The 60,948-nt window shown below is 47.4% G+C and overlaps 1 long non-coding RNA gene, 1 other non-coding gene and 2 pseudogenes across 2 annotated transcripts; 2 read left to right on the top strand and 2 right to left on the bottom strand.

Annotated features, from left to right (window-relative positions):
- The first annotated feature begins 14,708 nt into the window (after positions 1 to 14,708).
- Positions 14,709 to 15,192, top strand: LOC149356124 (uncharacterized; annotated as a pseudogene).
- Positions 15,193 to 16,511: 1,319 nt separating this feature from the next.
- Positions 16,512 to 16,585, bottom strand: TRNAH-GUG (transfer RNA histidin (anticodon GUG)). Its single transcript has one exon. It is a non-coding gene; the product is annotated as a tRNA-His (tRNA).
- Positions 16,586 to 17,458: 873 nt separating this feature from the next.
- LOC149356122 (uncharacterized) lies at positions 17,459 to 18,742 on the bottom strand (annotated as a pseudogene).
- An 8,768-nt stretch (positions 18,743 to 27,510) lies between these two features.
- On the top strand, positions 27,511 to 35,162 carry LOC149356121 (uncharacterized). Its single transcript, XR_016289791.1, has 4 exons — positions 27,511 to 27,873; positions 29,135 to 29,242; positions 32,526 to 32,573; positions 35,031 to 35,162. It is a non-coding gene; the product is annotated as an uncharacterized LOC149356121 (long non-coding RNA).
- The last annotated feature ends 25,786 nt before the right edge of the window (positions 35,163 to 60,948 follow it).

Below are 60,948 nucleotides of genomic sequence, written 5' to 3'. Positions count from 1 at the left end.
TAGGTTTTATTTATTTATATGGTCAAGACTGAAAATGTTAATTACGCTTATTGCTTAACTATATTTACTCAATAAGTCATTAATTATCATGCAATTACCATAGAATGCCTTAAATCGCGTTCCGATATCATTCGAATGTCGTCAATTAAATATCGAATAAGTAATGATTGGCGTATGCCCATATAAGGCGCGTAACCGAAACGCGTACACATCTGCCGACACAGCTGCTAACGACAGTATGAGGCAATAAAGGCTTTCGCCTTAAAATTATTTATCTGGCTCTAGCTAGGAAATAGTAGTGAAATACAGCCTAGTCACTCTGAGTGTCTGCCCTACTGACATTTTATTTATTTATTCGCGGGTTCGATCCCAGCCGCGGCGCCAGAATTTCGATGAAGGCGAAATTCTAGAGGCCCGTGTGCTGTGCGATGTCAGTGCACGTTAAAGAACCCCAGGTTGTCGAATTTTCCGGAGCCCTTAACTACGGCATCCCTCAAAGCCTGAGTTGCTTTGAGACGTTAAACCCCAATAAGCCAATAAACCATCATAGCCTGAGTTGCCTCGGGATGCTAAAACCCCAATAAACCAAACCAAATTTATTTATTTATTAAGTCGTACTGTTAGCCCTCATTTCAGAGCCATGACTGGGAGAGAATAGAAACAAATTTGATTCACACAATAATAACCCCAAAAACTTGAACCACGAAACATGACGAACACTTCGAATAAGATTTTTGCAAATAGAACACTCCAATGCTTTTACTCTGGAGATAATGAAACAGAAAGCAAAAAATGGCCACAGATACTACAATACAGCACATACTAAACAATAGGTTAGCTCTGAATAGAATACTCTTCAAGATTTGTTCAGAAGGTTGTGCTACTGGCACTATGTACAACATGAGTAAGCAGTTCATTCTACAGCAGTATTGCGCCGGGAAAGAAGCAACCACGAAAGACGAGAGTGCGCAGACGTGAGGATGTATTGTCATATTGCCGCGAATCTTTGCAGTGTTTGTCTGTTCATTTTTCAAAGCTGCCAGCACGCCGCTTTATCGCTTTGTTTGTGACGCAAGACGCAACTAGATTTATCTCGACGGATCGCATCCAGGCGGAGCCGATTCTACGTTTTTCCAGAACGTTGCATAACTTTGCACACCCTACCTGGAAAGTTCCCTATAAGCTTTAAATCGAGCAGGGCCGAGGGCGGCGGGCATTCTGTTCGACGATCGCCCAGCACACTTGTTGCTTTCACCGCAACCGAGTGGCACAGTGCATTGTGGGCGCAGGTCAGCCATTAAACAGTTTACTTTTACAAGCACTTTCCCCTGTCTTCCTCACTACCTGGCCTCCTGTCACCACTACATGACATCTGGTGGAGATGGTTCATGCGGAGGACCGGCAACGCTCCTGAAAATAAGGGCGAAGGTGCAACATAACTGCTGTTGTTCAACAGCCACGTGATCCTCCTGTGTTGAGTGGTCTACCCAAGGAAGACGCTGAGGGATGGTTGGACCAGGTTGAGCGCGTGGTGACATTCAACCGATGGGACGACGAAAAAAAACTACAACACATCTTTTGCTTCCTGTACAGCCCTGCTAATATCTGGTACGAGAATCACGAGGCTTCACTGCGAACGTGAAGTATATCTCGAAAGAACTTATGGAAACATTCACAACATTTTCCGCAACGAAAAGGCCAAATTACTGCAGAAGACGCGCATGCATCCGCTAAATGAGACCATCCTAGTATACGTCGAAGAGACGTGCTGTCTCTTCCGACACGCTCACCCTCATATGACAGAGGAGAAGAAGGTGCGTGTCTTGATGTGCGGTAACAGTCAAGAATTTCTCACCGGATTGGTCCGAAACCCACCGAAAACCGTAGCCGAGTTCACAACTGAAGTGTCTACGATCTAGAAGGCCCTCGACATCAGGGCTCGGCAGTACGACCGGACAGCACCAGCCTTCTCGATGAGACGTGCGGACACCTCAACGATCATCAATATTAGCCTACGGGACATCATCCGCGAGATCGTCTGCGCAGAGCTATGACGAGTGCTGCGGTCCTCCCCACAGCTGAAAGCAGCGACTCTCATAGATGTCGTACTGGAATAAATGCAGCAGGCACATGGCAGCCCGACTGCAACGACCACAGATCCCCAGGCCATGGTATACGCCGACGCACTATGCAGTTCTGCGCCCCGACGAGAACCAAGCCCTCTTAGACGGGAACCAGCTCTACAAGAACGATGGCCCCTAGCTCCTGCATGCCCCCCTTACAAGAGACGCAAAGGCTATAGGAAATGCGACGAGTCAAGGACTCCCCATAACCACCCACTGTGCTTCCATTGTGGTTATGCTAGCCACATACTTCGTCACTGACGGTACAGACGCATAGCCCCTGCGCGGCTTCGCCATCGACGTCCCAAGACCGTTCCCCTGTCAGCGACCCCGGGAAGTCGGCAACTACCTGCGCAGAGGGGAGTACGTGTCGTCAAGTCGCTGTCCCACCCGCAGTCACCGTCCACCACACGTTTTGCGTCGCCAGGCCACATCTACGCAGCGGCTGTTCGCGGTAGGTCCCCGAGGCCCCACAGGTGAAACTAAAAAAAACAACCTTTGGAGGCGAGGTTCCTCACGAGCGAAACAACCTCCAAAATAACAAATTCGACCTAGACGCGAACCGCCTTTAAAACAATGACGCCACACAGAAACACTTCGACGACACGCTCCACTCACAATTCATGTACCCTACGAAGCCGTGACCCGACGCCGAGGACGACGTGCAACGCAAGAGCCAGGGCACCCGACTTAGAAATGGTTATCGATGGCCGGAAAATTACCGATCTAGTCGACACAGAAGCCGATTATTCGGTGATTAATGAAACATTTGCTGCGAAGCTGCGGAAAGTCACGACCGCTTGGGACGGCACACATATTCGAACTACAGGGGGTTACAACATTACACCATCAGGGCGTTGCACGACGTGAGTAATCTCAAGGGACATATCTATCCCGCAACCTTCGTTGTGCTGTGGCAATGGTCCTGCGATCCTGGGCATCGATTTCTTTAATGAGCATGAGGGGATCATCAACCTGAGATCGAAGCTCATCACGCTTTCAAGTGAGGACGCCATTCCTTCGATGAGAACTCAGGAATATCACGTTGCCCTGAGTGCCCTTCATGAACAAGTCAACGTCCGACCCCGCTCAAGCGTGATTATCACCGTAGGGGCCGCGGAAGCCAATAACACTGAAGACGTCATCGAGGGGAACATGCAATTGCTTCTAGACTGAAGAATCGGCATAGCAAGAGGCATTCCACATTTCCGCAATGGCCAAGCTGAAGTGTTACCGATGAACTTCAGCGAAGAATTCCGGTACTTTAACAAAGGAACGACGATTGCTTTCTTCGACGAACAATCCGATGTTTGAGATGCCTTTGCCCCCTCCGATGGAGCCCCAAAGATTCACCTACTGAAGATCCCAAGCACGTCTTCAGCATAAACCCAGCCCTGCAAAGGAACGCACAAGAACATATTCGCAATATGCTTACAATCTACACTGAGTGCTTCTCGTCATCGCCGAAGGTCCGACAAACGCCGATTGCCAAACATCGCATTGTAACCGACCAGCACGCGTGACCTCTCTGCCAAATCCCCTACCTTGTTCGCCGCGAGAACGACTAGCCATCCGGGACCAAGTGAAAGAAATGCATCGCGACGACGTCATACAAGCTTCAAAGAGCCCCTGGGTAGCAGCGGTTGCCCTAGTGAGGAAGTAAGATGGAAGACGTCGATTTTGCGTCGATTACCGCCGCTTGAACAAGATGAAGAAAAAGGACATCTACTCTCTCCCCCGCATAGACGACACACTGGACCGGGTCTGCAACGCCAAGCTTTTCTCATCGATGGAACTCAAGAGCGACTACTGGCAAATAGAGGTCGATGGAAGAGATCACGAGAAGACCGCATTCATCACTCCGGATTGCCTCTCCGATGGGTGCAGCTCCTTTTTTCTCCCAGTTACCTCCCCCCAGTAGTACTGTTGATATACCATCCATGATATTCCATATTCCATGTTGCTATTCCATCTAAAGCTAGTAATAGCTGAAAAACACACTTCTGTGTGAACGAAGTTCTGTCCGTGCAAATGGATGTAACTTGCACCTGCGGAATCGGCGTATGCAAAAATTATTGCAGCCGTTCACCATTACGCACTTTCCATTCAAAGTACATGTATCCATAAAATCTTATTATAAATTGGGACTCTTTTTTTTCTAGAAAACGGCAGAAGTTTCCAGAAGCTTTAAAGGGGCTGCTACACACTGCTTGAAGGGATCCCGGCTATACTTCGGGTGGGTTCTTTACGTCACACAGATGCTGACTCAAAAATAATTACAGGAATCAGTGCATAGGAACTAGATTTATTCAAAGAAATTTCAAAATATGAGGAAACAAAATGCTGCCCTCAACATGGTTTAGGTGGGGCTTCCCATTCCAATTTCGCTCTCCCCCTGACGACATTGAGAGGGGACCAATCAAAACAGCCTATATGAGTACGTCGCGGAAGTTTGTACATCATGGTTGCCTCTTCGCTGTAACTCATTCTTTCCAAGGCTGGCAGCGTCGTTTCCGTGGTTACAACAATGATGTGGACACCCAGCTGGCCCAGCGATGTTTCTTCGCCCCGTCGATGGCGCAGAAGGGAACATTGATGAATGACCTTCACTGACTTATCCAAATTCGAGAGCGAGATACTTTTGAAGCGATAGCTTCACTACGCCAGCCACTCTGCCTTGTTGAGCGTGGTCACACCTCGGCCGTACGCCCATGCCTGCAGCTGGGCGCCGGAGCCGCCGCAAGAGCCATTGCCTAGATACCTCCGCAGCTCCGCCTCTAAAGCCCCTCTCGCCTCGCCGCTGCGCCGCGCCATCTGGTATGCCGTCACCTAACCGTTGCGCTCGCCATCGGCAAGAGCATTCGGTGCGCTATCTGGTATGACGTCATCTAGCCGCCAGGTGGGGGTACGTATATATATAGAGGCAGTTGGCTCGTCAGTAGACGAGGTGTCTGTCCTCGCCTCGGCGAGCGCGGCTTCGGCCGCTTATCTGTTTTTTCTGCAGCGTCCGCTCCGGCGGACGCAGTTTTTGCTGCGACGCGCGTCTTTCCTTTTTCTCTTTCCTCTGATCTTTCAACGCTCTTCTATCTGCACGAGGCAGAGGTGGTGGCTTGACTCCAGCCTGTAGGCAGGCCCGTGCAATTTCCTTTTCATCCTTCCCTCAGTCACAACAACAACAACGTCAGTAGACGAGGGGAAGGATTGGGGCGCTGGAGTATCTTTTGCAGTCAGCGTCTTCGCTTCGGCGGACGAGGTTGTTGCGACGCGCGTCTGGTCTTAATTCACTCTTTGCTCTCATGTTTTTAATTCTCATCTATCTGCACGTGGCAGTGGTGCTGGCTGTGCTCGAGCCAGTCGGCAGGCCCGTGCAATTTTCTTTTCATCCTTCTTTCAGTAGCAAGAACAGTAGGCAAACCATGATGGAGGACAATGGGCTGTCTACGGCACTTGCGCGCTGGAATGAAACGAAGTGTATACGGCGTGCCGAGGAGGCAGCAGAAGAGCGCATCGAACGCCTGGAGAAACGCTGCAATGGGAATGAAGTGGGAGTGAAAGAGGAAAGAGAAAGAAGTGTCGTAATGAAGAAAATGAAAATTGTGTTTTAGGAAAGGAAATTGCGCAGTAACTGTCTCTCATACCTCGGTGGACACCCGTCATCTGTTTGTAGAGGAAGGGAGGAAGTGGGAGTGGGAGAAGAAACAGAAAGAGGGGCCGTAATGAAGAAAGTGAATTTGAGGAAAGGAAATTACGCAGTAACTGTGAATCCACGTCCAGGGCCGAAGATGAAGAAGGAATGCCCAGCGAAATGCAGCGGCGAACGACTGACTTTGCAATTCGACTCAGCGAGTTCCATTCGGCCAGCTGTAGCTATGGCGTCACTCCATGTTTAACCACAGCTAAACCACAGCCAATTATTTAGCATAGCCCGTACCGTGTCCTGCCACTGCGCGCTGATGACGGGAACGTGGCGCCATCTGAAGGCCGCGCCCGGTGATGCTACTCAAGCTGCCGATGCGCTCTGGTAAATGTGAAACGAATGTATTTTTTCTATGTGTCCTTCCTTGGGACCGAAACGAACGCTTGTGGAATGCAATGTTTCGATCAGGTCGATTCTGCGAAGCCGTCTCAAATAGATAGAGAGTAGCCTTAAGTGTTGTCTCCTATTTCATAGATGTGCACATAGAGGTGCAAAGTCCTGCGATGCAGAACAATAGCCGGAGCCTCTGTTGGTGTTTTTCTTTTTTTTGCTTCCTTTCAAGCGCTTTTACGTAAGGCAAACGTGTTGGTTCTGTTGGTCTATTACAAAACCCAAAAACATGGCAAAACGTATATTCATTTCAGACATAACTTCACCAGCGAAAGAACGAGACACGAGGAGAAGAAGAACACAGGACAACGCTTCATTCATTCATTTATTATCACAGTTCGAAGTACATTTACTGTTTGTCGAATCGTCAAGCTCCTTCCCAATGATGTCAAATCCACAGCTGAAAACCGCCACTATGGGGTGACACCATCAGAGCCATGAATTCGTTTTTGCGAGCGAATTAAAATATTAAAAACGAGAATTTACGCGCAACGATCATTGATAATAGCAACACTATAACTCATTCTATGCATCCAACAGGCAAAACAATGCACTGAGAATGTGTTTCGCAGCCCCTTTAAGATACCCAGTTCAAGTTTGATCATAAAAGCGTTGCTTCTAAGCGAACAGAGCAGTTTTTAGTCTGTCGCGTACTTCCAACAGGACGGTAGGTCACCTTTCTTCTTACGTAAGCTCTTTACTCGACGTTTCATGCAAACGATATCTCGGGTTAACTGTCCTTTTGTTCCTTTTTGAGCTGCGTGAGGATAAAACAATTTGGATAAAATTGTGTAGTACATCTAAACCGCTGCAATAAGTGCTCAACCGATTCGTGTTTGAAAAGTAACTAAAATTCATTCTAACAGATTCCTATGTGATCCAATAGTCTGCACATATATAATTGTTCACTTGAATCTTGGGAGTAGGTTGTGCTGAAGCTGTTCTGTATACAGGCATGCTGAACAGAATAATCTTATTAACGGATAAACCATCCGGGAGGGCCAGTTCAAAATCTCCAATTTTATCTGAAACATACACAAAGTCAAGCAATGACTTAGAATGAACTGTCACACTGGTACCTTTAACAATTTATCTCAGTTTATAGCAGAGTAAAATTTGCAACAATACATTGGCACTACACGTCTTTTTGTGAGCAGGTGACATATTATTCCAACTGTAATGAGACGACTCGCACAATTAGTGTGAACGGCCGGTCTTTGTTCAAGCGGTGCTGTTCAGCAGGCCAGCGTTCGCAAGCGCGCTCCCGAGCTTCGTCTTCTATCTTCTTTGTCTCCTTCGTCGGCGCTAGCCGCTGGGGCAGCAAACCCCAAATCTCTTTATTACAATACCCCCGGGGTGAAAAGGCGCCATCCTGGCTGCCTAAGGGCTCGAGACGATGGCTGGGTCGTAGTAGGGCTTCAGGCGGTCTTGGTGCACAATTTCACGGCTGCGGCGGCGATTGTCAGACGAAGGCGTGAGGGGCTCAATCAGGTAGTTAACTGGGGATGTCTGCTGAACAACGCGATAGGGGCCTTGGTATTTGCTCTGCAGTTTTGTAGACTGCCCCGAGCTGGAGGAGGGCACCCAAAGCCAAACCAAGGATTGAGGAGCATAAGACGGCGGCAGACCGGGGGAAGCGGCGCGGGCGCTTTTCTGACGGTGCTGGTCGTGAGAAGTAAAGGAACGGGCCAGTTGACGGCATGCTTCGGCGTACGCAGCGGCTTGAGAGACGGTGGTCAATTCGGACGAATCGGGGCAGTAAGGAAGTATGGTGTCCATGATGGAGGAAGGCTCGCGACCATAGAGAAGAAAATACGGGGAAAAACCAGTAGTGGCTTGCGTTGCAGAATTGTAAGCGTAGGTAACGAAAGGGAGAACTCGGTCCCAGTCTGAGTGATCGGCAGAAATGTACTTGGCCATCATATCGCCGAGGGTCCGGTTAAAGCGCTCGGTCATGCCGTTGGTCTGCGGATGGTACGAAGACGTCGTGCGGTGAACGATATGACATTCCCGAAGGAGGGCTTCCACGACGCCGGACAAGAAGACGCGACCCCAATCGCTGAGCAATTCCTTAGGCGCACCGTGACGAAGAATGATGTTCTTAAGTATGAAACCGGCTACCTCAGAGGCGGTCGCAGCTGGTAACGGTGCAGTTTCCGCATAGCGCGTGAGATGATCAATGGCGACGATGATCCAGCGGTGGCCGGCGGCAGTGAAGGGAAGAGGGCCATAAAGGTCAATTCCAACACGGTCAAATGGCCGGACGGGACACAGTAAAGGTTGCAGAGGAGCAGGTGAGTGCGGTGGTGGGTTCTTGCGACGCTGACATTCCAGGCAAGAGCGTATGTACTGGCGGACAAAACGGTACATGCTCCGCCAATAATACCGAACGCGTAGGCGGGTAAAAGTTTTTTAGCAGACCGGCATGACCGCATTGCGGGTCATCATGATAACTGGCACAAATGGCGGAGCGGAGATGCCTAGGAATCACGAGCAGCCATTTGCGACCATCGGGGAGGTAGTTCCGACGGTACAGCAGCTGGTCACGCACGACAAAGTGATGGGCTTGACGACGGAGCGCTCGAGAAGGGATGTGCGCTGAGCGGTTGGCTAGGAAATCCAGAAGAGAAGTAATCCAAGGATCCTTGCGCTGCTCAGAAGCCATATCAATAGAGTCAAGAGAAGGTGTGAGGCCGGAAATAGATGGTGGGTCAGGCTCAGAGGTCACAGGGGAGCGCGAGAGAGCGTCGGCGTCGGAGTGTTTACGGCCGGAACGATAAATGACCCGAATGTCGTAATCTTGTAAACGCAGAGCCCAACGAGCGAGGCGGCCAGATGGATCTTTGAGTGACGACAGCCAACAAGGGGCATGGTGATCGGTAATGACATCGAACGGGCGCCCATATAAGTAAGGACGAAATTTTGTGATCGCCCAAATAATCGCCAAACATTCTTTTTCTGTGACGGAATAATTAGTCTCCGCTTTTGTGAACGCACGGCTGGCGTAAGCAACAACGTACTCATTGAAACCGGGTTTCCGCTGAGCTAGAACGGCACCGAGACCAATGCCGCTGGCGTCTGTGTGCAGTTCTGTAGGCGCGGAAGGGTCGAAATGGCGCAAGATCGGAGGAGAGGTGAGGAGCTGGCGCAGCGTTGCAAAAGCTTCGTCGCATGCAGGGGACCAAGCCGACAAGTCGTTGCTACCAGCGAGAAGTTGCGTCAGCGGGGCGATAACGGCAGCAAAATTCTTGATGAACCGGCGAAAGTAGGAGCAAAGGCCAAGAAAGCTTCTGAGTTCTTTCAGGGATGTGGGCTTCGGGAAATCAGCAACTGCGCGGAGCTTGGCAGGGTCCGGGAGTACACCATCCTTGGACACGACGTGGCCTAGGATAGTCAGCTGTCGGGCGCCGAAGCGACACTTTTTCAAGTTTAGCTGCAGTCCAGCGTCACTGAGGCAGCGAAGAACACTCTCGAGGCGATGAAGATGGGAAGGAAAATTCTGGGAGAAGATGACAACATCGTCCAAGTAGCAGAGGCAGGTCTGCCATTTAAGCCCACGGAGGATGTTGTCCATAATACGCTCAAATGTGGCAGGCGCGTTGCAGAGACCGAAGGGCATCACATTAAATTCATACAGCCCATCAGGTGTGATGAAAGCTGTTTTCGGGCGATCGACTTCGGCCATCGGCACCTGCCAGTACCCAGAGCGCAGATCCAACGAAGAAAAGTACTCTGCTCCCTGCAGGCAATCCAGCGCGTCATCTATACGAGGCAGGGGGTAGACGTCCTTCCGAGTAATTTTGTTTAGCCGGCGGTAGTCTACGCAGAATCTAATGGAGCCGTCCTTTTTCTTCACGAGCACGACCGGAGAAGCCCACGGGCTGTGAGAGGGCTGGATCACGCCGCGGTGTAGCATGTCGTTCACCTGTTCATCAATGATGCGGCGCTCGGCGGAGGAGACGCGGTAGGGGCGTTGGCGCAAGGGTCCATGGGTGCCAGTGTCGATATGGTGGCGAACCGCTGCTGCACGACCCAACGGTGCTTGAGGGGAGTCGAAGGATGCGCGGAAGCGCTGCAGCAAAGCGATGAGCTGGGCGCGGTGGTGAGGTGGTAGAGCGGCATCGACAGAATGGGAAAACATATCCGAGGAGGACGGGTCGGCGATGTCAGCGAAAGGAGTGAGGGCGTTGATGTCATGGGCGGCAGGCTCATCAAGGACAGGAGAAGCGTCGTCGAGATCGATGACATCAACTGTGCCAAGCGATTCTCCCCGAAGTAAAGTGGTGGGGAAAGGCAACGGGTTCGCGACGTACAGGGCACCACAACCACCAGAAAGTGTGAGCACGGCATGAGGGAGCATGACAGATTTTCGGTGCGCACAAAGAGGAGAGGGTGAATAAAGGACAGTAGCGTCAGAGAGGGCAGCACAAGTCAGCGGCACGAGAACAGATGAGAAAGCTGGCACGTCGACGTCGTCAGCGGCGAGAATAGGCGCGGCGGTAACAGGGGAGGCGTCCAGAAGAGCATCACACAGCGGCGACAAATTAATTTCAGCACGTGCACAGTCAATGATGGCGTGATGCGCGGACAGAAAGTCCCACCCGAGGATGATGTCATGAGAGGAGCGGGTGAGAACGAAGAACTCAATGGTGTAGGAGAGGCCATGGATGACGAGGCGGGCACTGCACGCTGCCAGAGGGCGAATGGGGTCAGCGCTGGCGGTGCAAACGAAAGGTCCGAAAGCGGCGTCATCACTTTTTTTAGTCTGCGGCACAAGTTGCGACTAATGATGGACACGGCAACACCAGTGTCAATGAGCGCGTCAACAGTAACACCTTCAACGATCACTTCAATAACATTCGTAGGAGCGGTGATAGGGCTTGAGACGGTCGTCGACGGCGCAGTTCTTGCCTCCGGAACTGCGGCGCCTAGTTTTTCGCTTGGAGGGGTGGTGACCGGCGGCGCATAGGAGAGAGCGAACGGCGTCGAGGAGACGGCGACCGATGGCTGCGGTTGTAGGAGTCGGAGCTGGACGGGGAGGGATTCTGAGGAGGCAGAGCAGAAGAGACAGGTACGGAAGGCAACGGAACGTCGTACGTCGGCGGGCGCCCGTAGTCGTGAGAACCGGATCCGCGCGTGCGGCACCAGCGGGCCACGTGACCAGCGAGACCGCAAGCATAGCATATCGGGCGGTTATCTTGGGTACGCCACGGATTCATAGGGCGGGGACCGGTACGAGGCAGAGGATGTGAGTGAGTGGCAGTGCAGGGGCGAGCTGCCGCTGAGGGTACACGGTGACAGGTGGCGAATAAGCAGGCACAACTGGCTGAGGTCGTGGCCGGGCGAGTGCTTCTGAATAGGTCAGCGGTGCAGTGACCAGAGGGGGTGGATTAGTGGGCGGCAGGACCTCAGCTACCTGCTCCTGGATGACACGCTGAATAGATGGCGACAGCGATGGCGTTGGGGTGGATTGGCAGGTAACGAGCGATAATTGACGAGCGACTTCCTCCCGCACAAACTGCTTGATGTGCTGAAGAAGTGCCGGCTGATCGTGGGCAGGACTGCCTGCTGCCAAGCTCGAAATGGTGTCGTCCGAGCAAGTGGTACGGCGGGTGACATGTCGCTGTTTGCGAAGCTCGTCGTAACTCTGACACAAAGACACCACGTCGGAAACGGTTTGGGGATCTTTGGACAACAACATTTGAAACGCATCGTCCTCAATCCCTTTCAGAATGTGTCGGATTTTGTCTGCTTCGCTCATAGATGGATTGAGCCGCTTACACAAATCAACGACGTCCTCGATATAGCTCGTGAAGTTCTCGCCGTTCTGCTGGGCACGACTGCGCAACCGTTGTTCAGCACGAAGTTTTCGGACAGCGGGGCGGCCGAAGACGTCAGTGAGGCTGGTTTTTAGAGCCGCCCAGGTAGTAAAATCCGCTTCGTGGTTGCGGAACCACAAATTGGCGACATCGGTCAAGTAGAAGATGACATTCGTGAGCTTTACGACGTCATCCCACTTGTTGTAAGCACTCACGCGTTCGTAGGAGGCCAGCCAATCTTCTACATCGGTGTCGTCAGTGCCGCTGAAAATCGCAGGGTCGCGCTGACGGACGGCACCGGAACAGATGACAGCGGTGGGGACAGGTTGGGCCGAAGTTTCGGTTGTCGTGGTAGAGCCTGGTAGCCTGGACATCGTGGCGTAGCTCCAGGAGAAGAGCAAGCAGCACCTCAACCAAGTGTAATGAGACGACTCGCACAATTAGTGTGAACGGCCGGTCTTTGTTCAAGCGGTGCTGTTCAGCAGGCCAGCGTTCGCAAGCGCGCTCCCGAGCTTCGTCTTCTATCTTCTTCGTCTCCTTCGTCGGCGCTAGCCGCTGGGGCAGCAAACCCCAAATCTCTTTATTACACAACCATTGTCTGGGAGGTTAAAATCATCGGCCATTAATAACCGTGTGTCCGATTTGTCATGTGCAAGTAGAAACATTCGGAATCGCTCGAGAAAATCAGGTGGTGAGTTGGGTGGCCTATAGATTCCACCAACAAGATACACAGTGTCTTCAAAATTTCCTTTGCAGCACAGTGATTCTAATATGCTACATTCCACCTGTACTGCCTCAAATTATGACTTAACTACAATTGCCACGTCACCTCCGTGGGTGTCCCCATCACACCTGATTATGTTGTAGATTTGAGGAATAAGGCATTCACTGGGTGTTGAGGAATTAATCCATGTCTTCTTTATGAGAACAACTTGTGGGTTCTCGGGCAGCAGCGTATACTCTAGTTAAGTAGATTTCTTAACTATGCTTCGTGCGTTTAGCTGAATGAACCCTAGCATTGCTTCTATTGTTTCATTACCTTCACTCAGGACCGAGCCATTTCAAGCAGGGCTTTCATGCGATTTTTTTTACCACTGCATTATGATGATTGGTCGAAATACCCTTACTTCATCGTTCTTGGTAAATAGTACGCTGATATCTGCTTTGGTCCCACGTATAGATTTTTCCGTTTTCTTAAATTTGTCATGAACTAAACAAACCTTAGCGCCAGTGTACCAATCTGAGGCAGCTTTTGCACAACTTTTGCGAACATCAAGCGTTTCCTTAGCGTATTGATTACTGAAAATAACGTTGAATGCCATGAAAATCGTGCAGTTCAACATTATATTATTCTTTTCCGTATAGCCTAGAAATCTAGTTATCAGAAGTTTATAGATTTTTTGCTTTTTCTTGCCGATACGACGGATTCATTCTATTTTTAGCGTGCACCATAAGTTCCTTCTTCAATATGCCTTCCAGTACAGCTGTTTTTAACTATGACTCCGATTAAGTGGGCTCTTCATGGAGACCAAAAACCATGAGATTGTTTCGCCCACCTTTGTTTTATAACTCCACCAGCTTCACGGTTTGCTGCTTAAGAGTGACCTCCAAATGTTCAATTCCAGCGTTCATTTCTTGGGGCACAACGACGCCACTTGTTAAAATATTGGTCTTCACTTGCATCTAATTTGTTGTTTTATGTCTTGTGTATTGCGATCTGTTTGAGTTTGCTTACTTAGAACTTTTTGCAATAAATCATTCGTCCAAGTCCCCAGATTCTCCTCAATATCACCAGATTAGGCAACAGAAGTAGCACAGACCAATAATCAATAAATATATAACCTCACTTCAGTATGATACTGATACTCTTTTGTACCGAAAATCAAACTGCAAAATGCGCAAGATCCGCTGAGGCATGCCGTCCGCAAGGTAGATACTGTGCCCGTCTGAAGCCTCTGTTTACGCCCTGTTCCTTATGCACTAAGGGAGCAGGGTAGTAAGTGGGCCTGTTGGTATGGCATGTTAAAGAAGAAATAATCAGCCAAAAAAGACGAACACACAAGGAGAGAACAACATAGGACAAAGGTTGGACTAACAACTGAATTCTTTATTGAGTACAGACCGCCGGGTAATCACTACGCATGCTCCAAGGCAAGACAGACGCTCAAACATGGTCATTCAAATAATGAAATTCTGTTTGAGTGTTTGAGTGTCTGCGGCCATCATGCTCTAGTCTGACATTCCTATCCCTCATGTAATACCCCATACCCGGGGTCTTTCAGGCAATAAATAAAGAAATAAAAGGTAACATTTGAGAGGGGGCGGGGGATTTGTGAATGGCCATGGCCAGATTTGAAGGTCATCTTAGTGTGGTCTATAGTCAAATTACCCTGGATATCGACTTTGGTCCAAATCAGAGGTGAAATTTATGGGCTCAGGAAGCCCAAATTCGGAGATGATCAATGCAAATTTTGAGGTCACCATCGTATTTCCCATAGTCTAATTAGCCTTTCATCGAGTTTGGTTTCAAACAGAGGTGAAATTCGGGGGGGGGGGGGGGGGGGGCGGCGGATAGGCCACACGCCGCAAGCTGGTTTTAGGTGCGTTGTGCGTACAGCGCGAGTTCACGAGTCACGACCAGAAATTGCCTCCAGCACAGCAGTGTGGTAAGTTCTAGAGATGCCGAAGACCATACCCCAAGACCCGCTACTCTTGTCTCAGCTAAAGTGGTCAGAAACAGAAGATATGCTGTGTCTTGAAGTTTCTGGTGAAACACGACGTGACCCACACTCTGTGCGCGGGCTTCTGATCATTGATGACATCGACAGTGGGGTGTTCAAGATATACTTTCGATTTGAGAAAGGTGACGTGCACAGGCTTCAGAAGGCCTCACTGATACCTGAAGCGGTGGTAACTCCAAAGAGGGTGGCAGTTCGCGGGGACGAGGCCCCGTGCATAACTCTGCGACGGCTTGCACATCCCAAACGGTTCTTCAATCTGGAACGCCTTTTCAGGCGACACAGCTCGGCCCTATCATCTGTGACCAACGCATTTCTCAGACAAATCGAATCGCGGTTTTTTTCGTTTGTGGGATGACCTGAACAACCATGCCTGGTTGATCTTGGACTCGCTGGAAGTGTTCTGTCAGGTAAGCCGTAAATAGGATACGAGTTTTTGGAGTCAAGATTTTCCGCATTTTTGTTCTTTTTCCAGGCCGTTCACAAAAAAGGAGCCCCGCATAAAAGCTGCTGGGTGTTCGTAGACGGCGCCGGCGCTATGCCGACCATCTAGGAACAAAAAGATTATTTTAGTGGCCACAAACGCGTGCACGCCCTGAAATACCATTCAATAACGTGCCCAAATGGAATTATCTGTCAGAGGAATCGTATCCTGGAAGCAAACATGATGCTGGTGAGTAACTAGCAGCGGTATGAACTATCCAGCACAGCCGCCTCAACAAAGCGTTGTTGCTCATTCTTTCCTCTATGCCTGGTGCTTGGAAACCGGCAAGGTGTAATGTCGTCTTATTATACAATTTATTTTCGGTCTTTCAGGTAACTTCGAAAACAGCAAAGCATATACAAAGCATATAAGGGGACCCTGCCTACCCTTTGCGGCCCCTTCTGCTGAAGCCCTATGGTGGTGTTTCCCTGATCCCTGAGCAGCAATCATTCAACAAAGCTATGAGCAGTGTGAGGCAGGCAGTGGAATGGGGCTTCGGTAAAATCGCGGGACTTTTGGCCTTTGTACACTTCAAAAAAAAATCAGAAGCTTTACCTCCAGAACCTGCCACGCATATACAATGCAAGTGCACTTCTCGCGAAATGCCATACCTGTTTGCACATCGCCCAAGTTTCTCAGTATTTTGGCTTTGAACCATCACCTCTAGATGATAACCTTGCCCCTCGATACTGCTTCACAACCGTATAATTGAGCAGCAGAAAGGAAACACGTACGTCGAAGAAACACACAGACAAGGACAGCTGCCTGGTGTTGTGAAGCTGTAATAAAGTGGATTGGTGAGCTAGTTGGTCACATGATCGTATAATTGAGAAGCAGAAAAGAAACAAGGACGTCGAAGAAACACACACACAAGGACGAGCATCATCCTTGTCTGTGTGCTTCTTCGACGTCCTTGTTTCCTTTCTGGTGTTCATTTATACGATCATGAACCAACTAGCTCACCAATCCACCTTATTAAAGCTTCACAACACCAGGCAGCTACCAAAATGAAGAGTTTATTCCAGAATTCTGCAAAAACGAAGCCTTGAATCAAAGTGACACAGAATTATTCGGTCATCGATATTACCTATGCTGTGCATTGAGATAGTTTTTTGTTTTGTTCATCAAACGTTTTGTGCACATGCAAGCAGTTTGTAATAAGGGAGTAATTACTCATTGGCATCCACCCAAGCGCAGCCATACGGCTACGAAGGAAAGCTATACAGCTTTCTCAGAAACTTCGTAGTTAAAGAAAAATTCGTCCTGGTCCGGGGTTCGAACCCGGGACCACCGCTTCACCGGCGCAGTCGCTCTACCAATTGAGCTAACCGGGACGGCAAGCTTATGGTAGGGCGAGAGCGAATTGATCAGTAACTCGAAGTGGGAAGTGTGTTGGTCAAATCTTTATGGGAATCCCTCAAGGTGGAGTAGATTTGTAATAAGGGAGTAATTACTCATTGGCATCCACCCAAGCGCAGCCATACGGCTACGAAGGAAAGCTATACAGCTTTCTCAGAAACTTCGTAGTTAAAGAAAAATCCGTCCTGGACCGGGGTTCGAACCCGGGACCACCGCTTCACCGGCGCAGTCGCTCTACCATTTACCAAGTCCCGGTTAGCTCAATTACCAAGCTCAATTACCAATTACCAATACCAAGTCCCGGTTAGCTCAAAGTCCCGTTTCAGCTCTAACATTTCGTATGGGTCAAGCAGTTCCACTTCGAAATCAGCTCACGATACCTGAGGTCCTTATCTAGCCTACCTTTGTTTTGTCTGTTGTGTTAGATTTTGGCAACTCTGGATACAAGTCGCGCTAACATATTCTTCACCTCTCACTAGGAGCGCTAAAATGCTCAGCACACTGATATGCAACTGTCCCCTCCGCTGTCACTTGATTCAGTCCGCACAGCGTGGGCACGCAGCAGCCTTGGGTACACCTCTGTACACGGTCATGCAGTGAACCCCCTTCCCCCCCCCTCCCGAGTGGCTCAGAGAAAGTGAAAACAACCTAGAACCCAGACAACGACATCAAAACTCGAGTGTTTCGTGTGTGTACACACGCGCCACTTGTACAAAGCCCAGTACACGAGCTTACGGGCCGTGCATGTGGCTTTACAGTTAACCGGTCGAAATGGAAGACACAAGAACACAAGACACAAGATGCAGGCATGACAAAAACTTACCATCTTTCTCACTAGCAATTCAAATCTACAAAGCTGGCGTGGCCGAATAGGAGCAGTCGCCAGCAACTTCTTCCTCCAAGTGACTCCCACCTCGTAGTTTATGTGCTGCCCTCCTCGTTGTTGAGTCGTCATGAGCCGTTCCTGGCCTCTTCCTATGCACGGCGCAGCCTGCACTTCTTGGAGTTATTCGCGGCTCGTACTGCACAGCCCGTGCGTAGTCAGAGAGATCCTGAAGAATTTGCTCCTTTTCTGTCTACTGCTCTTCGGTCCCAGATCTGGATAGGCCAGAAAATGCACGTCACATAAACACGTGCGCCAAAGCGCGGTATTTGCGCAGCGAAGAAACAAAAACACGCTCACTTTTTCAAGTTCTTTGCATCTTCCCGCCTAGAGTAGCCGATGAGATCTACTCGATGTTTTATACCGCAAAGCGTTAGCTGTCCGCCAACCACCCGGTTAACATTTGCGAGGGCGCTCACCCACTTCAGCTCGTCTCCGAGTGGCCTTGTCGCGGCCACTTCCCGCAGAAGGCAAAAACATTTGCTGTGGCTTAGATAAGGTTAAGCCTGGATAAGCGAAAAGCTCTCTCTGCTTTTGAGCCAAATTCCAAGCTACCACTTCTGAATCGGTGTTTCTATGCCGTCCGACTGTTGCTTCTTCTTCTCCTTCCATGGCGAGTGTCTGCGCCTGTTCTATAGGCAAGCTCGCCTTATATACCCCTCCTTTCAAATGTGCACTGCGCACGGCTGCGGCAAAAGGTCAAACGGTGGCGAGGATGATCGCCTCTTCTATGGCCGCCGTCGCCCCTCACGCGTTCTCGAAACGCCTTGCGAAAGAACCTTCTCCTCTTTGGACGGCGGCGGCGACCACGCGGCAGCGGCGAAGGGCAAAACGGTGGCGAGGAGGAGAAGCGGCGACGCTCAGACGACGGACTCAGCGCGCGGCGGCAACGACGCCTGCGGCAGCAGCGGCCACCTGCGCTCCGCGTGACGTCACTCGGTTTCGCTCATGCGCAGCTGTGGCTAAAATTGATCACGGCGCACGCCAGACCCGCTGTTGACGAGCCTAGTGAAACTTTTCGCTTCAAAATCTTCTTGCGCGCTAAAACATTTGCGCGGTTTCTTTGCTTGCAGGCGTGCTTGCGCCGCGTCCGTGTTCGATGAAGCCGGCACGCCAACATTCGCACTGAAGGCCGCCATATTAGGCGCTGACGACGCTCGCTCGCTGGGCGCTCTCGGCTGGTAAGACCAGACTAGCGAGTGGGCACGCAGCGTCGTAAACCCGCTGGCCGCCTGAGCGTTCTGCGCATGCGTAGCGGCGTCCCCTGTCGTCCACTCTGCTCCGCTGTCGCGCTCTGCTAAAAGTCTCTACTGATGCGCCTCTGAAGTTACTCTGAAGTTACTGAGAACTTTTTTTGCTCATATCAGCTAAAGGAGGCGTTCAGTTTCACTGGAGACTTGTAGCACAGCGAGTTTACTTTTCGCTCTGCTCGCAGTCCCCAGCGGAGCGTCGCGCGAGAAAACAGTTTTAGCCCTGCGGATTCCTGCCCTGCTCGCGCGGAGTGCTCTGCTGCCCCGCCTATTGGTCAAAGTTGGACTTAGCGTGAAATGAATGTGAATAACGCTTGCTATTATTGTGCTGCAAGTGTTTAATAAAGGTGGATTTTTTTGCGGAAGCAACACTACGCTAGGTGTGTGCGATTTCGCGGAGCCCCGGAGAGCCCCAACTGCGCATGCGCAAGCAGCGAGTGTGAGACAGTTACTGCGTAATTTCCTGTCCTCAAATACAATTTTCATTTTCTCCATTATGGCCCCTCTTTATTCTTTAACTCCTACTTCCTCCCTTCCTCTACAGTGCGGTTCAGGTGTCCACCGAGATGACAGAGAATTACTGCGGCATTTCCTTTGCTCAAAAAGCGTTGCGTTCAAAGGGCAAGGCATAGCGCCGAACGGGTGGTGGCGTTCCGTGGACTCCCTGGCAGCGCTACAACACGCTGTCGCGTTCCACTTCTAAAGGCGAAGCTTAAGCGTCATTAATTGGCAGTTAATTAATCTTTAGTAATTAATCAGTAATTAACAATTATTAGTAATTTGCAATTACTTAACTGTGGGTGACGTCATCCAGTGGTGACGTCACCAGTGCCACACAGGCAGTCAAAGTGGTGCAGTAAACGCTGCCGCCTCTACGCACTTTAGACAGTCAAAGTGCCCCTGAGATGCCGCCGCCGCTGCGATGCCGCGCCGTTGCTTCCGCAATTCTACTCGGGATGGCCATTGGTCAAACCACCGCCAATTTTTTAAGCTGCCACTGTCAGACGCTTAATTTTTTTTTAGTTGGGCAGGCCTTAAGTGTTTTGTAACGCCTTTTGCCTGCACCTCCTTGGCTTACGCTTTTGCCCTGCAGGCCAAAAATTCAACAACTTACGTGGGTTTCGTTTGAGCAGCAAGATACGTAAAGTTGCTCAGCCTTTTCAATCAGGATTGCTAAGAGGACTTGCAACTTGTTACTTGCGCCTATTAGGTTGGATGTTGCATACAGACCGAACCTTTCCACGTAGACGTCAATATTGCCAGAGCCTGGAGAGAACTCGGCCAAAGATAGGAGGGGGGTGGTCATCAATGATGTCCTCGCTTACCGTGGCGTCGTTGTCGTCTGTGTAGGCTCAATCAGTGATCGCATCCTCGTCAGCATTATTCTGACCGTGAAGTCAAGTATTTATGCGAACAGCAACACGAACACAACAGACAGAAACGATTCAGTGGTTTCGCCTTATAAAGGAAGCCTGGGTGTAACCCAAGCATGTCATTGGCAAGTGATAATAGCATGTCATAATAGCGATATAGGAATCAGATACGAGGCGTAGACCAAAATGGCTGAGGCTTAACTTGGTTAAGCCTGGAGAATGCGAAGCATCATCGTGTCGCGTAATTTGAAGGCGCACAACCACAGCGACGGCGCGAGGTGGGCCCCCGTTTCTCCACTGTCGTGACGTCATCGTGTCACGTGGTGTGACGTCATGTATCACGTGATTTGGAGGCGCACAACCACAGCGACGGCGCGAGGTGGGCCCCCGTTTCTCCACTGTCGTGACGTCATCGTGTCACGTGGTGTGACGTCATGTATCACGTGATTTGGAGGCGCACAACCACAGCGACGGCGCGAGGTGGGCCTCCGTTTCTCCACTGTCGTGACGTCATCGTGTCACGTGGTGTGACGTCATGTATCACGTGATTTGGAGGCGCATAACCACGGTGAAGAGCTGTAGTGGTAGCTAAAGTAGTATGCTTCGCATAATAAAGTGACAGCACGCTTGTTAAACGTTGGGCGCATGGCACTGTTCACAACAGCTTAATCCAGCGTAAATGTCGCGGTGGCAGACGCTTCGAGTGGATATACACTGTGTGTCCAAGTGATATACATCACTATATACCAGTTTGAAAGAACTATGTTTGTGTTGTGTCCCCTTATTGCTTTTGTGTGTGTGCGCCCCCTCCTAACGACCACTCGCATTCCCCTCCTAACGACAGTTCGCATCCTCCTCCTAACGACCACTCAATCCTCCTCTTAACGACCGCTTGCCCCTCGTCGCACGCTGTCGCCAGAGGCCCCCCCACGGTGCGCCCCCGCACCCTCCTCCTGTTCTGGGAAGCCACTCCCTCCCGTGGACGCTTCTCCACTCCCTCCTTTCTTCGGGCGGCCAGTTCGGCTCCTGCCTCGGTCGACGCTGGTCGCACCCTCATCGGCTTTAAATAAACGAAGTCTTAAAGTACCGTGTGCGTCTTTCGCTGCATTCAACACAGCGACCGGACACGACAGTGGCGACGAGAAAGTGGATTCGACCCGCGCTACGCAACGCTATTGACAAGCCATGGCTACGCGAGGGTTTCCCAATCAGATACCAGAGTTCAACGGCTCATCGTGGTCAACGTGGGTTGGACGCCTTCAGTTCTACTTTGAAGCTAACAACATCACAGACCCAGCCTTGAAGAGGGCCAACCTGCTGACGCTGTGCGGGGAGCAGACCTACGATACTGTCTGCGCCCTTATTCAGCCAAGCACACCAGCGGCAGTGTCTTACGACGACATCGTAAAAGCGCTGCAAAAGCACTACGACCCAAGGCCATCCGAGGTCTACAGCCGGGCTCGCTTCCAACGACGAGATCAACTGGGAGGAGAAACTGTGAGCGCCTACGTAGCCGCGCTCAAGAAGCTCGCTGCCGACTGCAATTTTGGAACGCTGTCGACAACAGCTACCGGGCAGGAGGGAGACGCAGCTTCTTCTGCTAACACCACCATGCTTCCCTTGGACGTGATGTTACGCGACAGATTTGTGTGCGGACTGAGTGACGAGTCACTGCAGCAGCGCCTGTTCGCTGAGAAGGACCTCACATTCAGCAAAGCTTACGACATCGCCGTTCGAGCGGAGAGCGCCGGTCACCAGCAGAGAGGGATTCGCCGGAACACCGAGCCGGTACACCAGACAAGCAACCAGGTGCGCAAGCCTTCTGTTGTTGTAAAATCGGTCAAAAAGGCACAACGCTGCTGGCGGTGTGACGACCAACACAACCCCCAGGGATGTCGATTCCAGTCAGCCACGTGTAATTTTTGCCACAAGCGAGGGCATATCGAAAGAGCATGCATTACGAAACGGAGACTTGCCAAGATAAAGTCACCTTCCCAGCCTAATCACAGCGTCAACGCCTCAGAGAATACGCCGCTATCTGATCTCCATGGAACAACATCAGCAACACCATCTGTGTTGTACGACCTGAACACCATGAATCTCGGCACGCGACCGAAGATTTTTACAGAAGTAAGCGTACATCACCAGCTGATTAAGTTCGAGGTGGACTCCGGCGCAGCCTGTACTCTGATCAGTGAGGACACGTTCCGAACTTCATGGCCATCTGACGCACCAGCCCTGCAACAAGACGACACGCACCTGCGCACGTGGTCAGGACAGAATCTGCCACTATTGGGCTCTGCCAACGTGCAGGTTAACTACAACGGCCAGACCCATACGCTACCTCTGCTTGTTGTGAAGGGCACAGGATCAAGCCTTCTAGGGAGAAACTGGTTTTCTCCACTAGGCGTGATGATATGCGGCATACACCAGACGCCGAGCCAGAACATGGTTGGTAAACATCAAAACGCCGATGCGCTAAGCCGTCTGCCACTAGACGCAACTGTTGACGAACCATTTCCACCAGGAGACGTTCTGATGTTCGAAGCACTGCCAGAACCTCCGCTTACAGCAGGCACAGTTGCAGCATCTACGCAGAAGTGCGCAGCTCTCCGGCTAGTTTACACAGCTGTTCAACAAGGCAACGTGCATAAACTCAAAGGGGACAACTTCGACGCTTACCGCAGGCGAGCTACAGAGTTGAGCACCCATCGCGGCTGCATCATATTTGGGTCCCGAGTTGTGATGCCGAGAGAACTACGCGCACAAGCTATGTCTCTCATCCACGCCGGACATCGGGGCATCGTTGCAATGAAAAAGTGTGCCAGAAGCTACATGTCGTGGCCTGGCATTGACAACGACATCGAAACAGTGGTGCGAGAATGCAAGCCTTGCCAGAGCAGCCGGAGCGCCCCGCCGAAAGCTCCTGTCCCAGAATGGGAAAAGCCAGACACACCATGGCACACACTGCACATTGATTTTGCAGGACCAATTGAGGGCTGCACTTTCCTTGTGGTCGTAGATGCCTACACAAAGTGGCTTGAGATAAGGCAAATGGGACAGACGACTTCGGCAGCAGTCATTGACAACCTCCGATCACTATTTGCAACGTTCGGCCTGCCACGCAAGGTAGTATCTGACAACGGAACACCGTTTTGTGTCTGCGGAGATTCTCAAGTTTTATCGCGACAACGGGATCTCCTCAGTTACATCGGCCCCCTACCACCCAGCGACAAACGGACAAGCCGAGCGCTACGTAGCCGAGCTAAAACGCGCCCTTGAAAGAGATCAGACAGGCTCGCTGCAGCGCCGCCTTGCGCGCTTTCTCTTCAAGCAGCACACGACGGTTCAGAGCACAACAGGCGAGACCCCCTCGAAAATGATGTTCGAGCGTGAAATGCGAACCCAGCTCACAGCCATCCTCCCCGAGCCAAAGGCAGAGACGTTCCGGGAAGAAAAAGCAATTCCGCGCTGCGGCACGCTTAATGAGGGGCAGCGCGTCCTCGCCCGACAGTTTCTGAAAAAGCCACGCTGGGAGGAAGCTACAATTGTCAGACGCATAGGCCTGCGCTCTTGGCTCGTCAACATACATGGCACAGTAGCACGCCGACATCTCAACCAGCTGCGTAGATTTACGACGCCGTCTGAGAGCTGTCCGCCAGCGGAGAGAACACGTGCACCATTTTCCCACATAGCCTGGCACCTCTTCCCGGAAGAAGAGACTTCGCCCAGGACAGACCCAGGAGACACAGCGAACAACAGCCAGCCTACAAGTGTTTCTCCCCCGAGCGCACAAAGCCAGCGCGCCTCCACGCGTGAGCGCCGACCCCCTGCACGATACCAGGCAACTTTCTAAGGGGGAAGGAAGTGTTGTGTCCCCTTATTGCTTTTGTGTGTGTGCGCCCCCTCCTAACGACCACTCGCATTCCCCTCCTAACGACAGTTCGCATCCTCCTCCTAACGACCACTCAATCCTCCTCTTAACGACCGCTTGCCCCTCGTCGCACGCTGTCGCCAGAGGCCCCCCCACGGTGCGCCCCCGCACCCTCCTCCTGTTCTGGGAAGCCACTCCCTCCCGTGGACGCTTCTCCACTCCCTCCTTTCTTCGGGCGGCCAGTTCGGCTCCTGCCTCGGTCGACGCTGGTCGCACCCTCATCGGCTTTAAATAAACGAAGTCTTAAAGTACCGTGTGCGTCTTTCGCTGCATTCAACACAGCGACTGGACACGACAGTTTGTTCATGTTAACTTTAGGCAGCGTAAGTGTAGCTGTGGTATACGCGTGGAGTGACTGCATTTCACTGGATGCCTACCCTATTGAAAAAACTCTGTGTGAGTTTGCACGAGAACAGTGATTTTTGTACGATCACGCTCATTTTGCACACGAATGCGCAGAAATTGTGCGTTACCTGTACGCATCCTGTGCGTCCTGTGTGTACATATGCGCGTACTGTGAGCTGATAGACGTTCACGCACACTCTTTGCGTGTAAGAAATCGTGGACTCTCGTGGAGAACTCTCTGTACGTGGACATCTGCGTGCTGAGAGGGGGCTTGCCGAAGCTGTGCGTGCTTATGTGCATACTGAGCAAGCTCAGTGAGGCTGCGTGTGGCCATGCGTGCGTTTGCTTGCTTAGTAGCAACTTGTCGAGACTGTAAAGGCCCATTTAGGGTGAAAGCAAACAAAGTTCGAGCATTCAGTTAATGATTACTTCTCAATAATGAGCAATAAGCTCACGTTTTGCTGTTTTATAATTTTCGTCTTGGCGTAAGTACCCATTAATCATTTTCAACTTCAGCAAACAAATAACAAAAAAATTATCTTTTAGTGCAAAATGGTTCCCTTCGATACTGCAGGGACCTGTACATGACAACATGCACACTGAGGAAGAACTTGTCAACATTGCAAGTTCATTGTAAAATAATGTAAAAAACAAGCTGCTAATGACTCTTACAGCATCCTTCAGTTCTTCCTTTAACCAATTCTGAAAGTTACAGATATCTTATAGATGCATGATGAAAGCCATCCAGAGCACTTATGTTGTTGCCTGTCATGCAGACAGCCATATTTCGAAATCAGAAGCAACACAACCATTTGTTGCTTGCACTCGAAAGGAGTCAATCAATGGAATAACTCTGAAAGGGCAACAGTATTTGTTAGGTGCAACAAACAAGCTTGGGGATATAATCAGGTTCAATCAAACATGACGTGCAGAAAGCGAATTGTGAGCTGTAACAGGAATGTTACGAGGCAATTTCCAAAGTCATTAGCATAAATTTACATACACGTAAAAAGGCCATGTAAGCCTACACGAAAAGACAGTTTTGAATTCACAGTTGGTGTCAAAAGTTCAGAAATTAGTGCCCTCTCTCAATTTCAGTGACGAATCACAGATCGATTAATTAATTCCCAGTATGGCTCCAGAACAAATCCAATGAATTTCAAATGTGCGAAGTATATATAACACACATGTTGCCTGATTAGCACCAGCATTGCATGATGCATGACGAAGTATCACACTCTTCATTCTTCTTCAATCTGTTTTGAAATTTGCACTACCACAAAGACCATCTGGATGGACTATGATTCCATCATATTGCTGAGAGTCACATTCGGAGACCAAGAGCAACACAACAGTGTGCTGCACATGAGTGGATATAATGCACTGGGACAACTGTTCACAGTAAGGAACGCTTGTAAGGCGTCAGGTATTTGCTTGGGGAATGTAATCGAGTTCAGTCATGTTTCATGTGTAGAAAGGAAGATAAAAGTTGTAGCAGAACTATGAAATCCAACATCCAATACTGAACTTCCCCAGGTGATCTACACACACATAAAAAGCACGAAAGGATAAGCTCAGCGGTACTGTTAAGTTTGATGCCCTTTGAGGTTTGACTTGCGCGTCTGTATGCAACCATCAGATACCATCTTGAAGTTACCAGAATGCCCAAAACAACTTTGTTGAACTGTTCTACTCTAAACTGAAATACTTTTCCTTAAAACATTTTTTTTTGCGACATGCTGTGTAGCTAATTATAAAATAAAGAAAAGAAGCTGATAAAATTTTCTCATCTCAAACATACTGATAAGTACACAAATCTGAGTGCTTTCAAGAGAGGTGACGCACCCGGTATTCAGTGTCCAGAAGCATACATAATGCTGCAGAATCCTATAGCAAGAAAATTTCTTTTAGTTGACAGATGGCTATGTCTGGTTACAAAGTCAATACCAAGTAAGGCGCATATCCTAACCTGCAATTACATGAAGCTGCACGTGCTTCATAGGCTGTAACTCCGCCAATAACTGCTACATATTTCCCACCTCTAGCACGAGTGCGGAATCAATATACAGCATGGAAACAGCAGTTTTGTTGCTTTAGCTTCTTTACTATGCTGTTTAGGCAAGAGACGAGTTGAAATATTTGCATGGGCAGTTCTCGATTGAAGTAACGTAAAAAACATCCGCACTCCTTTCTGCTGAGGCGACTGGTGGACCACTTTTGCATGTCGCATCTCGTATGACTTGCTAAGGGTCCAGACTGACACACGCACTTCGTCAAACCTTCACACAAAACACTCTTCGCTTTTGCTATAAGCTCCGGCCACAGGCAGTAAGTGTCCCGTCACCGTTCACATCGCAAAAGAAGGCAGCGCTCGCAGGCGGTCAGTTTGAGCTGACAGCGACAGGCGTTGCAGGCACACCGCCGACTAAGTTTCCAAGGAAGCCACACTGTAGAAGGGCGCCGTCTTGTAATCGAAACACACCACAGAAACAATGGCCACTGTCGCTGCTTATGAGCCAGGCATTTTTGCAACGAAGTTAGTAGTGCAATAGGCCGAAAGGTTCGACTCATCAAACGACGGCACCGCACTGCTGACCTCATTATCGTTGTCGACCAGACATCCATAGCACGTATGCCCCGACGGATCGCTTAATTGGGAGCTGCTACTACTCTTGGATGAGAGCGCGCCCACCGGCAGCACACACCGGTAATCCTTCTTCTTTTGCGATTCCAGCACAGTAACAGCGGCGCGCAAGACCGCCCAGCAGCAGCACGAGAAAACAAGCGAAGCTCACGGCGGTGATCTCAGAAACCATGCAGCATGTCGCAACGTTGGCATGTCGGATAGGCTTTGGATTTGACGCGCTAGACCATGCCCACTCACGCACGCACGCACGAATGTACCGACACGCATATTAATGCGTCCATGCGTCACAAATTTCTCAAGTTTTTAATGCTAATATGTGCATAAGAACTTAATTATTTTTGTAACGAAAGTTTCATTTGGTTTTAGTCCTTTGCTATCGCACTGCCCAAAAGCATAGAGCCCGAAAGAGACGACCTGGAGGATTGTCTGGAGGCGATGCCTTTCTAAACGGGCCGAAGGAAGCCGGAACTGGCCGAAGCGCTAGCCAACGAACGCAGCGTCTGGGGAGGGACAGCATGGCGGTCAGCGTTACTACGTTTTTCGTGGTCCTTTGTGGTGCCGAGGGCATGAACCATCGCTGGCATGAGCATTTGTCACTCTTCCGATATGTGATGTGCCGACAGCAGTGAAATTCGCTGGTGCGATGTACGAAAACGTGGTAAGGTGCTGAGTAAACCTGTGTTTATAGCGTGCGTCAGCGGGCTCGACGGATAGCGCGTCGTCCTTTGCGCGCCTTCACTGGAAACGCTATGCTGACGGTGGGGCTCATTTCCTCCATGGCGGAGCAGCTGGTGGGAGACCACTACCCGGGTGACATCTCGCATCTTGGGGGTAAGTTAATTTTCTTCGAACCTGTTCATTATTTCAAAGCCTTTGCGCACAACTGGCCACGTCAACACAGCTAGTACAGAGACGCGAAGACGCAGTGCCTATCGCGGCAGCACGCAGCGCTGAAAGGTTGTTTGCTGGCGGCACACGGGAATGAATGCGCGTGTAGTGTCAGTGGTCACACGGTCATGGTCAGTATGCCATGCAAATATGCACAGCTGATCCGATCGTGGGGTGCACGATATCGGCGCCGTACTGCCGCCGTACTGCCATTCATCTCTCGCCGAGAATGGAATATGTGCCCACCAATAGATCTTCGGCCCGGGCTTTACATTCTCGCCGCATGTTACGCTGTAATTGAAGTAACAGCGCTCGAGCAGTTTAACTACGTAGACTGCGATTCAGCTGTATGCGTTAGGATTGAGCTTCCTCCTCTTTCACTTGTATTTCACTTGTACTTTTATAAATTGTGTATTTAAGGTACGAAGCTCCATATGATCCAGCTGCGTTCGTACTTATAGCCGAGCCAGTGTAGTCGAGCCTTGAATAGCAGAACGGTGAGATAAAAACAAATTGCTCTGAAGTTTTTTGCCTCTATTTTGGCATTCGCTTTTTCATACTTTGGCTCGGGGCTGAAATGGTACAAACAACTGCTAAATGCACACAGGTGCCCTAGCTCCATTTGCCCTAAATCCCGAAGTTGCAGTGATATTTAAGGGTAATTGAGCCTTTAATATGTACGAAGAATAAACTTGATTGTTTCATGATTATAACCAATGGCGCAAATAAATCTGACTTTGACTTAAATATGCTGAGGTACCTCTCCAATACCTTATTTGATGTTAAAGGAAAAAGTGTGGTTTTTCTTCAATTGGCACTATTAATTCATCATACCTGTGAGAATGTGAAATCAGTGCTAATCATGCCAGATTTCAAATTGAAGGACGCATGCAGAATTTGAAGCAAACCAGCCTTCTACTGAAAATATCGTTCTGCTGTGGGTCTGTTCTTTTGAATGGTGGCATGTATTGTAGAAACGATGCTGGATATCGATATGCAAGTGATGTCTCGTCTGAGGCTAGCTTGTGAATGACTGCCGTGGTTATGAATTTCTTGTTGCCTGGCCCACTTCGAATTGTGGTTAAACAGTTGTGTTCCATTCTGCGACCGGCTCCTTTTTGTGCCTTGCACTTTGCCTTACATGCTTGATTCTAGTCCATTTTTTGCACTGTGCTGCTGTTAAATGTGTCTTTTTACCTTGCAGCAATCTCCACATAGCTTTACCAGCAATGCCTCTTCCAAGCTGTCCAGTATAGCTGTGCCAGCCTTTCACTTGGTGCTAGGATGCCCAGCAAGCAAGCAGGCTTTTGAGGTAAACACTGAAGACATCTTCCGACACAAGTAGCTTTTATTTTCCTAGTCCACTGCTACTTGTGTGACCCCTCGTTATGTTGATTTTGGCAAGTTTGGTTGCCTATTAAGGGCTCTCTTTTGTTTTTCACCTGCTGCTGTGGCCTACTGCATTGGTGTTCGGCTACTGAGCCCAAAGACGCGGGATTGAATTGTGATGGCTTCGTTTCGACAAGGCGAAATGCATATTTGCTCGTGTGTTATGCAATGTCAGTGCATGTTAAAGAATCTTTGGTGGTCGAAATTTATGCACAGCCCTCCTCTATGAATGGAGCTATTGTTCAACTTTGAGGCATTAAAGGGACACTGATGGCAAGCTGAAGTTGACCTGTGATGATGAAGTTCCGCATCCTAACCACAAAGACGACACTTTTTCTGAAAGTGGAGCTTTATAAGCCAGAGAAAGCAAAACATACAATTTTCATCAGCACCGGCTGATTTCGGAAGCAAATTGCGATGCGCTGACTCCGTTTTTTTTTGGCACAGATTCCAGAGGCTAGGCTGAACTGCCATTCACCTCAGAGCGGTTATCATGGAGTCCTTTGTGTAGACTTCATGAGTTCAAATCGAGTGGCGGGAAAATTTTTAAATGTAATTTTTGCGCCAATCATTGTGTTGATGGCCTTTGCGCTGCTGTTAAAATCCGGGATAGCAGTATGGTATCCCATAAAACTAGGTTCAGGACTTGCAGGAAGTGGTTTATCACATTCCGCTAGCTTGTGCAAGAAACTACTTCAGGGATATGTGCAGGTGTCTTTAATGTGTTCCTGAGTGAGCACTAACTCGTTAGGGGGAAGGCAGCTTCTAATCTGGCACTACAGTGCCAATGTCGTGAGTGTAAATCATAAGATGACCCATCAGTGTGTACACCTGATTTCTGTGACACTTCAGTGGTGTATAGAAGTGGTAAACAAATCTGTAAGGTATTTGATGCATATCTCCAAGGGAAGGGCTGTATGAGTAGCGAAGCCATTAGTCAATCTTCAACAGAAAGAATTTTCTCTTTTAGATGACGTGCTTGTATATCAGTGACAGTTATTTGTTGTCCTGCCTTTCACCGGTGTGGGTCATGTATGGCGCATCTTCATGCGAGCCTTCTTTTCCTTTACAAAAAATTCAATTGATAGTCGAACCTGTTTTCTTCTCTTTTCCTGTGTTGCATCTTTTGGCTGGTTTTAAATCTGTAACTGAGCTCAGACCGTGATAATTACAGCCGGTAAACAGGGCTACTGAATGTGAGCTTGGCATACATGCGTACTGTATGTGTGAAAGTGCAGTTTACAATATTCAGAAATGCTTGATAGCCTTACAAGAATCTAAAATTTTGTTGGAATTCCTATTTGTTCTCTGTTCAAGTGTCGAGAGTTTTTCTGCTTCATCGTGTGATTAGAGCCACTTTGGTACTTAAGCTGAAATCTTTTCTTTAGCCTGCATGTTTCTCACTTTTGGGGCAGAAACGTGGAGGCTAATGAAGAGTATAGACACCTAACCTTGGTGGCATGTTTTCTTCTCTATAATGATGCGGAAGACACTACTATGCATGAATCACCATCTGGTATTCGCGTGAGACCGCTAAATAATTTATAATCAACTTTTTCTGCCATCCTGTTTCGGTGAACAATTTGACTATGGCTATGACATCAAAGAGAGGTTATAGGTCACGTGAGGCGTGGAAAAACTGCACTTATAATCGCTGCTTCATCATTTTAATTCGCTACAGCGTACGCCAGCATACCTTAAGAGCCAGAAGTACCAATTGTATTGCAGTTTTTCATGCCTCACATGACCAATAACCTCGCTTTGACGTCACAGCCATCATTCAGCTGTCGAAACCGAAACAAATGCAGCAGGAGAAAGAAATTTGATTATAAATTATTTAGCGGTCATAGGAGGATGCCGTGTGGTAATCCGTGTATAATACTTTATGCCTGATTACAAAGAAAAAAACACGTGCCAAACGATAAGGACAGCAAAGTGAGCTATGGAAAGAAAAATGATAAGTCTAACATTAAGAGACCAAAAGGGGGCGGAGTGGGTGAGGGAACAAACGCGGGTTAATGACATGCTACTTGAAATTAAGAGGAAGAAGTGGGCCTGGGCGGGGCTTGTAATGGGAAGGCAACATAACCGCTGGTCCTTAAGGGTAATGGAGTGGATTCCAAAAGAATGCAAGCACAGCAGGGGGCGGCAGAAAGTTAGATGGGCGGATGAGATTAAGAAGTTCGCGGGGATATGGTGGCCACACCTAGCAAAGGACAGGGTTAATGTGGAGACATGGGTGAGTCCTTTGCCCTGCAGTGGGCCTAGTCAGGCTGATGATGATGGTATGTGTCGCACCTGCTGCTTCGTGCTATCAGCTGGCCCATGCTTGGCCGACCAGACTAGCCAAATTTGTGATGTGGGTTTTCTATTGCACCTGCATTTGTGTACACAGAGGACTTGAATGGTAGCAGGCGATGCTGTGCATGTGTTCACGCCACAGCACACATGACCCACACTGAAAGCTTCTCTGCCTTTAGTAAGACAGCTGCATCAGTCTGGGGCATAACGTATCCCAGTGCTAGAGTATGAGTAAATTGCTCTGGAATTTTAATCTGGTATCAGGTAGCATAGCGCAAAAGAAGGCTAGCGCGGCTGCCTAATATTCTCTTGGGTAGCTGTGTTGGATTTTCAGTGCCTGTTAGTGTAATCCGTGAAAGTTCACTGTAACCCATTCGTTTCGATGTAAATTAGGAAGTCCTTAGAGCCCTGTACTTTTTAATGATAATAACAAGGTAATGCAGTAATTCAATTGTACCTGTTCTCTTTCAACACAGTAAAGTGCTGCTGGGTCGAGATCACAGTTTTACTTTGTAGGTGTGCTCAGGCTGTCATCATCATCATCATCAGCAGCAGCAGCCTGACTACACCCACTGCAGGGCAAAGGACTCTCCCATGTCTAACCCTGTCCTTTGCCACTTGCGGCCACTGTATCCCCACAAACTTCTTAATCTCATCCACCCACCATTTTTTCCTGTGTGTGTGTCTTTTCGCCATTCTGAAATTCTATCATACAAATGGATTGATGCATGTAGTGTCAGGTGTGTAATGTGATACCACCAGCTCACCCCAAGCTGTGCTCAGATTTGCCTCATTGCTGCTGGAGCAATAAGGCAGGCTTGAGGCTGAGTGGTGCAAAAACATGATTTTTCAAGAATGTCTTTGTGGAAATTGCAATTAATCATGTGAATTTGCTTTCATTTTAGGAGCTGCACACAAGCTGTGCGCCTTTCCATGCTGATCATGCTGGCCAGGTACGCTTATGGTTACATTACTAGGTTGTTTTCATAATGGCAGTTGTGGATTTCTGTGTGGTTTTAAAACATAAATTGTATAAGTATTTGGCCTGCCACAAACGTATAGTGGTGCATTCAAGGCCAGTGTTACAAAGGGATGTTTTGATTGCTGCAAGAACTTGAAGGCCCCTGTGTGGTCACTGTGGAAGGCCCCCTCCCTACTTAGGAATTGCTATTTTGGTTACTCAGTCAATTGGCAGAGGAATAGTGTATAGAGATAAGGGATGGAAGAATGCTTCCAACTAAAGAAAAAAATCCAGCAAGCAGTCATAGAAGCAGAAGTACAAAAATGGCAAGGCTTTCTCTAATTTACATAGAATCTTTTTCACTTAGACTTCTTATTGCATACAACGGCTGATGCTTGGCTTACACACATATTTTCTTTAGGTATGCAGTAGGTCTCACATTCTTGTATGATATGGTCACGGTGCCAAAAAATGATGGTGGTGTTAGAAAACTCGGAATATAGAGGAATTTTATTGCTGACCTTATGGAGAACTATGGTATTTAAGGCAGACAGCTGGGCTAGTTGGTGTTTAGATTGAGAGGACATAGTAGTAGCGCTTAAAAAACAAGGACGACAGGGTAGAGAAAGACAGCACAGGCGCTAGACATCAACTGTGCTGTCTTTCTCTACCCTGTCGTCCTTGTTTTTTAAGCGCTAGTACTATGTCCTCTCAATCAGAACTATGGTAGCTGTGCAGTCGTTATAAATATCTTCCAATATTTTCACATAACACTCTTCTACACCCTGATTCCACAATGCCTGCATGACAGCTGTGGTTCCACCGAGTCAATTGCTGTCTGGTAGTCAATGGAGGCTATATATAGGGGCTGGTTGTATTCTGCCCATTTCTCTATCACCTGATTGATTGCATGAATGTGGTCTCTTGTTGAGTATCCTTTACGAAAGCCTGCCTGATCATTTGGTTGATTGAATTCGAAGGTTGTCCTGACTCTATTAGTGATTGCCTTAGTAAATACCTTGTAGACAATGGATAGTAAGCTGATCGGTCTGTAAATCTTCAAGTCCTTGACATCTTCTTTCTTATGAATTAAAATAATGTTCGCATTCTTCCAAGCTCCTGATATGCTCGTGGTCACGAGGCAAGCGTGTACAGGGTGGCTAGTTTCTCTAGCACAATCTCTCCTCCGTCCTTCAACAAATCTGCTGTTATCTGATCCTCACCAGCTGCTTTACCCCTTTGCATTGCTCCTGAGGCTTTCTTTACTTCCTCCCTCGTTACTGGCGGGATGTCCCATTGCTATGCTCTACTGCCTCTCTCCGTAACGTTCTGGTTACATTCACTACTGTAGAGATTTGTGCAGAACTCTTCGGCTACTTTAACTATCTTATCCATATTGCTTATGACATTGCCCTCTTTGTCTTTTAGCGCATACATCTGGTTTTTACCTGTGATTAGTTTTCTCTTCACTGATTTTAGGCTACCTCCATGCTTTAGAGCATGCTAGGTTTTCTCTATGTTAAACTTTCTTATGTTGGCTACCTTGCACTTATAAATAACTTCGATAGCTCTCCTAGTTCTATTCTATCTCTGAAGTTAGACGTCCTCATGCTTTGGCGTTTCTTCATCAGACCTTTCGTCTCCTGAGATACCTTGCAGGTATCCTCTCGAATGATCTGACCACCTACTTCTGCAGCACGCTTCAATGAATTTAAATATGTATTTAAAGATAACAGTTGAGGTGGGAGATTGAGCTTTGAGATTTGCACTTCAACTCGGGAGTGATGCCACTGCTACACAGAATACTTGATCGCCATAGAGATATTTCATCATCTCGCACCAAGCTGCTGTGGAGCCACTGTCACAGTTGATAATTTTGCTGGGAAGCTGTTGTAGCGCTCACACAGTTTTGAAAAGGTGGTATTCATGGTTTTTGTGCTATTGGCAACAATGGTAATATGCTTGCTGCAGTGTTTTGTGGCCAGCCTTTTTTTTTTTAGTCAAATAAGTTGTAAATTTCATGTTGAGTATTCTTTCAGCGATTAAATTGCTTTGATTTTATTGCTTAGTGTATAGTTGCGAGTGCTCCATGTCTGAGTGCAAATTTCTACCACTGAAAAGCCTTCAAAATCTTAATAGATGTCCACACTGTTCTAGGGACTCAGTGGCTATTGGAAATGCCCATTTAGCTGTATTCAAGTGCCACTGAGTTAATAGCCATTTGAAAGCCTTCAAAATGCCTGTGTGACACGGTTATTAGATTTTGTGCAGGTTTGATGCTGAGCAGTCTGCGTGCTTGAGTCGGGTTTTCCAGTGTCTGTATTTCAAACCTGAAACTTTTCGAAATCATCGTTAGTTCATTAATGGAAGAAGTACTTGTGCCCTTTTCTGGAATTTCCAGACAACAGATTAACTGAATTTTTTTGCATATACTCCTACCTTTTTGCAGGTGCTGCATAGTGAGAACCTGTATCAAGACGCCAACCTGCTGGACTTGGAGAAACTGAAGAAATTGTTTAGCCACTGTGTGGCACCCATCATGAGGGATGTGGCATTAATAAAGCCAGTTAAGGTGACCTTATCTATGTCCTTTTGCAAGCATGCTCCACACATGAGAGCCATCCCACGAAGCACCGTTTCTGCAAAGCTTGTTATCTCACAACATGCATGCTGAATGAGGCAGTGACAGACAGATGAGGAGGCCTTAATGCAGTACATTAGCGTACCGTGTTGAGCAGTGATGTAGGAGCCTTGCAGCCATGCAAGGTATTATCGGCATCATGATGGTAACTCCATTAGACACTGTCTAGTGCTCTGTGAGCCAGACTCGCCTCTTGAACATTCTGGGACTCACCCTTGGCTCTCGGACATTCTGGAAGCCTCACCCGGCTTGCGCATATTACGCGAGGATGTCTCCTGCTGTACGAGCCTTACGCGGCTTGCGCACTTATGTGAGAGATGTCTCGCGTTTGCGAGCTTGCTCAGCTTGCGCAAATTATGTGAAATATGTCTCGCGTTCTGCGACCTCGTTCAATCGTCGCATTTTGCGTGGCAATAAACACGCAAAGATAGGCACGCAGAATTCACGCTCAATATTTTCAATAGGGTAGTGACAGCTAATTTTCTTCATATTAACTTTAGACAGCTTTAATGTCGCTAGGGCCGCCGCTTGGAGTCGATATGCTTTATTTCACCTTTATGTGCTCTATTTAATATGCTCTATATACCCTAGTTCTCTTTTATTATTTTTTTTTTATGTCAGTTATACAAATATACATTGCCTTTGAAGTGAAGCTTCATACTTTCAGAACCTGTCCTAGGAGAAATTAAGTTGTTCTTCGCGAAGGGGCGATATCATATGTGGACTGCGAAATGAGAAAACTGCTTTGAAAACTTTTGCTTCCATATAACTTTGGGCGCTAAGCCTGCTTATCGCCACCAGTTGGATCCGCCTGCCACGAACCCCCCGCTTTGTCTATAAATGTGGTGTTGGTTTATGCAAAGGATTTACTAGAACACACACTGCATTCTGCTTCGATCCCACAGCATGAGATAATTTTGTTTATACTCCTTTTATGCACCACACTGCAAACTATCTCCCCGCATAAAATTGCCAATTGAATGATAATAACTTCATCATCATTATCAGCCTCAGTACATCCACTGCAGTACAAATGGCTCTCCAATACCTATCCAATTAATCCTGTCGTGTGCCAGCTGCGGCTGCCTCATCCCCGCAAACATCGTTATCTCATCCGCCCACCTAACATTCTGCCGCCCCTTGCAACGCTTGCCTTCTCTTGGTATCCAGTCCTTTAACGATCACCGGTTACCTAGCATTCGCATTACAAGGCTGTTTCTTCTTCTTAATTTAGACTAGCATATTATTAATGCGCGTTTGTTCTCTGACAAACTCTGCCCTCTCCCTATTGCTAAACGTTACAACTATCACTTTAGTTTCCATACTTCGCTGCATTGTCCTAGTCTAACTAGAACCAGCAAGACTTTGATTTGAGCTAGCTGGTTGTAGCATGACATGGTTTACGCAAAAAGCGTACTGGCGCTAAAAGACGGAGACAAGACACACAAGTTGGCGCCAGTCCTGTCTTGTGTGTGGTGTCTCCGTCTTTTAGCGCCGGTCCGCTCTTTGCGTAAACCATGTCATGCTAACTAGAACCCTTTTCGTTGGTCTACACGTTTCTGCCACCTCGGTGAGTACCATAACACTGAGCTGTTATATACTTTTCTCTTGTGAGATACAGCTCAACTGTCATTCATGATTCGAGAGAACTAGGCAAATGCCCTCCACCACACTCTTATTCTTCTATTTATCTCGCTCTCGTGATTTGGATCTGCGGTCACACATGCCCGAAGTTAACGTAATCCCTTTCTGCTTACAGCACCTCACTATATAAAGGGAAGAGCTGTTCCCTTGCGAGACTGCTGAACATTACTTTTTTTCTGCATATTAATTTTTAGACCCACCTTTCTGCATCGTCAATCTAAGTCATTGGTCATGCTTAGCAATTCATCTCCGGAGTGACTTAATAAGGCAATCTCATCAGCGAATCGAAAAGTACTTAAGTATTTTCATTAACTCTTATCCCTAACTGCTCCCAATCCAGGCCTCTGAATACGTCTTGTAAAGAGATCGTGAGCTCGTGCGTTCCTGCCCGACACAATTCCTTATTGTAATTTTATTGCTGAGTGCACGAAGGACTACGGTGGCTGTGGACCTGATACAGATATCTTCCGTAATGCTTGCATTCCGTAATGTCTGTATGTCTACTCAGGTTTCCGCTGAATCAAAACTTTTTCGCAGTCTATGAAGGCTACATGTGGGGTCATTTTTTTATATTCTGCGCATTTGTCTATTGTCAGATTGAGAGTTTGAATATAGACTTTTGACGAACAGCCCATATAGGAAAGCCTGCCTGGTCATTTCGTTGATTGAAGTCTTAGGTGGTTCTGAGTTTATTCGCGCTTTGATAAATATATTTTATTCAATGGACAGTAAGCTTATCGGTCCGTAATTTTTCAATTTCTTGACTTCCTCTTTCTTATGGATTACGATAATGTCATCGTTTTTCAAGCTTCCGGTATTCTCGAGGCGATAAGGCATTTCCTGTACAGTGTGGCTATTTTTCTAACACAATCTTACACCATCCTTGAACGAATCTGTTGTTACCTGATCCTCACCAGCTTCTTGCACCGTTTGCATTTTTTCTAACGCTTCCTTTCCTTCCTCTTAATTTACTGGCGGGATGCCCCATTGCTGTGATCTACTGGTTCTGTCGTTAACGTGCTGATTTCATCCGCTGCTGTATAGATTTCTGTAGAACTCTTCAGCTACTTTACCTATCTTATACATATTGCTAATGACGTTGCCCTCTTTGTCTCTCTACGCCTAAATCGATTTTTGCCAATCCTTAGTTTTCTCTTCACCGCATTTAGACTACCTCTGTTCTGTAGAGCATACTAGATCCTCTGCATATTACACCTCAAGTCGCTTATCTGCGACTTACTGGTTACCTTGATAGCTCTGGCTGTTCAACTCTGTCAAGATGAGCGTACTGACGGGCCAGTTGATTCTTTTGCATCGTTAGCGAACAGCGGAGGGACGAGACACAAGGAACAATCAAAGACAAACACGGGCGCTTACTATTCACTGATTTTTATTTCTAAGTATAGAGAATATATAGCGAAGATAAAAAGGGGGTACATCAATAACAGTGTTGCTGGGTCACCAGGATACAGAGAATAGTCACGTCATTGAGTAAAACATGTGTTTGTGAAATAAGTGCTGGTGAAAGGCGATAAAAGGGGGGGAGGTGGGTGTGGTGGCCTTTCGCACAAGGAATAGATAAACACTAATGGAAAAAGAAAAAATGAAACACGTGCCCAAAAGGAGCTAAAATCTATAAAAAGGAAAGCTGCAAGGTGTAGAGGGCCTTCAAGCGAAAAAACATTAAAAGCAGTCTCATACTAAGAGTGTGTCGAAGGCCCAAAACACTCCAAGAGTCGTGTACTGCCTAATGTTATCACTCAAAACACGGTGGATAGCTTTAACAAATATTTCGAAGACACATCGAAACAGATTATCTTCTCAAATCAACATAGTTTCCCGTCCCACAGGTCCACATCAACTACAGTGCTGGTACTAACCCAACATATTAACAAAACCCTGCGCAAAAATAAGGTTCCTATTATTGCTTTCCAAAACATAAGAAAGGCATTCGATTCCGTTAGCCACACAACATATTAACTATACTTCATGACTATGGATTCAGAGGTAAAAGTAATCTGCTATTGAAATGCTCTTTCAGCCAGCCAGCAAAGTGTAGTGATGAATAGTGTCGTGTCCTCAACTCTAACACTAGCCTCTCGGCTGCCACAATGCTCAGTCATTGTACCCATACATTGTTCACTATACGTTATTGGTTTTACCTCCATTTTATTGTACTCCGAAGCATTAATACACGCAGACGATGCGGCTCTAATATTTAATGGTGACAGTTTAACTGAGCTCGAAGAGTTCGAACGAGCAGCTTCAGAGAGCGAATTCTTGGATTAAAGGAAATCAATTGAATATTCTCACAAAACTAAATACATGGTTTTTCAATCGAGGAAAAAACATCTAAACTTTCGTAGGTTTAATTTATTCCTCAAGAGTGCACTTTAAGAGCGAGTAGCCTCGTTTAAATATTTAGGGGTCATGTTTGATTCAAATATCAATTGGCAGACGCATGTTAGTAAGACATGTTTGAAGCCAGCTTGCGGTTGCCACATGTTGCTAAAAGCCCGTGAATGTTTTGACGCAGCGGTTCTACATATCTCATATTTTTCATTTGTGCATAGTTAGCTACTGCATAGTGTCACGGGGCAGTGCATACAAAACGTACTTCAAATCTATTAGCCACTTGCAGAAGAAGGTAATTAGAATCATCACCTTTCAAGCATACCGAATATCACGCTACCTCTGTTTCACCCAACGCGTGCACTCTCGCTTGACTGTGTTCATGTATTAAGTGTTCCGGACATCATGCAGAGAATAACAGTACATGATGACCCCCTCCAGTTAACGTTATTTACCCTATCACCAAGCAGTCCAAGAGCTGCAGCAAACAACTGATTTAATCTACCATGTTGCCAGAAATGCTTACGGTCCAGGCCTGTTAGAATTCCAGGGCGCTCTCATATGGAATTCTATACCCACAGACGTCAAAGCAGCAGGCAATTTTTCTGTAGCCATGAAGCGCTTCTTGACCCGTAGTATTCAATATAATTAGATAGCCATCTGCGACACTGTTACCCTTGTAGAATCAGTGCGTGGATGTCATAATGACTACATTTAGATTTTGTTTTGTTTTTTCTCGCTGTTACCACGTGCCGCATTATATCCGTACGTCTATCTATTGGTCTCACTACTAGTCAGTCAGGCTATGGGATCTTACAAGTAACATGTGGATAAAAGTGCCAGTAAAAAAAGGCAGTGTAATTGCCGGTCTGCAGCAGACTTGGAGTGAATATAGCGCATATCATTACTTTGCTCCAGCATAAAACAAATACATTTGTTCATAACAACGCAAGTTTCCATACATGTCGCTCTGGACAATTTTTTTTCACATATCAGCTTGAGGCATCTTAAGTGCCACTCTTTCATACGCTAGGAGTGAATACATTTAATTTCATAACTCTATCCCGTCATCAACCAGGCATTTATTTTTGATGATATCAATTTAAGGCAGGAGAAATATGAAGTGGAAGACGTTTGCAATGAATATACTGAATTTCATCACTGTAACATTAAAGAGGCAATTATTTTCTTTCATATGAACGTATGACCGCTTAAATTTTGCATTCTCAAGCACTTGGAGTTGATATATTTGATTTCATGACCATGTCCCAGCATCAAACATCTAATAATTTTTGTTTATATCATACTGAGGCAGCGCAAATGTAAGTGTGGCGGAGGGTTCGCTTAATATATTTTATTTCATCACTGCATCCTAACGTTAACCACACAATATTTTTCATTATATCAGTAAAAGGCAGCGCAAATGTCGCTGTAGCAGACGCTTGGATTGAATAACCCGCATTCCATCTCTATATGCCTCTGAGTGAAGGAAATAATTTCGAGCGCAGCTCTTTAAATTAAAGCAAGCGCCCGTTTGCGGTGCCCGTCACCGTCAACGTCGGCGTAATCGCCAGAGTGAACGAGCAGCACAGCGGAGGATAAAATTGCGGCGATACCAAGAGGGAGAATGCGGAGAAAGAGGAGGCATCCAGAAGACGGTCTCCGTTGCCTGCTAAGAGATGGCGCCAGTGTGAGCGAGCCGCCGTCTGTTGGCCCCCATGGTTGGCCCAAAGAGAGGCTCAGGGGCGCCGGACCACCTACGCTGCAGCCCGAACAAAAAACCCAGGTCCGCCTCCATTTGGCACTACGGTTCAAATAGCGCAGGAACTGCGCTCAAAAATTGCACTTCCGAGAAGCGGAATAGTTGGCCGTTTTTTGTTCATATCAAGTTAAAGCAGCGTAATTGCCGCTTTGGCATAATATCTGCTCGAATATAGTGGATATCATCGCTGTGACCCAGCAATGAACAGGCAGTTATTTTGTTCATATCACCATAGGGCAGCGGAAATATTACCGAGACAGAGCGCTTGGAGTGAATATACTGTATTTCATCGCTATGCCCTTGCGTCAGAAAATAATTTCTGTACATATCAACTTAAGGTAGTGTAATTGCCTCCCTGGCATTGACTTGGAGTGATTGTACTACTTTTCCTGACTGCGTCCCAGCATCGAACACACTATTTTCGTAGATGTCATCTTAAGGCGGCCTTATATCGCGGTGGCAGACACGAAAAGTTAATGTACTGTAATTCATCCCTTTGTCAAAGCGTCAGAAAATTATTCGTCATTTATCAACTTCATACCGTGTAAATATTCCTGTGGCAGACGCTTAGAGAGAAAATACTGCATTTCTGCACTATGCGCAAGCGGCACACAGGCAGTTATTTTTCTTCATATCAACTTAACGCAATATAAATATCACTGAGGCCCAAGCTCGAAGTCAGTACATTGTATTTCGTCATTATATCCCGGCATTGATCTGGCGACGCCTGTTTTTGTTGATATAAACTTAAGGCAGCGTAAATGTCGCTGCAGTGGATACTTGGAATGAACATCCTGCATTTAATTAAAATGGCCGCGTTTTTCTTCACACTGCGTAGCGTAAATGCGACTCTGGAATGCGCCTGGAAATAATATACTGCAGTTAATTTATGTCGAAGCATCAAGCGGACAACTATATTTGATCGTATGAACTTAAGGGAGCTGAAAGCTTGCCTATGCAGACGATTGGTTTAAATATCTTGTAATTCTTCACTAAGTCTCAGCAACAAACATGCAATTATTTTAATTCATATAAATATAACGCATCGTAATTTCACTCCTGGGAGACGCTTGGAGTGGATATGCTGCATGTGAGCACTGTGTCCGAGCTTTGGACAGGTATTTCTGGGCATATTAACGCGACAGAGTTAAAGGCCCAGTTAGCCGGAAAATCCGGTGTCGGCGTAGCCATCATTTTCGGCGTCGGCGTTTTCGGCGTGCCCAGAGTGTGACGTAGGAGGAACATGGGCCACCTAGGACACGCGACCTCGCGGCGTCATCGCAACCTTCCCACCCCGATAGTGAGCAAACTGGCCACAGTGGCAGGTGGCACTTAAATTAATGATTGGTCTCTCGGGAAGAGGAACCTTGGGCGCCCAAGGCCCACCGCTAAGAGCACCTTCCATCGAAGAGCAATGGCGCCTCGCTTAACCGCTGGACCACTGCGCCAGGAGTGGTATGAGGACTCCGAAGGATCTACGAATGTAAAACAGATAAAGACCTTGAGCATATACAGCAATTAATACATTATGCCATCTCGTCATACCCTTCAGCGGAGCTTGAGTGTCTCCTCCAATTTTTAACATAAGGCAGCGTAAATGGCGCTTTGCAGGTGCTTGGAGTGAATATAGTGTATTTGATAGCTATCTCCCAGTGTTAATCACAGGAATGTTTTTGTTCATATCAACTAAGGCAGCGTAAATATCGCTGTGGTAGACACTTCGAGTGAAAACACGATATCTGAGCACGATGCCTGAGCGTCACATAAACGTTTTTGTTCATATCAACCTAAGACAGCGTATATGCCGCCCAGGTAGGCGCTTCTAGTGAATAGGCTGTATTTGGTCACTATTTCGCAACTTCAGACATGTATGTTCGTATGAACTTAAGGCAGCGTAATTGCCTCTCTGGCTGACGCTTATAGTGAATACACTGCATTTCATTACTATGGCCCCGCATCCGACAGTGATTTTCGATTATATCAACTTCAGGCAGCGTTATTTTCGTTGCTTCTATAAATTACAACGGCTTCACTTGTTTATTGTTGCATAATAATATTTTACAATGTTTTTTGAAGAATTCACACATCATGGTACACCGCTTCCAGTGGCAACGCTGCTGCCTGCAAAAATTCGTGCTGGGATCTGTGATAAACAGCAGCTATATGATTTAGTTGGTTGTATCTTTAAGACCCCCATAATTCTGTACACTGTAATTTTATTAAAAACTGTGCATCATGACACACTTTGACAAACAGTGAGAAGACACCATCAGCGCTGGTGGTGTCTTCCTTCTTGTTCTTTGTGTTATGCCAAAGTGTGCGCTGCATCTTTCATGATGATTCAACAGCAACTTGACCAAAACATCTGCTCTACTACAGTTGAAAACCATGAATCTAGTTTAGCGTCACGCCCATTGTCGCCAGTGCACGCCGTCGAGCGATGCCGCAGTTGCCGTGTTCATAGATTTGCATATAGTCATTGTAGTGACTATATTTCGCATTTCTCGATGTTAGGATTCGCAGGCGCAGTCTACCATGAGAAAGCGATACTACCGTAAAGCAGAAATTGGGATTTAAATCGTTCTGTCCTCGTTCTCAGCGCCACAAAGAGATGTTCCTTTATATAGGCAGGAAGCTTTAGATTTGCGTAAAAGGGGGGCAGTCAGTAAAAGACAGGTGTCTGTACCTTTACTAATGAAGCGGTTCCGTAGGAAAAAGCACGCAAAAAAAGAGCAGCTAGAGATCGCCAGAGTGGGCTTCCATCAAGCGCGGTATTGTGGAGACCATAACCTTGCCTCCTATCTACTGTCATTATGACTCCGCGGCGAGTAACACAGCCTGATAAGGGATGACCATGCTCAAGGCGCCAGTCCCTCCCTTGTCCCCGTGTGCTTCGGGGTCGCGCAGTCAGTTGAGATTTCCTGGCTGACGTACGCGACGCTTTCGATATCAGTATATCTAGGACGCGATGCCGTGCACAGCCGTTATGGAACCGCCAGATTACGCAGCCCGAGTGGTAGAGGACGGGATATGCGATGCTCAGCCCGACGCGGACTCGAGTGCTGCCCGTACTCAATGCCCTCACTCGCGGTCAAGCGCAGTGAAGCCTATAGGGCCTATGGAGCGCCGTGCTGGGCTTTAAGTTTGCTGCAGCTTGTCTTTGGTTTGAGAAGGGTACCCAGTTGCACTCGCACCGCCAGGAGGCTAAGAAGTCAGCGTGGACACAACCGGAAAAGACGTACGAAAAAAAGCGGCGCAGTGTCCTCCTGAGGTTAATTGCTAAACTGACCCACTTGCTAAGGACGTGCTCGTTACCCAGCACTGTGTACGCCGGCCTGCCTCGTTTCTATTGGAGCGGGCACGCGGCGGCCTCTTCAAAATGGCCGCTCAGCAGCCGTCAATGAGCCTCGTTCGAGAGAGCATAAGAATGGCTATGAGCCCGCGGTCTCGAGCGTCCGCATTCAGACAGCACAATGGCCGCGCGCCAGTCGCTGCCCGCAACGCGACAACGGTGAAAAAGCGAGCAGATCGGCCATTCGATAAGGGTTCGGAACGGCCCCGATGCGTGTCTCGCGTGGCGCGAACAAAGCAGCGCCGGTTGTTTACTGCGTGTCGACGGGCGCCAAAAGGCAGCCACGGCGGTCATTACGACGCGGGCTGCCACTTGCACCGGGCGCGCACTTTACCGTTAGTTGATAGCAGCGCCACCGAAGTAGCCTCCTTCAATGCCTCGCACAGAGAACACCTCCATAGTCAGAGTGGCAATAACCCTCCCTGATCCACGTAGGACCAGCCGGGGCGCGGCGGGGAATGCGCAGTCCGCGACACTGCAGCCAACTGCGAAATGGAAGCGCGGGTGGAAAGTGAGCCTCTATACACGCGTGCCTGAATACGGCCGTTCTTGGCTTTTACCAGCGCCCGGCACGCCGAACAAAAACGCGTGCCGGGCAGCTGCCTCGTTGCGTTTGAATCCCGCACGGAAGAGGCGCCTGTCAGTTCCTGCGGCCGTGGAGCTGGGTGCCTCAAAGGTGTGCTGGTTTTAGCCGTGCGTTTCTCTTAATAAGTTCTCGTGTGCGTCACGGTATGAAGCGGACGTCGATGCTTTACATGCTCGGTACCACTCACCAAATGGTGCCTGCTACTTAAAGGCAGGGCACTGTGAAATAGAGATGTTGATACTTTACATTCGCTCAGTTAAGGTGGGCTAGTAAACAGTTTCAATTAGTGACTTCTAGCGTACCGTAGACGTACTAGTGCAGATGAATACCGGTTTTCCGTATGCTGGCTGCACACGTGCAGTGGTCCCGTCTAGCCCCGCCCCTAAAAGTGCGCGCGCGTAGCCGCCGTCCAGTACATCGGTAGCTAGACTTCTTGCTGCGAAGAATATTGCAGAAACTGTTCCAGGGGTCGATTTAAGGGGAGGAAATAGCGTTCGCACATCCCGAACGTGAAACTTTAGAAAAGAAAACCACGTTAAACGCCTTTCGACCTAAAAAGTTCAGGAAATAGATGGGTGAAATGGCACATGCCACCCTCGAAGAGTGACCCACAAAAACGCCCCTATATTGTCTATAGCTGTGCAGTGCAGAATAACCTTAACGAGGCATAACATTGATTGCCAACAACAGCATAATGTCCTCTGGATGCTGTATTTACGTTTCAGATGTATGTTTCATCCGAAGAACCAAATCAAAGTCATCAAAATTATTAAGCCAACAATTCAAAGCCTGCATTCTTCGTGCACTTGCTAACCTCATACTGCAGAGAATGGCGCTGCTCTCTGGCCGCCAACGACATGCTCTCCCAGCGTTAATATCAGGCGGTTTTGTTTTTATTTTCATTCATACAAAAAATATATCCGTCTTCCTCGTGGCTCTTAGTCCACCTACCTTTCTGCTGTTCGGACTAACGTGAAACGTGTACTTTCTCTTGCGACAGTGGCAAAGCAGTCCATTTTCTCTCCGCAAACGCGTACGGAGACAAGACCGGCCCTGCCCTGCGCAGCCTGCGTCACACAGGGCGCCGGTGGAAAACGAGCGCTTCTACTAAACACGCGAGGGCGAGGAAAGTTGTCGTTCGAAAGGCTGCCGAGAGATGGCGCGGCAGCCCTAGCAGCGAAGCGCTTTTTCAGGCCGGGCGCTCAGCGTTCACCAGCTGGTCGCCGAATGCGGAGAAAGCTGACAACTCCAATTACACGGTGCCTGCCCAATGAGCTCTTAAGGTCAGTCTGAAGAGGAAGCCCTAGTGACACGTTTCGGAGTACCAATGATACGGCATTCGAGCAGCTGTTGGCAGTTTTTGTGGTTCATTGAAAGTTGTCCGGCGCTCGCTGAAGATCGTTTTTTTTTTCAAGTTCGTGTTGCTTTTCCTATTGAAAACTTGTCCTTATTAATCAGTAGCGGTCGCAGAAAGCTGCAGTGGCTGGAGGAAAGGGAGGCAGTGCAAAATGTCACTTTGGACATAAGACTAATGTAATCGGCTGGAGCTTTAATGTTTTTTTTTGTTTTTTTTTTCGCTGGAGGCAGGGTCAAAAAATCACATAGTAGCAGCGAAAGGGGTTGCTGACCATGTAATTATGACATTAAAATCCTCAGCTATGCGCAGTTCAGAAACATTTTTGATGTTTCTGTTTGCTTCCCCCCCCCCCCTTTTCAGATGTACTTTACAACCGGTGAAGCGACGCTTTCCGTACCAATAATATCAGAGGTAGAGTCAAAAGGTGCTTACGCTGATAATCAGAAACTCATTAAAATTGAGCGAAATCTGTGGAATCGATCATCAGTGCTTAAGCTTCGTTAAGTGTGAGGAGATTCGAAAGTAAAAGGTGAATTGCCATCCCTGTTTCAAAACTTCACGGAGAAGTGAAAGTTTGGAGGAGAGCTATGTTAGGGCAATGAGAGCTCAGAACGAGGGCGCCAAATTAACACCGCTGAAAGTGTACCGTGCGACGTCACCAGACAGCAACATTCTTTGCCGCTTTTCCCCTAGGCGGAACGCGGTTCCTGCCGTCTCCTTAAGCGGTGAGCTACATTACAAAATTTTCCACACAAAAATAGGTGCCCGTCCCCATCATTTCGTGTCTTTCGTCCTTGTCTGTTTCGCGTGTTCAGGTCAACAAGAAAAAGCGTGCTTTATGTTAGGGGCGAACGCTGCCTTCACCTCTTCCAGACTCTGGACGCCCCTCATACTAGATAAGATTGCCATTGCGGACACCTTGAAAGCCAATGGAAAAAAACGTATGACTCCAGCCTTCTGCTTATGCTTTCGATTATGAGTGTTTTACGCCTAATGTAACTACGTATTCCTTAGCCACCGCTAAGCATCTCGTTTCCCTAAGTCTCCTTTTACAGTTTTTGTACACTTACCTCGCGCAATTTTCCCGCCTAGGCTGGATGAGTATCAGGAGGAGACATGGCAAATTTCGTGTACAGCGTCTGATAAATCACTGAGGAAAAACTGAAGTCAGTTTGTAGAGACTCCAAGATTTTTTTCATTTTGCAACCAAAATAGTTTATCGTATTTATTTCCATTCAGAAAAATGTGCGCGGGTTGTGGTAGACGTTGGATAAAGCAGCTTGCAAGCCCTCAACCCCAGTACACTGCCAACAGAGCAGAGCATACATACGAACAAATGCACGTAACAACGGTATGTATTGAGAAGAGAAGAAGTCAGCGGAAAACTAATATGGCGTTAAAAATGTGTGCCCACTTGTGTCAAGCACCCTGTGGCACAAGGGCTGAGATCTCTGACAAGTTACGTAATTACCCACCCCGATATTAAAACCAGGGCTCACAAATCCCGAAGAGAAAAAGAAAAATGAAGCGGCACAAAAGGGTCCCTAGATCTACTGTACGACCAGATAACTTGGTTGTTAACCGGTATTTATACCGAATGCGCTTTCTCTTCATTCGCCGCGTTCACTTCTCTGTGCTTGTTTGTCCAGCCAAGCACTGGCTCGGTTGCGCATAAGTACTTCCACAGTCGCTCCTCCATGCCAATGCACGCGCAGAACGCCTTAATAGCGACACCTATAAAAGGGCGTTTCAGACCGCAGAGACTGCCCTACACCTCGCGCCAGAACCGCGGGCGGACCGGCGACCTAGTAAGGCGACAAAACTAGTACTCGTATCCCAAGCATGACTACCTCATGCGCCTCGCTTTGCGCGAAAGGCGTTTGGGTCACAAGCGCGCAACCATGTTCCGACATTGTAGCGATCCAGGTGATGTGGTTAGCAATATTTGCCGTCACTAGGGCCGGAACGTCTATCCAAGGCGACGTTCAAAAAAAAAAAAAAAGTCCGCGAATTCACCCTGCGGAAGACCAAAGGCCTCTGCTTATGTTCTGAAAAGACTGAAAAAGCAAACGAAAGTGTAGTGCGGCCTCGTAGTCCGTATGCATACGCATTTCGGCTCGGCTAATCGTGCGGGCCGTCTCAATGCAACAAGCGAGGCTCTCAATCACCGGTCCAGCGCGGCTAAGGTGTCGCGGGCCAGCCTCTAAGCAGAATATTAGAGGCAGTCGATTTACCACCTCCTTCCCGCAAGCAAGACGCCACCGCACCGAGCTATTCCCCCAAGGATCGTCCATCGCAGCAAGGACGTGGGTGAAGCCACCGCCGCTTGGTGTCGGGGGCCCCGTCAATTTGTCACGGCCGTCATCTTCGCATTCATAGGCAACAAGAAGACCGCCGAGGAGACGCGATATCTGCGCCAGTTCTACACGTCCCCCAGTAGGCGGAGCAGAAACGGATGCCCGCGACATCGATGGGATGCGAAGGGCCATCTTTGCCGAGTGGCTCGCAGATGGCTGCGCGTGCACAGAGAGGCACGCGAAATTGGCAAACGCCGGTGGAAAGAGCGCCGCCGCAACTTCTCACGACCACGAAGAGAAGTGCAAAGATCCAGCGCGCGGAATATCAAAGGAGCAGGAGGATCGTAGGAGCTCCGCCCTGCCACGAGCACGCCTGCGATTGGACCGCGGCGGGTGGCAGCCGCCTCCCCTGTGTTGTGCCTTCCGCCTGACGTAACCTTCTCCTCCTCCCCTTGGAAATGGTAGCGGAGAGGAGAAAAAGAGAGGAGGATTAATGGCGTTTTCGGGTGTCGAGCATTTTATCGTCTCTGGCGCACCGCCATGCTTGTGCGCGCCAAGCGGAACCGACCAGAAGGGAGGGTGTAGGCAGAGAGGAAGCGAGAGCGCCAGCGCTATTAATTTGGACGCTAAGACGAAGACGATGAGCTCTGCTCCCGACACGCGCCCCGCGCCTGTAAGTGGTGCGTTCAGGGCAACTCGTTAGCCGCTTCTTCCATACCGCTTCACCCACACAAAAGAGATCCCCTCTATGAGGCACCCAGAGAGTCCCACGCTTGCTGTCTTTTTTGGTTCTCCCTGTTCGCCGAAGAACAGGTTGGCCGCCTCGGGGTTTTGCTTCTTTGCCGCTCTTGCTGACCAGAAAGCGAGCGTAAATCTTCTTGATCGAGCTCTCTAAACAACCTAATCTCCTGAGGACGCCGAGCTCTCAAACTGATTGAAATGAGTCGTGGAAAAGGGCACGGCACTTAGCACGCATCCTCTGTGCACCCTATGCTTGAGGCTAGCGACACGACGCGCAACCAAACTGCGAGGATTTGTTGCCGCAAGATCGGTTCGCTGCAGTCCGCGAGGCTGTTGGTGCTCCAAGTAGTTCGAATGCGAGTGGCGGGCTCAATAGAGGCGATAACCTTCATGGAGTGATTTGTGCATATCTTTATTTCTGCCTCCAGAACAGTCGCAGAGGAGCTGCAGAAAAAGTTGTGCTGAGGCCTATATGCGAAGCAACAGCGACAGGCAATGAAAATCAAAATATCACACGCATGACAGCTTCATTTTGGAAAGGAAAACAACCAGAATAATTTAGAGAAAACAGTTTAATAAGATAAAAAAATCTTATCTCTAGTTCTCGGCACTAAGTCGAAATTTCATATTCATCAAAGCAGCTTTACACATGTTCCAGACCTTCATGTATGAAATGAAAGCACAGATGAAACGCACAATTGAAAAAAAAAAAACACCTGAAGATAAGGAGAGTAAAACATACCTTTTGCAGTTCAGGATGCTTAAACTTGTTTGGTGGTACAGTCTTTGTACTTGCAACGCGATTTTTGGATGACTGCAGGTAAACAGTTTGAAATTTGTAGATTTGTGCGGGCATAGAAGAGAACGCAGGGCATTTTGCAGGCGCTCTTTGCCGGTGTTTAAGGTCCCTGTTGACAGCAACTAGTTTTTGGGCTCCCTGAAAGGTTAACTCATGTTCCTTTCTTGCAATATGACGAGATGCCGAAGATAATTCCCATTGGTTTTAGTTTCTTTTTTTGAAACGAACGCTCAGCCGCTACTCGTATAAATTAAAGATTTTGATTACATCAGTTTCAAAGAAAAAAAATCCTTTGCAGTCTGCTGCGTAGTTCGCACTAATGACAGCGAGAAGAGCTTTTTCCGTACAATGAATTTTTTTGCAAGCAGGTGTAGGAAGAATTCATCTTATGTCATGTCCAATATTTTTGGACAATGCGGAAAACCAAAGCGGAACGGTTTTGATGACCGGAAAAGCGTTCTTAGAAAAAAAAATGCAAGCCTGTCAGTGGGAGAGCAGCGGATATAATGATTGTTCTAGTGAAACCTTACAATATAAGAAAAAAAATCCGTAAGCAGTTACCTACGCGAAGAACTTATCCCCCCCCCCCCCCACCCGTACGTGTCACCACGGATGGACGACGCCCACAAGGTTCACGATTCTGCAGGGCGAAAACCTACTTTCATTCGTATTTACCCCAGACATCCCTCGAGTATTCGGAGTCATCTTCCCGCACAACTGACACTGATTAATGATCACCGTTTATTCAAAAATTCATTAGCTCATATTTCTATGTTTTGTTACTTTGTATGTCCACTCCCCTCTATAATGCCGTATGGTCCTGAGGGTGCTTTAAATAAATAAATAACAGTTGCTACGGCTACTTGTTTGACAGCATGGTTCACGTGAACTACCCTTGGCATATTTGAATAGAGTAATACACCAAGGCATCTAAATTATTAAAGATTGTCTATTCGTTTACAGCTAAATATGATACCAGAGAGTGGGGAAGCCTTCTTGTTTTTCGGTAAAAATATTCCTCTTCTTGTCATTTTAGCGTCCGCGAGCCTATAATTACATTGCGACAATTTTCCCATTGTGAGCAAAGTCGTAATGCACGATTGTATAAGGCAAAAAATGTTTGGTTTGGTTTAGGGGGGTTTAACGTCCCGAAGCAACCAAGGCTATGAGGGACGCCGTAGTGAAGGGCTCCGGAAATTTCGACCACCTGGGGTTCTTTAACGTGCACTGACATCGCACAGCACACGGGCCTCTAGAATTTCGCCTTCATCGAAATTCGGCCGCCGCAGCCGGGATCGAACCCGCGTCTTTCGGGTCAGCAGCCGAGCACCGTAACTACTGAGCCACCGCGGCGGGGCGCAAAAAATGTCACTTTCAATGAAAAAAATATGCTTCAGTCGTGGGCTTATGTGCAGAATCTGGCATTAGGGTTAATATTTACAATATCATTGCAGTTTTTCTTAAGTTTAAAGTTTATTTTGACAAAGATACACTTTTCTAGGAAGTTGACAAAAAGGCAACAACCATGCCTGATCTAGGCATCAACCTCCTGCAACGTGTGACACATCATACAGAGGATGGCAAGAAGGACAAAAACATAATGCAAAAAATACAATGTAGCATACGTATTCCCTACATAAATGACGTACAGTTCACATTACCGTAAACATATAAATTACAAACAAAATTTTTTTATACAAGCATTTTGGACATGACAAGATGTTTCATTCAGAGACAACACATACTTGTGAAGACTCTTTTTGAATGTACCTACTGACTTGCTTTCATTTACAATAGATATAATTACGGCAGAATTCAAGGGCCCTTTTGTGCTGCCTGCTGGCACGCCAGAAAATATCAGTTTCACATGTAACAGCCTATCATTTATCTTTACCGTTTCTTTCGTTTTAGAAAAATATTTTATCAGTCGTGCAGCGTGGCCCCGGATTCCGCTGTACCATAAATTCTTTAATTCATGTACCTGGACAGATGCCTTGGTGAAAACTGGAAATATTTCCATTAGGAGCGCTCTGTTTTCAAATTGTATCAGCTGTAATGTGGGGACTCGCACAGTTAGTGTGGACGGCCACAGTCCTTGTTCCAGCAGTGCTGCTCAGCAGGCCGGTGTTCGCAAGCGCACACCCGAGCTTTGTCAGCTTCGTCTTCCTTCTTCTTTTTCTCCTTCGTCGGCGCTGGCCGCTGGGGCATCAAACCCCAACTCTCTTTCTTACACAGCGTATATATCAGGTTTTTTATAAAAGTTCTAGTTTAGTACATTTCTTTCTCCGCAATCCGAATTGTAACGGCGAGAGGAAGTTGTATTTGTCTATAAATTAGATTGTTCTTTAGTGCGGAGTTCTCTTCGATATTTTGCGGAAAACAGGGACACGGCTCTATATTTCCCCAAATCATTTCCGTGCACTTCTTAAAATAAAACATTTACTTCTGCAAACTGCATTTTGTCTGAGAATAATCATGTAGGTAAAAAAAAGTTAAAAGTGTGTAATTATAGCCGCTATAATGTCTACAGCATATTTTATATAAAGGTTTTTATCTTAATGGCGTCATTATCTCGGTATCTACTATTTTTTAGGTGGAGTGTAAGCAATAGTACTCTATTCGTTGATGCGGGTTCAAAAAACATGGTATTATGGCTATGAAAGTCTAACCACTCGTATGCATCTCGCATATACGCATCCTTTCTATTTTTTTTTGAAATAATATTTGAAAGCATTTGCCTGCTCTGGCCCCGTTCGTTCTCTGTGATCAGTGTTTACATTTCGCACGTAGCGGGTGGCTGGTTACATTGATACAACGACGTTTAATGGGTACAAACCATATCATGACAGACTCACTTGACTGATATAAATGCGGTGCAGTATTGCGTACGAGATTATCGCAATTTCTTTTAATTTACTTTCGAGTCGTTAAAACGGTTTGTTGTGGTGTTCCACGTCCCAAAACGACTCTGGTTATGAGAGATGCCGTAGTGTAGGGCTCTGCATAATGTCGGTCACCCAGGTTTCTTCAAAGGCCAACTGCACCATATTTTGAGAATTTCGCGATATTCAAAGAGTCAAATGTATATATGCCGTGGGTGAAGCATGCCAAGTTTTTTTTGCGCTAGCATTTAAAATAGTAACGTAGTCGATGATTGAATTTTAGGGTTCTCTTCAAAGGAGCAGAGAAGTGCGGGAAAGTTGGGTGTGACGTCACAGAAGGTAAGATTTCAAATTACCGCTGCCTTCAACCACACCCTGCCGTGCCGCGCTTGATGCTGCCGAACAACTGTCGGCGGGCTTAGCATTCAGTGGCGTTGGTTTTTTTTTTTTTGAAAGCAAACTTTTATGCGTTGGAAATGCACCAATACCTTCGATGACATCATCATGCACCTCCCACTTGGCGCTGTGTGCCGGGGAAAAGCTTGAAAGGCATTGCGATTTCAGTCTGCGATTGCGTCAACACTTCAACTTCCTCACTACACACACCGTGTCTAAGCCTTGCTGTAAGAAGGGAAATCATCTCCGAAACATTAGCGGTCTGAAGGTAACGCAGAAGCACTGCGTTAATCTGAGCAGTGCATTAAGGAACATGGCGCTCTGACAGCAGTCTGAGGTACAGATGAGCGAAAGATTCAGCAACTTCGTCACTGCATGTTTCTAAGCTGTCTCTGGGGAAATCGTAATAGGTACTTGGAATTTGAGCTGCTGCAAACTCACCTGCCAAGGCGTTCTCAGCAAACTGAACATTTCCTGGGACCACTTATGAAGCACTAGCACTGACCATAGTTTGGGCCTGCAGTTGTGGAGCCGAGTAGAGGGCCTTTCCGTAGTGTCGTGAGAGGTGGGAGGCGAAAGAGGCCTAGTTTTTGTACATTTTCCTGCAAGCCTGAATTAGGCACTTCACTTCTACCTTTCTACTAATGCCACATTTTGAGTGTGCCACGAGCGATTTATAATCATTTCAGACCTGAATACAGGCATGCACAAGGCACAACAATTCGCATGGCTGAGCAGTTAGGAAACTGCGGCTTTCCTCTTCTGCATGCCGCGCTGGTCTACGTACAGTCTTTGCCAAAAGTGTACAGCCCAAGGCGTCCGCTTCAGAGCACTGCAGCACGGCTCCTCTCGCACACACAGGGACCCTAATCTCTCGACGGAGGGAGGAACCTAACTCCTCAACCCTCCCAATCTAAGAACTGTCAAATGTGCATAAGAGCCCCGCTACACGCGCTTGGAAGGAAACCCCTTGGGCTGTATATTTATTACAAAGACTGTATACGCCTACAAACTGTATACAAAGGTGGCTGTATACGCCACAGATTTTACGGAACGTCTTGAAAAAACTTAGAAAAGGGCACTTTACGCAGAACTGTTCACATTTTTGTGCAGAGCGATATGCTCGAAGCAGAGGAGAGACACGAAGTAATGTTGGTTCATAGGAGTACATCATTGATAAAAGTAAACTGCAAATGAGTAAATTTTTATCCCCATATTTTTAAGATTGCGAACTGTAGAAGGACCGAAAGTGAGGGACAAGAAAGGATAATAGGAGGGTTGCACTGAACCTGCGGCACTAGGTCTTGCCACCACAGATCGAAGCGTCGCGTGTTTGATGACAAATACCCGCCACTGTACAGCCAAGTTCCCAGCCTTTGAGTCACCCTGCCTGTTTCATCATAATAAATCAAGCATGTTTCTCTATGCTTGCGGTGTTTTGCCATGGAATGTGATCAAGTGTCGTGCGTTCGTGTGGTTACTTAACTGTAGAAGCTTGTGTGTCTACGTATGTCTGCTAGAGCGCTCCATCAGGTACGCGGCGAGTGTGAGCCGGTGTAGTTTCTTGGGTGCGTCCTTCTTTTTTATTGGCTGCCGGAAAAGTTGCTGACGCTGCGCATGGAAAGCATTTGCGAATTCATTCACCATGCCTCCTCGTGCCGGTGACGTAATTCTGTCACGGCGCCATGATTCTATCCAATAGCTAAGGCCCGTGCATGTTCACGAAGATTTTTTTTTAAACATCGGCTTAGTTACTTCAGGACTGCTTGCTCGCCGTTGAAAGAAACGAGACTTTTTCTCCGCGTTGGGAGTTTCAATGTCATCGTTTGACTCTGCTTGGATTCGAAAAATAAAGATTATACTTACTGCTTGCTCGGCGTACTTGAGGAAAAAATGGTTATTGCATCCGCAGTGCGCAAAAGGTCGCTATGAGCAGCTGAAGTACAATTGTAAGTTTCGTGTGCTCCCAACTGTCAGCCATTTGAAACCGCGGTGCGCCTTCATTGCTTTAACTTTATAATCCCGAGCACCAGTCTGCCAGGCTCAGGACATCGGGGTTAGACGGGCAGCCCGAAAGAAAATTTCCGACTGTATAACCTCCGGCATACCACTTACAACGAAGAAGAGATTCGTACAAACTACGGAACACAAAAATTAACATAACAGGTTCCTGACTTCATGTGTAACCACGATATACACTCTAAACACGGTAACCTTTGGGTAACCTTTGTAAAGGTGCACATTTTCACATTGAAGTATACCTATAATTTAAAGGTTACAGAATTTAACCTTTCCACTTATAACCTTTGTAAAAGTTACAAATGGTAAAGGTTACTTCTTTTTACGCATAGGTTACGCGACTTTTTTAGCGCTGTAACCTTTACAAAGGTATACATCATTGAGCTAGCTATAGGTTACGTGCTCCAAAATGTGTAACCTTTGTAAGCCACAATGACTGGCCTAAAAATGGCAAAAATGTCGCTGCAACTTGCTGAAGGTGATGAAATACAGAGCTCTGCTGGATTTCAATTTAAATGGAACAAAAATTGGCCAAACAAGAGAATGGTTTAGAAAGGAGAAAAATGACAAACATCGGCATATGATAGGCAAAATTTTAATTCACTGCAACATCTTCAGGACTAGAAAGAATACAAAACAACAAAACTTCCCAAATATTGTCTACATTGAAGAAAAACGAAGGAATGTAACAGATGCAGGTATGTTCAAGGCACTATTTTTGCAAACATTTTGCAAAAAAAATCACAATAAATGGGCATGCAAGGCACTAAAATATGGGCCCATATTACAGTATTACTGTTGGCATGCGAAACAGAACCACGTTGAACAAGCAGCTCAATAAAGCATGCTCAGATGAAGTCTCGCTTCGAATAGAGCTTGGCTACAGCATATCACTCTTATTGCAATGTAAATAAGAAAATAGGCACTATAATTGTAGTACCAAAAAGAACAAAATAAAAGCTCTATTATTCACGACCAAGTGCCAAGTCAACTTGACATTGTGTAAGGGACATATCAGACACAAAATATGAATGGCAAAAATATCAGAGAAGGCAATATTTTGATCACACATTTTACCACACTTCTTAAAAGAAAGATTAAAATGACTATACAATATGAGATCAAGAAAGATGGTCCAAGCAGTGCAGATAAAATAAGTTCTTTTAAAACTTGCGGCCACACACAAACGCAAACAACAATCAATCGATTTAAACATCTTGGCTAAACAGCAACCAGAGATATACATATACCTAACAGCTTTCAGAGGTACTACATAACATCAGCAAATTCAGCACAACTTGCCTAGATCATATGCACAAAAGCCCTTTGTGACTCCTGCAGTCATTTCATTAACAAAGATGCAGAAGGACATGACCAATAACTTGTAACATTAACAGTGCTATAAGCCTGACAACACTCGCATACGTATACATCAACTTCCAATACACTGTAGCGCAGCAAAAGACGAGGACACAAGAGACGAGAGACGAACACCACGAGCGCTAACTTCCAACAAATTTTATTCTCCTCAATCATCGCATTTATACGCCAGAAAACAGTAATCACACGTGCGAACAGTATCAATTTCTTAGAAAAACGAGCTCTTTATCTGAGAGGAGAATGGAAGGTGTGCTTACACACGAGCATTATGACCTATTTGTGTTTTCGGCTTCAATGATTTCGCGCGTTACCCTTTCTCTGCTTTTTCCTATTACCAGACTTTTATCAAAGAAATGCTTACAGGTTTTCGACTTGCATGCGAGAATGTGGTCAACCAGCGATCCGCCTTGCCCGTTTCTGACGTTGCGAGCGTGTTTCATTAGGCGCTCGTTCAGACGCTCGCAACGTCAGAAACGGGCAAGGCGGATCGCTGGTTGACCACAGTCTCGCATGCAAGTCGAAAACCTGTAAGCCTTTCTTTGATAAAAGTCTGGTAATAGGAAAAGCAGAGAAAGGGTAACGCGCGAAATCATTGCAGCCGAAAAAATAAATAGGTCAGGATCCTCGTGTGTAAGCACACCTTCCAGTCTCCTCTCAGATAAAGAGCTCGTTTTTCTAAGGAATTGATACTGTTCGCACGTGCGATTACTGTTATCTGGCGTATAAATGTGATGCTTCATGAGAATAAAATTTATTCGAAGTTAGCGCTCGTGGTGTTCGTCTCTCGTCTCTTGTGTCCTCGTCTCTTGCTGCGCTACAGTGTCTTGGAACTATGTACCAACAAGCCCAAAAAGCCACGCTACATCAACTTGTGCAATGCGGTGAAAAAAAAAACTTGCTCAATTTAGCTGTAGAAAATATACTTCAACATATTAGAAAGTGAACAATTGAAACACATTTCTTTCCAAGAAATTAGAACAAATTATTCTTTTTCAAGAGCATGAACAAGCTCTCAAGTCGGTTCGTCAGTAGTCCACGTGGCACTATAAAGTGTCTGGCAGGGCAATATTCCGCATCAGGATGAGTATGGCGGAAAAGGCCGGTGGATAGTCGAGGTATTTTATGTAATATGTCACCAGGCAGAAGATGAGGGCACGCTATAGGTTGCCGTTGCTGATCGAGATCACTTCTTGATACTTCCAGCGTAAACACTCAGCGCAGGTATTTACATGAGGTGGAGTCACTTGCAACTCTTCCGGCAGTGGGATCTGTGGAATGTTAAATTAGAGCCAGTGAGCAACCATTCATACTTAAAGCATGGCTGATATTCTCACCAGAGTGAAACATGGTATACAAGAACACCGCAGTGCCTACCGCATCGCAGCGCCGCTGCTGCGATTGCTGCGCTGTTGCTTCCGCAATTCACTCAGGATGGCCATTGGTCAAACCACACCCAATTTTTTTAATGAGCCCAATTGTACTGCCAAAATCGTATGGCGCACCGATCAATTGATAATCAATGAAACGACGTGCAAAGTTCGAAAATTCACATTCAAAACAAAAGTACCGCTTCATAGTGAAAGCAGCGCGGGAAAACGAGACGAGCAAAGAAAGACACAACACATCGTCTCGTTTTCCCGCGCTGTTTTCAATATATGAATTAATACTGTTAGAGATGAACAAAACGGGAGGGGGAGCGAGTAAGAACACTCGTCGCTAACACAAATTTGTGAGAATAAAAAACGGATATATTGCAGTTACAACTTAATTCTTGTTAGCGCACTTCAATAGGGCTCACACTGTCTTACGCACGTCACCTTAGATCGCTAGCGCACCACACACCCTGCGCTTCCCGTCGCCAACGCTGATGAGTCGACGCGGCGCACTCGCGAAAAACAACCATCACAAACACAAACGTCATCCAGACGGCGCCGGGAAGAGAGGAAAGAGGATTGGCAGGCAATGCGGTAGGCACTGGGACCGACCGGCGCACCGAGCCAGATTCACGTGATCGCCACTTGAGTCGAGGAGACGACTGCCGCCGCCTGGGCGAGAGTATAGCGCTGATGTGGAATTGCGTCATAAGATAGCTTACGATACCAACTCGCCCAAATCGCATCCTTAATTAAAAAAGTACCGGCGTGCGTTTTAAGCGTGCTCTCTTGTACGTATACAAAAAAAAACGCGCGCACACGCATGCAAACGATCAAGAATTAGCGCTGGATTTCCTCCGCATTATCGCACCTGATGACCCCAAATGACGTACGACAACAATAGTCTAAAACCAATATTCTGGATAACCAAACTTATTGGCACGAAACCCCGCGCAATAGGTGAATGAGGCACTCAAACTACTGAACCAGATTTTGCTTCAAAGTGCACTCAACGAGGCTTAGAAATGAAGCTGCTTTGGCAAACAAAGAAAGTACGCACTTTGACAAGCATGAAATAAATGACTTCGCAGGTCGTTACTGTGCATATGGTAAAAAAAAGGACACTCACCCAAGTCCGTTATTCATCCATGAACCCCTGGAACGTGATTGCAGTAGTCGCAACGAATAGCGCTGGGCGCGGAGCTGTCCGCCGAGCACACAACGACGTAGCGTCTAAAGTCACATTGAGGTTCGTTGCAGCTGCCGCGCAGCGTACCCCACAGGTCCCTGCTGCTTAGCGACATTACCCCAAACAAACCACTGCAGAAACGCCACCAAAAGACGGCGTGGTTCACGAACGGTTCCAACTCTTGGTTCCAAGCACAAAGCAGCCTCCGCAACGCTACAACGTCCGAGCCTTCCCGCCGTCCAGACTTGCCGGCGTGCAACGGTGCCGAGCGTTTTGAAACAGAAGCGCCGCTTTTCAGTGGGTGAAGCGCCGGCCGTCTGCGCATGCGCGTCTCACGCATACTGGAGCGGCCGTCATGCCATATTTTGAGTAGTTCTTTGCAAATTACTCGTTTCTTATAGGCGCCGCCGTTCGTACCGTGGGCGCATTATGTTTTGATTTGTGATACATATTTGCCACCTGAAATGATACATTGGAGGCGTATGCAGAGAGCCACATGAAGGGAAGTCGAATCGCGCACTCGGCGGCCTGCAAATGCGGTTACGTCCGCTGTCGCCTTCCCAGGTGCTGCCCTTCCATATGTCTACTTTTTTACTCTTAATTGCGACCGTTGTTGTCGCGTATCGGTCCGAGGAAGATGAGAAATAGGCTCTATCTGAGTCATCGAGAATTTACATGCAATTTGAAATATTTGTTTATTAACGTTTATTCGCGCAATAAAATCGGTACAGACCATGCTTAGAGAAGTAGCAAGTTGGATTTCTTTGCAAAGCTCATGGATAGGAATCGAACATTCAAGATGTGTTCTTATATATATTCAGCCGCAAAATACTGCATTTGCATTGCATTCGCAGCCTACTTTGGTAAATGTGAAGACAGATATCTGATAACGCGCGATTCAATGTGGCTGCGACCCAAAACAGCAGTATCGGTCTCATCCGATAGCTTACGTTGATGTCTCCGGCATATTAAAGCATCTCCTTCGCGGTCGAAACCGCAGCCCCATTGCATCCGAAAAGCACATTCCCGCACGTAAAGCAGCATACGTCCTCTATATGTACATATCTCCTGGCTTGACGACGCATATAGGTTACCGTGCTGACCAAAAGTTACTGCGCAAAGGTTACTTGGCAATTTTTTCACCGTAACCTTTGAAACGGTTGACTTCTGGCCGTTGTAACCTTTGGGCTCCACAAAAATAAAGAAAACGTAATGAAAACATAAAAAAGCATCAATTGTAACCTTTGTGACAAAAGTTACTCACGTCCAAAAGTTACTTTATAGGTTACTGTGTTTAGAGTGTACGGCTGTAAGCATCTTAGTGGAAGTGTCTCCGTTCAAGCATTAGAAAGAAAATATGGGACATAGTTTTCGGGGTACATAATTTTGATCTTTCTCGGTTTTTCAGGGTAATAATTTGGCATCAAATATCTGTTCCAGTTGTGAATGCGTTTCATTCCTGTCTGGATGCCTGTATTTCACTGCATGAATGTGATTTTTTGATTTAGCTGTTTTTTTCGCGATATTCATTAGTACTGCTTTTTGTCATGATGTGTAACTTTTATGGCGGTTGTCATTTCTGAAGTGTTTTTTTCGA

This window comes from Amblyomma mixtum, chromosome 3 (assembly GCF_055824585.1).
Source record: "Amblyomma mixtum isolate Tamu chromosome 3, ASM5582458v1, whole genome shotgun sequence".
Taxonomy (NCBI): Eukaryota; Metazoa; Arthropoda; class Arachnida; order Ixodida; family Ixodidae; genus Amblyomma; species Amblyomma mixtum.
This window is presented reverse-complemented; position numbering and strand designations above follow the sequence as displayed.